The sequence below is a fragment of the Molothrus ater genome, chromosome 5, assembly GCF_012460135.2.
Source record: "Molothrus ater isolate BHLD 08-10-18 breed brown headed cowbird chromosome 5, BPBGC_Mater_1.1, whole genome shotgun sequence".
In the NCBI taxonomy this organism is placed as follows: Eukaryota; Metazoa; Chordata; class Aves; order Passeriformes; family Icteridae; genus Molothrus; species Molothrus ater.
In genome coordinates, this window is record NC_050482.2 from 18,673,182 (window position 1) to 18,745,270 (window position 72,089).

General features: G+C 39.9%; 2 protein-coding genes across 3 annotated transcripts; one reads left to right on the plus strand and one right to left on the minus strand.

Annotated features, from left to right (window-relative positions):
• Nucleotides 1–243: 243 nt before the first annotated feature.
• Nucleotides 244–15,426, minus strand: ALG12 (ALG12 alpha-1,6-mannosyltransferase). Of its 2 annotated transcripts, none has more exons than XM_036401027.2 (10): nucleotides 15,228–15,426; nucleotides 11,248–11,437; nucleotides 10,970–11,102; nucleotides 10,278–10,451; nucleotides 8,729–8,923; nucleotides 7,313–7,416; nucleotides 6,640–6,863; nucleotides 5,755–5,924; nucleotides 5,493–5,568; nucleotides 244–1,557 (listed from the first exon to the last, which is right to left on the minus strand). In XM_036401027.2, exons 2-10 carry the CDS (start codon nucleotides 11,410–11,412, stop codon nucleotides 1,326–1,328), a joined length of 1,473 nt encoding a protein of 490 aa, XP_036256920.1. In that variant the 5' UTR covers nucleotides 11,413–11,437; nucleotides 15,228–15,426; the 3' UTR covers nucleotides 244–1,325. The 2 variants fall into 2 exon arrangements, with proteins under 2 accessions (XP_036256920.1, XP_036256921.1); XM_036401028.2 differs by lacking the exon at nucleotides 15,228–15,426 and adding an exon at nucleotides 14,126–14,453.
• Nucleotides 15,427–15,668: 242 nt separating this feature from the next.
• CRELD2 (cysteine rich with EGF like domains 2) lies at nucleotides 15,669–28,736 on the plus strand. The gene is given in 11 exon segments (XM_036401468.2): nucleotides 15,669–15,897; nucleotides 16,921–17,003; nucleotides 18,188–18,298; nucleotides 20,551–20,642; nucleotides 21,670–21,846; nucleotides 22,997–23,095; nucleotides 24,697–24,774; nucleotides 25,541–25,636; nucleotides 26,471–26,538; nucleotides 26,540–26,612; nucleotides 28,163–28,736. Coding segments are annotated over 11 exon segments (1,107 nt in total). The 5' UTR covers nucleotides 15,669–15,726; the 3' UTR covers nucleotides 28,222–28,736.
• The last annotated feature ends 43,353 nt before the right edge of the window (nucleotides 28,737–72,089 follow it).

A 72,089-nucleotide genomic window follows, 5' to 3' on the forward strand; every position in this document is an offset into this window, starting at 1 on the left:
AAATTTCAAGAGCGGCCAGAGACTGGACCAACAAGTTCTGCAGGTTGCTTTTGCCAGATCTGCTCAGGCCAAGGAAGCCTGGGCAACAACAGCCACCCTCGAGGGAGCAGGCCCCACCCCACCAGATCAGTTCCACTGATACATAATCTAGACAACAAAAAGAAAACATGGTTCAGGGTAAAGTAGTTCCTGAATCAAGCAAATTTAAGAATAAAAAGAAAACAAACAAAACAAACAAGCAAAAAAAAAACCCAAACCACTTTATTCCATAATTATATTTTACTCAAGTTTTCAGTCAGCAAGGAATAGTTTTCTGCCCATGATACTTTCAATGATTCTGACATTTTACACTAGTGGAACTTCTGTCATATTACAACTGGCCCTAACCAGAATTCTAACCTTTTTTCCTTGTTCCATTCAGCAATCTATGTAGACATCCTTAACAAAAACATCTAATAAAGAAACTACAGAGCATGCAATCTTACCCTAGTTTATATAATGCAGCACATGGCACATTAGAGTACTCCTTTCCAAACTTAATAAAAAAAAGGAAAACAGCACGTATCTTAAAGTGGGCATTTTCATAGGTAATTTTTACACTGAAAATTAAGATACCATTACAGCAGAAGAGGGGAAAAAATATTTTAAAGATTCTTTTTCCCGGGAAGTCCAAGTTACTGCTTTTTCATGAGCTGTTGGAATGAAGATAATCATACTTCGTACTCAAATCTGTTATGAAGCAGTACTTGTCAAGAGGTCCAACTGCTTTTTAAGTGAATGTTTCATTAGTTTGGGAGCCTACAGGGCACAATTAGGCATTATGACGAAGCAACGATGAATATGGCTTTCCTATGTTTATAACACCATTGGGTTTCACACTGGCAATCTGACAGCTGAGGGGGTTACAATCCTGCAGATACATAAAGTAATACAACTCTGCACACATAGATTACATATTAAATTATTGCCCTAGCACAAACCTGTTGGTTTTGTATCTTATACAGGACAATTAGGACATACCTGTGCTACATGATGAAACAGACTACCAAACCAAGTAGACAGGTTTTACTTAATACCACTAAACTTGTAGGCAACCACTCTCAAACATATCTAACAATACAACTCAGTATACTGAGCATATACTGACTAGGAATGCACTGTATTATTTGTAAGAAACAGGACAGAGCTCAATACCAACTGGTACAGAGATTTTCTCTGCCTCTCCATACAAGCTGAGTTGCAGTGCTGGAATGATAATTTGCTGCTGTCTTATATAGTTCACTCATCAGCAAAAGCACATCAAAAGACTTACTTAAAATTCACAGTCAAGATGATAGAGGAAGTTTTTCCAACAGTACTAATTTTGGTTTCAAGTTTAAAGTAAAAGGAGGTAGTGCAGTAAGGTTCAACCCAATTTTACTGATGCCAGGTATATTTGCCAGTGGCCTGTGGGTTGTCTTGTAATGTGATATTTGAAGAGGATTTGTTTCCATCAGTATATGTGTGTAAGAAAACATCAACTGGTCTCCTGGTTTAACATCTTCTCTTTTGTCATACCTGTAAAGAACAAAGAAGATTTATTTTTATTCCTTGTTTTACCTCTTAAAGATGGCCATTATTGCAGAGGCATCCAAGATGAAACACAAAAATAAACTAACATTCTCAGTTACATCTCCTGATTAAATAGTACTAGAGGAGGAAATAGTATTTTTTAAGAATGTAGGGACTCAGTCATTCTATGTAAATCTTTCTGCTGCTACTGTGATATACATCACGACTCCTAGAAAATTTCTTACTAGTTTCCTATTTCAATTTAGTGGAGAAAGGACTCCAAAGCCTAAGATTGTAGGAAACTGGACCAATTTTTAAGTTTTACTCTACAAGAATTGCATTTGGAGAAACGTGAAGGTAGTTTTGTTTTGTTTTTGTTTGGGTTTTTTCCTGCTTTTTTTTGTTTGTGGGGTTTTTTAGTAACGCTAAAAAATACCTTATGTGGTACTTAATCAGAAACCTTTTTCTTCTGGTACTCATACATTAGAGTGGGAGCCTCAGAGAATAGCAGGAGACCTCCTTGAACGCTGGAGGAAAGAAGGAGCCTGGCAGTTACAGTACTAATTTGGCACTTGTTATTTCTAAGTTCAGTTCCCTGATCTACTACATGTTTGGGCAGGTCACTTTGGGTCAGCTTTTATAAACTGTTTAAGTACAAGAATACATATAAATTATATATAGAATTAAAAAAAAAAAGGAACTACTGAGTTCTAGGACTATTCATTATGTACACTTAGAGTTATTTCTTAAAAGGATTTATGTTCAATCTAGCTTTTGGCAGTGATGTGAAAGATCTAGTTTCAGCCAGTTTTCATTTAATCTAAGCCCAAAACTGAAGTTCATTATCTCTTAAGAGCTGTATGAGCCCCTTTAATCTTCTAGGAATTGAGACAGCTCTCCCTCACTGTCTCATGAGGACATGGTTCTACTTTGCAATAGTTATTTGTTCATTCACTGAGGAGAGTCAGTTGCAATTTATAGCTTCTATAATGTTAGAATATTCATACTGGACATGGCAGCCTGATCGAGTCCTGACTCCAGCAACTTCAAAAGAGAAGAAAGAGGTAAGTTCATTCCAAAGCACTCCATAAACCACTGTTAGGCTCTGTAACCTCAGTGAAGAGCAGTGCCCCATTCTTCACCTTTTCTGTTGGCCTGTTCTGTGAACTGTTTTCTACCAGCACTTGGAGCTCCCATTCTTAGGCACCTGAATCCTTCTACACATTTCACAGGCATCTTACTCAGGCCGTGACTTTCCTTGCAGATGTAGACACAGGTAAGGAAGCAGTGCAGTCCCAGCCCTACGTACCCTTAAATGCACCAGGATTAAATCCACCCTGCATCTTTGCAGGCCTGGCCTCTCATCTGCCTGAATTCCCTGAAAAAAATCTCTACTGACATTTTTATAATGCTGCCTGACAGGGAAGTCATTAACATTTAAGATATTTGAAGGAAGTACTTTACAGAAAACCAGAGGTTTTGTGTGAATTGTTAACTAAAATTTTGGCAACTCAGAAAGGACCCCAGGCTGACAGAATTCATAAGTGTCACTAAATACACCATATAATGCAGAATTAGACTGCACACTGAACAGGTGTTTTCTACTTTTAAAACAATTGCATGCTAATTTCACCTGTTATTTCCAAAAATATCACAATACCCCTTAGGTTGGTAGATATATCCAAACTGGCAGAAGGAACTGCATTACTTGGTAAGGTTGTTACAAACTACTAATTTAACATTTTCTTCATCAGCAAGTAAAAGGCCTTTCATCTGGCTGCATGTACTTTTGAATTTTATTATTTTAAATACTTTAAGCTTACACAGCATATTTATTCAGGGTTCAAAGAGACTGCACTAATTGAAGATGAGATTGTAACACCTGTTCCTTGTAAGAACCTGCATCAAGCTCCTTTCAATCACCCTTTGAAGAAAAATAATAGATTGCTTGCGTTTTTCTTGAGGCAAATAGATCTAATCTGAGCACACCACTGAAAGCTGATAACTTTAAGACACTTTTATTTATGGACTGCAGTTATCTGATGAATCATCAGCCTTCACAGCCACCCCATCCCTAATCAGTTTCCACCTGACATATACTGTCAATGAAGAGGTTAAGTTAGTTTTCACCCATCTAAAAGGACGTCACTTTCTTGGACGAGAAAACGGACAGGTGGTGCCAATAAACTTTGCACTACTGTGCTGTCAGACCAAGTGGTAGTCCTGTGTATGATGCTCAGTTGTGGATTTTGTCTGATTTTTTTAATGTGAAACTTTATGCTGAATCAGCCCTTCCTTTAGCCTTTGTTTTGCTGAGTACAGATAAAAGTGAGAGAGAAACTGCTCTGTAGCTGTAACACCATGAAACATTATCAGTGACAGGGATATTATTAATTCACCTTCCAATCCCACCAGGCCTTACAAACCCAAAGCAATCCAACACTCTCCAACTCAAAAAGCTCATTGGAATGAAGCACTACTGAGAGAGGAGAGTTGTATTCAGAGTAGTGTGTGTATTTAAGTATATTTTAAATCCCCAAATATTGAAACATTTTAGCTGCCATGCACATTCTATCCCTTGTACTCTAGCAGCTTAATGTGTCTTCCTAATTAATGGTTTAAGACTTTCTCTAGATTCAGCATACAAAAAAAACAATTTCAAATAAACAGTGGATAGGTAATTGTGAAGGCTTTAAACAGTCTGTACCATCATCAGGAGAGTGCTTGGAAATAAAAAGGCATAGCAAGATCGATGATTTTTCTTATTCCCCTGGAAGCATTCTCCCCTTCTTCTGCTTTACTTCTAAAGTACTTTTATCTCTAAACATACCAGTAATTAAATTATGTTCATCTGGTCCTGAATACTGTGACTGGGGAAAAAGAACTCTATGCTCAGAATACTTCTTAAATCAAAATCTGCTTGTGTTGCTTATGTTTTGTGCAGTATGAAGGGAGGCTTTGTGTCACCTTCTAATGAATCATTTTCATTAAGTTAGTTTTCATTTAAATTAAAACCTTATGCTTCAGCTGAAGAGGTAGGCTTAAAAATCAGAAAGGTGCCTACTTTTTGGTTTTCATCCTGAAAAGCAAATGATACCACCTCACAATGTCTCCTACTATTCATTCCAATATTCTAACTCTTTTAAAAAAAGTGTCTATATATCACTGCTGGTCCTAGTAACAAAGCACTCAACAGCCTTCCCTCAGAGCTAATGAATGTGTTCACAGCAGCAGCTTCAATGCCATCTATATGAGGGATGTGCCACATAAAACCAGACTTTCAATATTAAAATGTACATGAGCCTCACATTGCCTCACATCATTCAGACAAATAATTATGTACACTGTTCTGCCAAGAAAGCTCTGTTTCACAAGGTCTAGTGGGCTATCAGACCTAGCTGCATTAAGCATATTGGTATAAAGTTTGGTAAGCTAACAATTTTTGTGCTGTTTCTGATGTCTTTAGAATCCCAGAATTATTAAGGTTGGAAAATATGTCTAAGAGCATCAAGCCAAATTGTCACCTTAGCACCACCACCAGCACATTCACCATTAAACCATGGCTCCAAGAGCCATATCCAAACTTTTAACACTTCCAGGGATGGTAACTCACAACCCTTGCCATGAAGAAATTTTTCCTAGTATCACACCTAAACCTCCCCTGGCACTTGAGGCCATTTCCTCTTGTCCTTTGAAATATTCTATGCTATACAGGCAAATCAGAATCAACCAAAACAATGAAAAAACACTGCAGTGCTTTATTTCTGATACAGCAGCACTGCAGACATCAAAAATTCTCTGAAGATTCATATTGTTCTTAAGCTGGTTTAATAAATATGCTGTACCAGAAATTGTGCTTGCAATGCTTGTCCCTGTGCATATGCAAAAAAAGAAAAAGCAGGCTACTGTCCTCAGATGAAAATACCTCGTTCAGAACATACCTCCAATCAGAATTGATTTCTAGAAACCGAGAAACTCCCGTCTGTGCTGCAGCCACGTCAATGTGAACAGAGACATCTACATAAATAAAGAAAATAGAATACAGTTTCAAAATTCTTCCAAGTATACTGTGATTAATAATAAATTAACAAAATAGTAACAAAGAAGATGTGTGTACCTAGTTTGAAGAAGTAGTATTCAATACATGAAAAGATATACTGAAATTAAGATTAGGTGAACATACCTCCAGCCAGCTTTACATACCTGCTGTTGAAGGTACCAACTCATGCAACTTCTGTATTGCCACTCCTCCAGGATAATTGAAATGTGAAACATATAAAGATGTTCCTGAATAAACAGCATTGAGTAGAAGATGCATTATAATAAAGAATGATCCAAGTTTGTACAGCCAGGATCTCCGGTAGCTATTCAGACTGTTGAGGAAAGAGAAAAACAAGGAAGAATAAACTGTTATTTTCTTTCACACTGCTCAGTGACTACTGTGACACAACTCTTACAGAAACTCCACTTCTAGATAATAAAAATTAATAGAAATTTTATTAACTCTGTATGGCATATATTTATTACCAATTTCTAGAAGATTAACTTCTAGTGACATTTAAATTAGAATACTCTCATTAATAAAACTAAGACAAACTTATCAATAAAGCTAAGTATTTCTGTGTTTCAGCTATGAGTATATTCTCTTTTAAAGAGGTTAAACTCTGAACTTCAATTTGTTTACTTAATATACCCAAACAGAACTATAACTCCATGTTTCACAAGCCTTGCCTGTGTATTAAACAATCTCCTGAAGTAAACTATGCTAACAGCTCAGGAGTACTGGAATAAGTCTTCTTTTCTGGTAAATAAAGTGCATTGTAACAACCTAACAGTAAAATTAGGGCTCTACTCTCAATTCTCCTCCAGACTTCCGAAATAGTCCCATCAAAGCATTTGACTTTTCTGTGTTTCCACTTCTCTCTGCAGTCAAATGGGTACAAAGACCTCGAACTCCTTTCTACAGCACATGAATATTTCAGTATGATCCAGAGGTCAAGATGAAAAAAGTGCATAAAAATAGTACTAATAGTTTTCCTTTTGCATTTTCAGAGGGAAAAAACCCAACAAACAGGATTTTGAACTTACATTCGTGAGCACATTTTAGCAGCCACTATGTTGAAAACAGGGAAAGTATAGATGATGAAACGCAGCTCTTTGTGTGGGAGAAACGAGTACAAGAAAATAAAGCCCAGTGCTGGCAGAAGTAAAATCCGAGTTCTCTTTTCTGTTACCCCTAAAGGTACAAATATTATGCTGCATCCCAAAGCACGAGGTAGGGCTGAATAGAAATACCACAAGAAGGGAGAGGTCTTCAAGGTGAAAAGAGTTAAGGATGCTTTCACTGTTAACAAGTAAAGTAACTATTCATTACATTAGTATCCACAAATTTTGCAAATATGAAGTATACTTTTTATGTACACATTCTTCCAGCCTTTCATTTTCTGTCTCATCTTTGGAGAACTAAAAGCAGTTGCTTAATTACATTCACATTACCCAACAGAGACACATCAAATGGCACTAATGATGGGCAACATGAAACACCAAGGGGAAGAAACCTGGCTTTATACCGGTAGAACACAGAGGCAAGAAAAAGCAGAGGAGACTTACAATTTGCAGAAACACCTAAGGGACAGACACTGTCTCATAAGTTTTAAATAATGAAAAGTAGAATCTAACGCCCTGAGTCTCAGGAGTAAGTCACATCAAGTCTTTGCTTTGGCTGGTAGTGTTCTTTTTCTCTGGATGTTTCAAAGGATACTCCCCAGTTGGAACTTTTGTTTAAAACTGTGTTATACCAGAGCACTTTCCCCTCAGGCCACACAAGCTGCCTCCAAAATAGAGAATCCACAGCAACTGTTAGCCCTAAAAGAATTAAAGAGATAAAAATCTGCATGAACTAAAAACCAGGGAAAAGCAAACTAACACATCCAAATAGAACACATACAGCACATTGAGACCAACATAAACTGCAACATGCACTGTAAGCCTCAATCAAAACCACAGTTAAGGCTGAATATGTCTGTTGTGCAGGGAAGCGAGGCACTTCTGAACAGAAGCCTTTAAAGGAGCATGTTAGACATTAATCCAATTGGGATTCACCCCACTCCAACCCCAGGTCTGAAAAAAGGGTGTAATTGAGGTTTGTTTTAGAAAAGTATTAAGAGCATTAAATGTAATGAACGATAAGAAGCTCATGTTAACTTCAAATAGTACTAAATAAATTTTTATTGTAAAGCTACAACTGCTTTTTGTTAAGTTAAAGAAACAATCACAAAACTACTATTCATTAGGTGGAGGGAGAGAGAATGAGAATAAGGGATGAAAAGCAAAAAGAAAGCAGCAAAATTGTCAGCCTTATCTCCTCCACTCAGCTCTGTGAAAATTGCTCTAGTATTTAAGGATTTTGCTCAAATAGGAAAGAGGAGTGCCAGTGGTTAATTCCCATTGGACCTTCAAACTCTTACATCATGAGGTGCCTCCAAATGCACCTGGCATAATTGTTTAATGTTTCTATTGTGCACTCTGCTGCCAGGGGTCACCATCACATATCTAACAACAGCATTTTTAATTAGGTAGGCTGGTGGAGCAGCTTAGAGTATTTATGTGCATATACACGATGTCTTCCATGGATGGGTAGAGACAAGGGAATTTTTCAACCTCTCCAGCATGGAGATCACTTAAGCTGTTAAATTTAATTTAATAATGGAATAGAACTGAACTGCAACTTCCCCCACAACCCTCCTGCTTGGTATTTCTGTCTGTCACACAGTTGTATTTTATCCTGGGACTCAGCTTATCATCATGGCAATAGATACTATGCACAAGTAGCTACAGCCAGGTATTAACTGTACTGAAGTCAACTTGCACATCTCAGCCTCTTCAAGATCAGGACATTATAGTGTAACCATCTAAAGACAGAGGCCACAGTAGCTTTCCCTGCTCTGCAAACATCTATTTCCTCACACAGAAATTTTCAAAGAAATAAAAAATCTCATCATATTATTAGCAAATAGAATCAAACTAAAACAATAACAACTCACAACACCCCACTTACCCTCTCTCCACTGCCACCCCCCAAAAAGAATCTGAAGGGCCACTCAACAGATAAATCAGTCAAAACTCCAGACTTCTCTTGAACTTAATGTCATTTGCTTTCTTCCAAGCAAACACTTACCCAACCAAAATATTCCAGCAGGAACAGCATGGGAAAGCACCTTGAAAATGGAGATTCTTTTAGTTAATAATGTCACCAGGAGCATGAGGCCTAAGAATATGCAGAGCTCTGATCTGAAGACTATAATTGCCAAAGCTGAGAACCAAATGAATGGCCTTTGCTTTTGCTGTATCCAAAATGTCAATGCCAGGAGCACTGCAAAAAAAAAAAAAAAAAAAACAACAAAACAAACAAAAAAAACCCAAAACACATCACTCAACATACTGAACTATTTATTTTCTAAAGAGTAACATTCAATGCTATCTTCTTGTTCCTCTAACTTCCCAGCAAGCCTCTCTTGGTCTTCCCACCATTTCTAGTCCAGAAATTCTTCCTTAGCTAGAGAAATGTAATTTGGAATAATACACAGCTTTATACTGTTGATGCTTAAGTAATTAGGAAAAGTGTAACCACAAGGAACAGATGGAAACTCTTTCTAGGCAGTGTATTTAATAACTATTGGTGGGGGGGGAAAAAAAACAAACCTTAAGGGAGTACTAAAAGCTTCTCAAACTACAATTCATAATTATTATTATTGCTCAATATCAGCTGGGCAGTTAGTTTATTCTCTTGGCTAAGTATATTCTATATTCATGATAACACAAACCCATTTCAAACACATAAATGAGACTACAGACTACTGCTGAGGGAGGAAGATCTATAAATTCATTCACATGATTAGGTGGGACACACTGTATCTCTACAGATGAAGTTGTCTCTACTTTAGCTTAAATCTCGACATAGTAATGTGCTCAGGATCCCAAGGAAAATGTGAAATACTAAGGTACAAAATCATGAAACCACTTGTATTTTTTAATATGCAAAAATTATCTGAGACATTACTAGACACTTTATCTGACAATTCATCTGCTTTTGTTTATCATTTCTCATCTGTACAGGTTCTTACATCAACCTCACAATGTTATTAGCTGAACAACTTGCACTGAAGCATTTAGTGACGCAGTAAATATCTGCCACATGTGATTAATCTTCCTCTTCATCAGCTCCGGGGGAAAACTGTGTATGTAGAGAAGGCCTTGACATTCATTTTAAAATTTTTTTTAATGTAAGTATAGAAATGGCTGCATTTGTACACAGCTTCAGAAGAGGAAAGTGAAGATGGTGAAGTAGGAGTTTCTTCTACAATCCCATTTGAAAGTCCTTTCCTGTGCAGACCAAGTTCACTGGGTTTTTTTGAACTGCAGGTATACCTCATCCCTTTCATAGCTCTATGCTTTATGCATTAGACATGTGAACCCAAACCTCTAGCTAATCAAAGCCATCTGACAAAACCTACATGTACTCAGATTCAATAAAACTTGATTAAGCAGTCACTGTAAGCATAGATGGTAAAAAGAGAATGAAATCTCAAGCTTTTTAGTCTTGTTATCACACAAATCAATCAAGTAGATATGTCAATTTGGTCTGACCATACTTTTCCTGTGCTTTAACTACTGATACATTTGAAAAGAAGTTTTAAATTTTAAATTTTTTCCTATGAAATACCTACCAAATGGAAGTGCAAACACATTAGGGAGAGTTCTTGTACAGTAAAACATCAAATGAAACTGAGTAACAGTGATGAGACAGAAGATTGATGCTGTAGTTGCTCCAAACTGTTTTCTAACTTCTTTCTGCAGCTTCCATAAGGTGTAAATCACACTGAGCCCCAAACTTCCTCGGACTATCAGGAGAATAAAAACAGGAATCACAGAGTAGTATCAGATGGATCACTGATGAATAGCCATGTTATATAATGTAATGGAAGATATTTTGAAGATTAACACTTAAGATACCACAATATAACTTCCTTCAAAGAAACAAAAAGCCAAACAAAATTCCATTTAGTTTATCTGTTCTAATCCACTTTTAACTTGTCTGGTAGTTCTGCACAAAGGTCAATGCTTCCATGCCAAAGTTAACAATCCTTTCTGAAGCGCACATGGGAGGGAACTCTCTGAAGAGACTTGAGACCCTTGTTTTTTCTACACTGCCTGACATTTGTTAGCACACACTTTCTGTGTGTTGTTAGTTATTCCCAAAGAGGGAGCTGAATGGCCATGCTGCCCCAAGTACCATAGCATGGGTTTTCCTTCATTGAGGAAAAGAATATCACAATTTAACCATTGGTGCAAATGTAGAAACAATGTTTTAATTGGTGCTCGAATGGGTGACATCTCTGAGGATTCAAAGTTCTCATACCTATCAGCTGGGAATAAAACTTGGACATTCTTAGCACAGAAAGTATGTAGATAGCCGGGCTGGAAAGAGCAGCGATAAAAATTGGTCCAAGGAACGTTCTTGGGACAACTCCAGGAAATTCATGATGGTCATACTGCAAAAAGGAGAATCTACTTAAAATAAGCAAATTAGAAACAAGGGGAAAACAATCATATTCACACTGCACTTATCCTACAGATACTGCAGGGAATTGTCACCTTTAACACTGTCCAAAAATGAAGACATTGTTTTCAATTTACCTTATCCAAGTCCAGCTGGTGGTACACCACATCATGGATAGCTTGTAGGTTAAAACTTTCCTCTACTTTTGTAAAAGGACAGACAGTTAAATGAACAAAGGCCACCACAATCAGCAGCAGCAGCAATGGGAATGACCGCCCACTTGAGCTCCTCTTCTGAGCCATCTTGGGTTTGAAATTCAGATATATTCTATGATTATTAAAAAGAAAATAAAAATGAATTACATAAATAACATGGCATGAAGTGTACAACCAGAAAAAAAGACTGATAATGCAAGGAAAATGTATTACAGCAGTCAAAAAGTTCAAACAAAGACTAGTAAGTCAAAAAATCCAAGAAATTTTTTACTACATTCAGTGAATTAAGGTAGTCAAAAATACATTCAGAAGCATTTCAGAATTTATGCCACCATCTATAAATATACTTGTTTTAATTTTCACCTAAAAAACCTCAAGACAACATAGACCCTACCTAAGGAAGTATATCCCTTTGCACTCCATACTGCCCCACTGCTGAGTGTCACCTCAGTTATGTCAATGATTAGTGGGACAGACAGCCTTGTAATCTACCCTCACTTTAACTGCACACTGGATTTTTACAGATGGTCTTTAGAACATACTCTCTCATTTGTTCAGGGCTCCAAAAACAGTGGAAGAGGATCCACGAGGCTGAGAAATTGTTGAGAACAGAGTACTTTGATCTCCCGAGTTTGCCAGCAGCTCGGGCTGGACTTGGCCAGAGAAGGACAAACCCCCCTGGCACCCACACGTGTCACTATGGCAAGAGACATTCTGTACCTCTGCTTCACACTTCTACCCAGAAATGAAGGCCCACTCTCCCTACTGCTTCCTTTCACAACACTGCTGAGCTATTCTTATGGAAGTATTTATGTTGTATTTCATCATTACATAAAATCATGCATCCAGATGATGCCAGAGCAAATCTATTTCATGTTCTTTTAAGCTTCCCAAGTTTTTCTAAGTTTACAATTTAATAAAAGACAAGAGATTTTGGTTATTCTTGCTCTGTTCTCACAGAGAAAAAATTCAAAACCAGCACTTTTACGATACAATTGGGGTTTTGGTTAGAGATGTTTCTCCTGTGTTTCGGTCTAAATATGTCCATCAAACAGATGCAAGATAGTTGGCAGATTTCCTGGGATCACTTAGCAACTGCCTCCTAGAGCTACCTTTTCCTTGAACTGATGTTTGTGCTGCTTATTAGTAAAAATAAGCGAGCTCATGTTCCTTGTATTCACAATGAGCAGCAATAAATCCTGAAATTTGGGTACTTCCTGTAAATTGCATGTATCTGCATATTATTTTAAATACCTCATTAATTGCCTCTCTTTTTCTGATGATTGCTTCTGCTGCAGACTGTAACTGAAGCTCTAAGCCTGAGCTCAAAGACAGAGCCTTGTCAGGAGCCTAAACAAACCCTTCACCCCAGGAAGAGGGAATAGATTTTTAAACCTGTGCCTAGTATTACTTCTTTACAAGAATAATAACCGTGGATAACCGTGGTTTATGCTACAACAGAATCCTCATCCCACAGGAGTAGGAAAAGAGGCATGGGACTGACCCCTCAAAAGTGTCTGGCAGGAACTAAGTCCCTGCACAGGGCAATTTACGTTGCACAAATTCTTGCTGAATTCTTCCAATAAATGCAGAAGAATCTCATGATTCTGGTCAGACTTAACTGAAGAGAAAAATGGACACTCCAGGACCAATCCACTGCTGCACACAGCAACACGGCATGAGCAGCTCATGCATCGGGTGAAACCACATAGTGACCTGCAAGGTAGGTACTCCTGACTCCAAATTCTCAGCTTCTTAGCACTGCAGGTATTTTAGGACTCAACAAATCCTTGTAAAAGAACCCAAGTGCCAAGAAGCTCTATTTTTTTCCTTTTAAACTACATCATCTGCATAACAATGAGTTGTTACTATCACCTATAAATAGTGCACTCATTATCCTCTGACCGATCTACAACACAGCCTGCTCCTGGTATCTTTAGCTGATAACCACACGAGTAATCAGTCCCCAGCTTCCTAAATCAGAATGGAAGTGAAGCTACATAACCCACACACAGTTTATCACAAGCTTGCTTTTTTTTTTTAATCTTGTTGACTCCAATCCTTTTGTATGCCTGAAACAAGTAAGCACGACAGCATACTTGTACATCTTGGAGATAATTATATGCATTATAAATACTGAAATTCCCTGAAGGGAAGCATGCTAGAAGATAAAAAACCAAAGCATGAAGACAACATCCAGGTTTCTGAGATAAAGCCTAATAAATTCAGTGGTCTTGTCAAGAATCAAGATAACTTGCTCTGTTGAAAATTGATGCTGACAAGCATCAAAATTCAAGTGGAATTTATCAAGACAGGTGGACACTGAATTTGATGATTAAAATAAATTTGCTATAATAAAAAGCAAATACTTGCAATTACAGTTTTTTATTTTTTAAATGCCAAAACCACAGAAACATTTTTTCACTTAATAAAAATAATTTAATAATGAAGCTTAGAGAATAATCATAAGCAATACACATAGGCTTGTCCATAGATTACATTCTGGCAACTTCAGAAGAATCATCCTCAAGCCTCTACAACACAGCCACACTGACTCCCCCCAGGAATTTACATCAAGACTGAATCATAGAAGAGCAGGAGTCTTAAACAAAAATGATTCATCTCTTCCTGGGATTAAACTGGGTGGAAAAAATATTGGATTTTCATGAAAAAAAAAGCTGAAGCACTTCCATCAAAAATGGTTTGTTGCTGTTTTATACTTTTTCAGTGGAAGTATCATTAGTTCACATAGATTTTTTTACTCTTTCTATGAAAAACCTATCATACTTAGCTCACTTACGTTTCTCAGACACACTTCAGAAGAGCTGTGATAGAGTCTGGCAGCCAAACTGCGTGTTAAATGTGTCCGCAGAGTCATTTCACTTCCTCGCACGGAGGAATCTAAGCAGAACCACCAAGCACACCCCAGCATAAAGTCTTCTCTCTTGGGCTTGATCTAGCTTTGGCAAAACCCATTTTGTATTATCTTAAATTTCCATGGCTTTTTTCTTATGTTTGAATAGCTCTTCCAAGTTTGATCTAGAGTTAATACCTCAATGAGGTCAGATTTAAACCTTTTAATTGCTGGGATTGCTTTTTTTCCCTTGTGTTAGGAAAAGACTGCAGTTACTATTCTTATATACACTTCCTCATGAGTTTCGAGACTGGCTAAAATAAAAAAAAAAAAAAACAAAAAAACCCAAAACCCAAAAAACTAAGAGGGGAAAAACAGAAGAGAAGGTTGAGGCAGGAGATACAGTGTGGGACGCTACCAGACACAAAGCTACGACAGAGCGATAGAGAAAGAAATGGCACTCTTGGGGCCGAGGAAGAAACCTGCAGAATGCTCTCGACTGAAACCTACCCAAACCTCTCCAAATCCAACCCGACCACCCTCCCCGCGCCCCCAGCGTTCCCGGTCCCAGCAGGGGCGCCCGGACCCCCACCCGCCCAGCCCAGCCCCGCAGGTGCGCTCCGGGGCGGGTTTGAAGCGCCGCCCTTGCCAGGTCGCTCCTGTGAGGGGGCTCCATGAGGGCTCCGGGCCGAGACAAACACCACCCGCCGCTCCTGCAGCCGCCGGCGCCGCCCCGAGGCCGCCGGGCCCCCGCGGCAGGGGCAGGCACCGCACCCCACGCACACCCTCAGGAGGCGGCTGCCCTGCCCGGCCGCGCTCCCTCCCTCCCGCCGCGCCACAGCTCCCGCGCCGGGAGGCGGAGAGCTAGGGCGGCCACCAAGCAGCGCCCAGCGGCGCTACCGGGAACGCCCTCTGGCCGGGCTACAGCAAAGGCACGGCAGCTGGCGGCTCTCCCGCTACCCCGTCCGTCCGTCCGTCCGTCCCTCCCCGCCCGCCCGCCCCGCCGGCCCGAGCAGCGTCCGCCGCCGCTCCCCGCTCCCGCACTCACCGCGCGCGCGCCCACGTGGCCGCCCCGCAGAGGGCGCCGGCAGCGCGGGAGCGGCAGCGCCAGCCCCGCGAGCACGTGACCGCCTCCCCCGCCAGCCATCTTGGGTGAGGGCAGGGCACGCCCCCGGAGGCAGAAGGTCTCTGAGGCGGCTGCCGAATACAAATGGCGGGCGGCTCTGAAGCCCCTACAGAGCCTGTGCTTGCCCTTTCTCATGATGGCGGCGGCGCTCGCTCCAACATCTCGACCCCGCCCGGCTCTCAGGGCACGCGGGGGGCTCCCATTGGTCCGGAGCGTGGCGGGCGCTGATTGGACCACGTCCCTTCGCTCCTCCGCCTCGACCAACGAGCGCCCGCGGCCGGTGCGCGCGTGGGGCTGACGCGGAAATCTGAATGGAGCTCGCGGGCCGGCGGGGCTGGGGCGGGGCCAGCGCGGCCGCCGCTGCTGAGGGGGCTCGGCTGGGGCGGCCCCGCTCCGCGTCCAGGGGTCCTGCGGCCTCGCCATGGGGCCCGGCCCCTCTCCGCCACCGGGCCCCACGCCACGACAGTCCCGCGTGGCCTTGGCCGTGCTGCTCTGTGCCGCCCTGTTGCTGTCGCTGCCTGTTCGTGGCGCTGGTGAGCGGCGGCGCTTGGCGTGCTCCACCTGCCGGGGCATCGTGGACAGGTTCAACCAGGTGGGCCGCGGGGTGCGGGCGGACGGCCCCACGGTGGGTCAGGGCTTCGCGGGGGCTCTAGGCGGGGGCGAGCAGCGGCGGAGGTGGTTCCGCGCCTGCGGCGCCGAGGGGCATTGCCGGCCCCATGGCCAGGCAGCGCCGGCGGGCACGGTGCGGGTCCGGCCGGCTCTGTGCCCAGAGGCCGCGCTACGGGAGCGCCTCCGCCGGTGCCGCGTTCGGGGCGGCGCCCGGCCCGGTGATGGGGCAGCGGCGGTCCCGCTCCGGCAGCGGTCGCAGTGCTGAGGCGGATGGGTGGCAGAGCGCCTTCATCTCTGCCGCCAAAGATGTGTCAAAAGGCTGGCTCCGCTGCAGCGTGTCCAGCTCCATGGGAAGTGCTGGTGGAAAGCTTCGTTCCCAAACATTCACTGTTTGTTGCCACTTGCAGCAGCCTTATGTGTGGCACAGTAAATTGAGCGCCGGCAGCGAGGGCTGCTGCGCCTGGTGAGCGGTGCTTTGTGCTCTCCACACGCGTATCGGCTGCTGAAGGCTCGCCAGGTCACTTCAGCTGCGGCGTGTTCTGCCAGGTGTCGTCTGCTGGCATCGGCTGTGACCGGGGACAGCTGTGCTGATCGCCCTGTTGTACGGTTGCGTGTGTAACTTACAGCTTGGTGCAGACTGGGCTGTTATCAAAACTGAATGAAGTAGAGGTTCTGTTCAAATGATAATAAATAATAAATTTCCTGAGAACTTGAGGAAGAAGGGTGTAAAGTTTCACATGCATGGGGCTTTTTTTGTAAATCATGACTGTAACATGGCTTTGTTTATGTATTAGGAAAATCTAATCATGTTACACTGTAACGTACACTTTCTCACTTTGTGTTGTCCTTAGCTGTTGCTTTCACTCAGGAATTTGATCAGCAGCTTGAGAGCTCTACTGTAGTTTATGCATGGCGCTTTTCATAATTTCTATATAAGCATTTGTTATTGCCCTTAATTTTTATTAGAAACAAACCCTATGTAATTCCTGGTACCTTTTATTTGTAGGGTTTAGCAGATACAGCTAAAAAAAACTTTGGTGGTGGAAACACTGCTTGGGAAGAGAAGACTCTGTCAAAGTATGAGTCCAGGTGAGCTGTCTCAGTACTTCTCATTCTGCTGAGTTTTGTGTTCACTGTGTGCAACTTCACTATACCAGTGTTTGTTTAGAACTGAAATATTCAACTTGGCAGCAAAGGTTTCTCTTGTCCAAACCTTAAATTCTTAATGATTATAGTGTTACAGAACATTGTAATCTAAAGATTATAGTAAAGACTCAATGCCTTATTATTTCCTCTATTCATCTTGTTTCTGAAAACTACAAAAGTTAATTCTGTTATTGTTTCATCTTATTGCAAAGCTCCCATACCTTCTCTGTGATTTCTCATGGGCATCTCCTCACAGCACTGACTCCTTCTTCACAGCACAGACAACAAACTCCAATTCTCATCACAGCCCACCAACAAACTCCAACTCCTGTCTCACCCAGCTAACCCACTCTTTTGTAGCACTTGTCTTCTTATTGGACACACCTGTGGCCTATTAAGAGCAGGCCTGTTCCTAATCTTTGGTGATTAGTACAGCTGCAACTCCTCAGGTGTGAGACTACCTTCTGCATTATCTTTATTTTCTTACATTCTATCCCACCAAATGTTATTAGTTATAGTAGGGTTTTTTTCTATTTACCTATTAAAGTAATAAAATAATGAATCTACTCATGGTCAATTTTTTATTGCTAGTCATAAAAGGTACAGAGTACTGAAATAATTGATTTAGAATTGAAGGCAGTATCTTCTCCCTAGATTTGTCACTGTTGCACTGCCAAAGAGAAGGCAGATTACTGTATGCATATCTGGTTAATGATGGAGAAGGATATCAGTTACTTTTCAAATTCTTTTTTTTAACTTAGTTGGAGTACTGAGATGTTGCTGTGAGATTCACAGGCTTGTGTCTAATAAAAATACATTAAATTTATTGTTGAACATTAAAGTACTGCACTCAAATTTTCTGGGAAGCTAAAAATCTATCAAACCTACAATCTAGAAATATAGTAAATGCAAGCAAGTCACAACATTCTTGTGGTCATTATTCTGGGTTTGGGTTTCTTTTTTGACTGAAGTAGTATTTATTAGTTATTTACTCTGATGTTTTGAAACTAATTCAGGCTACCCTATACACTGATGAAATATTCTCACTGAAGTCTGACTGCTCTGTCAGGTCTTGAGTTGTATTGAAAGTTTAAATTAAATTTACAGTTTTCCTTCTCTGCTTGTAGTGAAATTCGTCTTGTGGAGATCATAGAGAATCTGTGTGACAGTAGTAACTTTGAATGTAACAACATGGTAGAAGAACATGAAGAACTGATAGAGAAATGGTGGTTCAAATTGTAAGTATCATTTTCTTGGTGGAGATCTTTGTGTGAATAAATTATCTAAGAGGATGAACTAATAATGTTAAATCTTGTGCCTGAACAATAGCGGTATGGGTAATTTATTCTTTGTCTTTCAAGAGTTGCATTGGGTACTACTGCTGGTTTCAGGCTAACTTTTAGTATCATGTGGTGCTGTACTGTTCTTTTGGATTTTCAATTCCAGCAGTGTTGCACCAAAGGATCTACACTTGTTTCTTATGCACTGTCTACTCAGTAGACAGTAGTGTGTCAAGGTAAACTAACATTGGAAAATTTTGAAGTTTAGTTCCTTATGTTTTCCTTTGTCACAAAACTGCAAAGGGCTCTTTGGTTCTTGTGGGTTTTTTTGTTAGCTTGCTTTTTTTCCCTGAAACTACATTTAGTTCTCCTGGCAATCAAAAGAATAGTTGGTGCTAATCAGGGTAGAAGTTGAATCTCTTGCAGATGGTAGAGCAGCAGCTGACTTTTCTACCTGCAATTTAAACTAGACTGGAATTTGTGTTATAGCTAAGCTTTTTGTATACCAGTCTTAAATATAATTAGTGCATGAATGGCAGTGTAACCTTTAGATTTCTTAATGTTTGGGTTTTTTAGTTCCAAATCACATTTCTTCTAAGTATTTTTCACTAATTTAAACTGTCAGCACTCCTAATTAGCTAGAATTCAATAGGGTGATCTGCCACTACAATGTTTCATAACTGGATAAGGCTTTTTGATACTTTTTGATACTTTTTGATTTCTTCTAAATCACTGCTTTAGCCTTTTACCTAACTATACAAGATTGTATATATGTTAACACGTAGTGAAGGGAATAGAGTAGAATAGCAGAACAGAAAGTAGAATGTTTCAGTTGGAAGGAACCTAAAATGATCACTTAGTCCCAGTGCCTTACTGCTTCAGGGCTGATGAAAAGTTAAAGCATGTTGTTAAGGTCATTGTGTAAACACTCCTAAAACACTCATAGGCTTGGGGCCTCCACCACCTCTCTGGGAAACCTGTCCCAGTGTTTGATTGCCCTCTTGGTAAAGAAATGTTTCCTGATGTCCAGTCTAAACCTCTCCTGGTGCAGCTGTGAACCCTTCCCCTGTGTCCTGTCATTAAATACAACAGAGATTGGCACCTCCTTCTCCCCTTTCCCTCCTCAGGAAGCTGCAGAGGGCAATGAGGCCACCCCCTCCACCTCCTTCTAGACAAGCACACAGTCCTTAGGTGCTCCTCATAGGACATGCCTTCCACAAAGGTAAACTATGCAACCCAGAATCTTTAATTTGGCTAAAATTTGCAGAACTTAACTAGAAAATTTGGCATAGTAAACTTCCTAAAATAATCAAAAAAATTCATAAAATACATTGGATTTTGGAAAGTTTCTGTATTTAATAGACCTTCTGAGCGCATGCAATTGATTGTTTGCCTTCCTTTCTTTAACCTGCAGTATCCAAATGTCATTCAGTTTCTGTGGTAGTTTCCAAAGACAGTTTCTTTGCCCATGAATACCTTAGGCATTTTTTACAAGTTGTTCCATAAAGGGTGGTCGATCACTGGAACAGGTTCCCCACAGCACCAAGCCTGTCAGACTTCAGGAATCATCTGGAGGACACTTGCTCACGTAGTTTAGCTTAGGAAGTCTCGTGAGGAGCAGGGAGCTGGACTCAATTAATTGGGGCTGTATGTGTGTGTTCAAGTAGCACACAACTAACTTCTTAATTTTAAAAATGTCTTCTAAAATAGTACTCGATCAATGCTAAAAAAAGGAGAAATTTTAACCCAATCATCAAGTAGCCAATAATTTGAACAAATGTTAACATCTCTTCCAGGCTATCTTCTGTATACTTGAGATAAAGATACAGTAAGTATTTATAAGAGAAAGACATAATTAAGACTGTCTAAACTGTATGTAAACCTTCCCTAAAAGTAAGGTGTTTAAAAAAAAGGTGTGTGTGTGCATGTATGAAGAATTCATTATATTTGTTGCTCTTATTTCAATTTTTTCCCAAATATAATTTATAACGTTTGAGTAGAGCTTGTTAATAGTATAGTATTTTAAAAGCAACATTTTCAAATTGGAGGACTTCTTCTAGAAATTGATTCCTGAAATCTTCAGAAGAATTAGGTTTCTAATCTGTCATGTGCAATAAGTTTCTCTCCTGTGTTGTTCTGGGTCAGTTGTGTGAGCTGGCTTTAAAGAATCTTTGTTCTTTTTGTTTGTAAATGAATGTCTTCATATACAGAAAGAAGAAGTATCCAGATTTGTTTAAGTGGTTTTGCATTGAAACAATAGAAGTTTGCTGCCCTGCCGGAACTTATGGACCAGATTGCCTCGGTAATTTTTCTTCTGAAAAATTGAGTTGCAGATAGAGTTTTTTTACCTGTTTGTTTCAGTCTTTACTGTCACAGACAAATGCATGATGTATGATATTTTGCATGAGACACGGGCTGCTGTGTAGGATGTATCTGCTTGCTGCCTCATAGTTGAGTAGCTACCTTGGGAATATCCTGCCTGGATAAAACTCTTCTGGGCATGTAGTAATGTACTGAGCTGTCAAGGGTACCAAGATGTGCAGAAACAATCAATCTGATGCTGATATCCATACCTGACCCATCCTTAAAGGCTCTCTGCAACATGAAGTCTGCTGTTTAGGTGGCCTTGCAGAATCTATGTATACAAGAATCCTTGATCAGTTTCAAGAGTAAAACAACCCAAATGCTCCTGGGGTTTAAATGAAGAACCTTGCAACTGAGGATCAGTTAAAAAGGCAATGAGAAAAATTGGGTAAGAGTAGGTGGGAGATGAAAGTAAGGTCTTTGCAAAAGTGATGAGAGATATCTTGGCCTCTGAAGCTGGTAAAATTTATAAATCTCTAAAACTTCTCACCTTATTAAGAGACTGGTTTTGGCCACTTAATATATCGGTAAAAATTAAGTCCCCATTCCCTATATTGATCTAAATGATAGCTGGTAGATTTTTACAAATGTAATATGAGCCTTCTCAGAGATACAGAAAAAATAAAAACACCAATTTTATCCAGGAAGCTCGGAAAATAATTAAAATTTTGAGCCATTTAGGTCTTTACCCTAAATCAAATTGATAACTGAACTTTCCTGGAGATTGCTTTGAGTTTCCCTTATACTTGAATATATTATTAAGCATTGCCTTATTGCAAAACTTTTAGTTACTCTCAAGGGTGAAAAAGACTCTTGGAAATTATATCCTACTTTAGTGTGACAATTTAAAATTAATTCTTATTTTATTTTCTGTGAAGAGGGAGGGATTTTGGGTGTTTGTGTCTGAGAGTAGAAAGTTATTTCCTTAAACATCTGATTTAAAAATATTTTTGATCCTTTTTTAGCTTGTCGTGGTGGATCAGAAAGACCTTGCCATGGAAATGGCCACTGTGATGGTGATGGTACCCGAGGTGGAGATGGCTCATGTAGCTGTAAGAAGGAGTACACAGGACAATTTTGTTTGGACTGTTCTAGTGGTTACTTCAGTTCCTTGAGAAACGAGACGCATTCTGTTTGTACAGGTAACAAAGCCTTAACACATGCTTATATCTTTGTGTTACTTCTTCAGTTTTTGCAAAACTAGAAACAGTTGAAACTAACAAATGTAGAAACAAAACATAGTTTGGCCAGCTTTAAGCATAAAAGACATGTCAGTCACTTTAGTGGAATTCTAAGATTTTGCTAAGTCATCTTTCCACACTGCCCTTGATTTTTAAATTGTTTTTTTCTGCTTTAAGAAAAATTCGTAGAAATCTTTGCTTCTCTGCTTCCTAAGTACTGTTGAAATCTTGAGCTGAAATTACTTAAGCTTAAATGGAATAAATGGAAACAGTTGATCTGTACTGCAAACTACTTAGATTCCAGTTTGGTATGCCTAAGTTTAATTTTGAAACAAAGTCAGATCATAGGAATAAAATTTTGAATTGGTCAAATTTTCAATTCATTTTAGACCCTTGATGAGATTCTCCAACATCTACATCCTGACCCTGGGGGTCTATCAAGATTGTTTTTAAGTAGTCTATATTGTTCTTGTTTTGGTTTTTTTTAATCTGGTTGTGTAGTAATTCTTCTCTATGATTTGTTTTAGATGACAATATATAACATACAAATGTTACATAGGGTATATTATATATGCATGTTATGTATATGTATACATTATGCATATACAGCTGGATTTCTAGTATAGTTCCTTCTGAATTCTTCAGAATTAAATCACACATTGCTCTCATAGCTAATTGGAAATGTAAATTGTGTGAGGATTCATTAGGTAGAGAAGTTCAGAGTTTGATGTTTAAACTCATGTCCCCGCCTTGAGGGGCTCAGCTAAGTTTGCCTTCCTGATCTCCTCTTTCCAAATATTTTAGAAATTGGACCTGCCACTTCTAGTCACTAGAATTTCATGGCAGTGTTTTCAGTAGTGCAAATATCTGTAATTGCTAGGTTTGGTTTCCGCTGGTTATTTGGGATTTGGAGTTGTTTTGGTCAGATAGCTGCATATTTCTAAATTAAATCTTGATCTTATGGAGGTGCTGTCTTGTGAATGGGAGTTTCAAGCTCCTAAAAATGATGGCTTCCACTGAATCCTAAATAAAGTTTTCTCTGAGAGTTTGTGTGCCCGAACTTCTCTTGGGATCTCTCAACAAAACTCAGGTTGAAGTTTTCTCCTCTCAGCCTGCCACGCTGCCTGTAAGACTTGTACTGGTTCAAGTAACAAGGACTGCCAAGATTGTAAAGAGGGCTGGATTAAAAATGAAGATGGAGCTTGTGTGGGTGAGTAATGCTAGGCAGACTTCAAACAGGTTTTGTAGTAACACTGGCTAATAAGATTAGATGGCATCACTTCCAAGTTTTATTGTATTTTATGGAAATGATTTGTCAGTTTAGATTTCTACAGTTTTATTAGTTTCTCTCTTCCTCACTTATTTCATGTTGCAGGAAAGCAGTATTTTCTCACCACTGATTGCCTGGTGATGATAGTTACCTTTATCATACTGTTCTGTATGTCTTTTTAGTTTAAGGGGACTCATAGAGCAGCAAGTGGGGTGTTTCTTTTTAGACCTGAGTTTTCTTGGTGTTTATTTGTATGCTAAACAATGTCCTGCTTTTGACTTAAACTATTTTTTCAATTAGTAGAAGATTCGTATGAACTTAGCTACATATTTTATACTAATTCCACATTTACCTTCACATAACTGTCATAAATGCTCAACCCTAATGGAGGTCAAACACTTCACTAAAAGCCATGCATGCAAACTTCTTCTGTTCTTGGACAGAAATACTGGGAGACATCAAGATCAGTGTTTCCATTAATTTCTTACCTATTTCTGTCTTAGCATTTAAGTTGGGTTACAAGGAGATAAGTGTGAAATACTTCACAAAAAATTCAAACACTAAAAATACTTCCAGTGCAGGAATGCACTAGGGGAGAGTAACACATTTTGTTTAAGTGGTTGAATTTGACCCTTTAAAGACCTCTAACATAATGCCCAGAAACAGTGTCTTAGAAATTATGTGAACACTGCTTCCTTTTCAAAATGCCACTGAGAGCTGGTTTTAAATTACAGCTCTTGCAATATCTGCTTAGGCAACTACTAAGCACTCCCAGGGCATTTTTAAGATGCTTTGGTACTGTCTTCTGTACAGCTGAGTTTTTTACAGATAATTATTGCCACTAATGACCTATAAATCAATTGAGTAATCAGTAGGAATGATGGGTGCAGCAGCAGGAGGAGAGTGACAGCAATGACAGGAAGAGAGGGACTGAAATAGCCTTCTTTGTTTGAATTTTTAATGAAATACTGTTCCACCCTTTCCTCAAAATCGTAAGGCTTGCATGTTTTAACTCTGCAGTAGAATTGGTTTTCAGCTTGACTGGTCCTAATCATAACTTGGTTTGTTCCATTTTGCTTTCTGTAGAATACTAAGAGATGCATGTATGTGCAATAGTACACGTTTTTAGTTATATAAAAAGCTCTGTAATTTGGTAATGTAGGAGTACAGGAGAAAATAGTGTTCCAGAACAATAGAGTGTCTGCTTGTTTGTTATGATATCTGCATAAATGCATGACTTGAAAATGGCAGGGACTGCAGGCATCCTGGAAGTTTATTTAATTTGACCTTTTGAATTTCTGATACATCTCTTATTGTCATCACAAAGTATATGAGGATCAGTTTTGATTTTCTAATGCAGGTTTAAGCTGAACAAAACTGTGTCTGTTACCATGCTAGTTCTGTGTCTACCATGTTGCACCTGACCCCAAACTCATTGCAACAACAATTCTCAGTGCAGTCAGTTTATAGCATTCAAGTATTAATCTGTCTATTTAATCATAACTACTATTTTAGGTAACTTGTCACTTTTTATCTTTCAGATTTAGATGAATGTGCTGCTTCTCCTTGCAAAGATCACCAGTATTGTTTGAACACAGATGGATCTTTCTCATGCAAAGGTTTCTTTTCAATCTTCTGTTGTATTGTTCTGTCTAGAATCCTAAACTAATGCTAGAGGTAATGCTTAGAAAATGTCTGATAGGTATTTGGTACAGTGTGGTCTGATCCTCACTGGGCATGGGATGAGGCTTTAGACCTATTGTATGAGCAAATAAAGAGATTTCTGGTTATTTCTACTTGGCTTTTGTGAGACCCTCCAGCTCTGGGACCTCCAACATAAGGCAGGCATGGACCTGCCTGAGTGGGTCTAGAGGACAGCTGTGAAAATCTTGATCAAGAGGGTCAACCCCCCTATGAGGACAAGCTGAGAGAGCTGGCATTGTTCATTCTGAACAAGAGAAGGCTCCAGAGCCTTTCAGTACCTAAAGAGATCTACAACAAAGGTGGAGGAGGACTTTCTACAAGGGCATGTAGTGGACTTGACAAGGGGGAATGGATTCAAGCTGAAATAGATAAGATTATATATTAGGAAGAAAATCTTTACTATGAGGGTGTTGAGGCACTGGACCTGAGAAGTTATGAATGCCCTGTCCCTGGATGTGTTCAAAGACCAGTTGGATGGAACCCTGACCTACCTGGTCTAGTGAAAGGCGTCTAACCTATGGCAGAGGGATTGGAACTAGATCATCTTTAAGGTCAACTTCCAGCCCAAGCCATTCTATGATTCCTTGTCATTGTCCTTGTGTGGGTAAGATGTCTGACTTTAGGGTGGTATTTTAAACCCCAGATACACAATTTTTTATGCATAAAATATTTTATCTTTAGCATGTGATGCCAGCTGTGTAGGTTGCACAGGAGAAGGTTCTGAAAAATGTAAGACCTGCGCATCTGGATACATGAAGGAAGATGAGAAGTGTACAGGTTGGTGGATTTAGCAGTACCTGGTAGAATGCTGGTTAGCTCACTCTTGGTTAGCCATGCTGAGGAGCTCATAGGTGCTTTCACATTTGTGTGCTTCATCTTTCATGCCTGTCAAAGTGAACCTAGTCGTTCTGATATTAGCTGCAAAGACATTCTCAATAAATTACTTTATATTACTGAGCTGATATGCTTGACAAAACTTAAAGTGAATCACTGGTATGAAGGAACAGGGTATTTTATAGTAGCTTCAGGAAACAGCTACATGAGTCTTCTGTCAGTTACTTACCACTTCATCAGATCTGTGTTTCTATTCATTTTGTAGCAGAAGGGCAGGCATTGTGATAATCCATCAATGTCCAAGTTCAAATTATATTCATTCTTAGTGAATTATAATGTGAAATTAGACTTCCTCTGTGGAAAAGAACACGACATATGCAAAATCTGAAGTAGCTATTAACTGTGACGATGTAGTATTTACAAGCTCTGTTCCCTTTAGCTATACTTTGATGGCATAAATAGAAAATGACTGTGGGGGAAATGTTCAGTAGGTTGAGTTGCCTAATTGTGACAAACATAACCACTAAGTACATTTCTCTGTACAGCGATTTGCAAAACATTAAAAAGCAGCAGTACTGGGTGTTATCTGAATAACTTTGAAACAGTCCAAATCACGAAGAATTAGATTATTTTAACGGATGTTACATCTGTTGCAGCAGCATTCTGCTCCACAGTGTTTTTCATATTTGAATAGAGTTTTGTTTATATGACTGAGCAAAAACAAGGTTTATAACAAATAACAGCAGTGGACTCTTTCTTTCCCTGTGCTGTCTCTAGATATAGATGAATGTAACCTTCCTGAAAAGGTCTGCACAGAAGAGAATCACGACTGTGTTAATACATCAGGGTAGTTACAAGTGTGTATGTTCAGAAGGGTTTGAAGATAAGGATGGAACATGTGTTCAAACTGTAAAACCAGGTAAGTAGCTTTTCAGGGACAACTTAAAAAAATATGCTGTATTAACAACTTGGAGTTTTATGTAAGTCTAAGGGTCTAGTTACTTGTAAATCCCTCTATTATTTCTCATCTTCACACAGCTGTGGTCTGTATCAATAGTTTATAGTCCAGGCCACACTCTGATGTGTGGTTTTTTGCCTAAAGATAGTTTATTTTTTTAAACATTCTGTTCTTGGGTTGCTACATTTTTGCTTAAGTCAAGTTTGTGTTTTTAAGTCACTTAAGGGTTTGGATTTGTTACATAAAATGAGGTAGCAAATTTCTGCTGTCATAAAAATGAGCATGTCCTCCCCACTTCTTTCCATTATCATTAATTATAGTGACTTAAGGGTTTATCTGATTGCATGCAATCTTCAATTCATTGAAATCTCTGAAAATTGCAAATTGAAAAAAGAATTACAAATTCTCTTTGCTGGATAAAAATGCTGTTTGAATTTGTTTATTTTGTGATCATGTAAGTGTCAGAGCTGGTGTTAAGGTGAAAATGGGGAAGACATCCATCTATCAGTCATAGGGAACTGTTCAGCTTCACTTAAATTATAACTTCAGTCAAAAAATTCAACTATCATTTTTTCTAGGATGTGTTGACCCATATGGACAGAACTACATTCATTAAACATTCCATTACTCCATCTAGGCCTCTTTTACAATTCCAAAGAGAAAGATGGGATTATTTTGCAATAACAGCAGTAGGAGAATAGATGAGAGACACCTAATTTCATACCTTTTCTTTCTACTTCGTAGCTTGTTTGGGTGGTTTTTTTATCCCCCCATTTCCATCCCCAACGCTGATTTTTCATTTTTTTGTACTAAAAAGTTGTAATCATGGATGTTGTATTGCTGCTCAAGGCCACTGAGTTCATTCCTTTTACTGTCAGTGCTCACCATTATTAGTCCTCTAGAATCTTCTCTAATACAGATATGCAGGGTATCAGTTACTACCTTTGTTAATGTGGTCTTACATTTTGAGACTAAAAGTAAAATAAAAGGTAGACAAATTGACTTAGTTTTTTTTTGTTTAGATAATGCTTTTCCCAATATAATAAAATTGCTCTGCTTTTTTAAAGGTTGTTTTAACATCTGAACTGAGCAGTTTGTACTATAAAAACAATTCTGAATAAGACTTGCCCTACTTTTTCAAATACCTAAACTGCTACTGACAGGTTGTGTGGAAAGGAGCAGATTCACTGTGAATAGCTGAAAACAAAAGCCTAGAATAGAAGTGCCTGTGCTGATTTTTTTTTTCTTCCACTAATAGTAAAATGCCAAGTTATTTGAAAAATTTTGTTTTCATATAGTAAAAAAAAAAAATACAGCTTTAGGTTAGGAGAACGGTTTAAGTAGGTGTTATATATGGCTTAATTGCTTCTCTAGTCTTGATAAATATGTTAATTTGGGTTTCTCTTGAAAAAAATCCTAATTTCAAAAATCACAGTTGTATATCTGTAATTAATTACCTATGTATAATTGGTAATAGATTTGTATTCTAACTGTGCTATTTAACTTCACAGGAGAGGAAGTAGAGAGTGAAACAACTGAGCCTTCACATACTGAACATGTTGACTTATGATCTGCGTTCAGAACCAAAAGACATTCCTATCTAAAGTTTTAAATTATTGGACTAAGCCTCTGCTAGCTGACATACTGTGGAAGTGGTATGAAATATGCAGGTTGCCATTAAGACTTTTTTTTTTTAAATGGTGGCAACCTGCTCTTTAAGCTGCATTTCTTTATTCTTAAATCCCACTTTTTATATAATTCTTCAAAAACAACACTCTAGATGGGTTAGTATAAAATTTGACAGAACATAACACTGTACCCAGCAACTGTAAACAACTTGCAGGCTTCTCATTCTAGTGCCTACTGAAAACTGTTATCTTCTGGAAGAATTTAGTTGCACTTCATAATTTAAGGAAAATTTAGACTGAAGTTTGTTGTTTCTAATCATGAGAAATATTTCTGTAATTGAAATACAGCTTTTGGAAATTGTCAAAGGGAATCTCTCTGGGGGGGAGGGAAGCACTGTTCCCTTAAACAAAATAGAATGCCTAATATTGCATTCAATAAAAGTGTATTTTGTTGGAATGTGCCTTAAAATTTTTAAGATGTTAATACCTTGATGTGTTGTCATGCTTATTTTTCTTTTAAGTCAGTGAAAAACCCCAAAACCACAAAAGCAGCCCAAACAACCCCCAAAAAAACAAAACACCAGAACCTTGTAAACTGTATTTCAGTTCAGCACTGAATTCACTCAGTTGTATTGGAATATACCTGAAATGAAAACCCCAACCCAACAACATCCCCTCTCTCACACACACTTTCCTCTAAAGGAAGAACTATGTCAACCTAACTTTTCAAAGGCAGGTAAACAGGTCTTTCTGACAGATACTTGCATCAACTATGTAAACTAGTTTAGAAGGTGATGAAAAGTAGGTTTGGCTAACACATGCCTGCAATGGCTCATAGTTATTATGTGAATGCTGTCTAGGATTGATGAATACAGGACTTTGACTACAACCTACTGCTGTGTGCTATAGCTTCCTGTCTGCTGCAGAGCAAGCATACTACAATCAATTTTTCCTTGTCTCTTGTGCCATTTCAGAGGGAAGGCTTATAAGCATAGCATAGATACAGCTTCCTGTGTGTTCTCTCTAAGCCTAAAGGCAAGTATAAAAGCTAAAATGGATATATCCTGTAGGACTGCCACAGCTGTAAATAAAATAAGGACCATCCACAAACAGTCTCTGGTAGAAGTGAGTAAAGTTTACAATACATTGTGATGGTGGATACAAGGGGTTGTAGAATACAGCTAAGAAGAGCACAGTTTAGGCTTGACTATGAAGAAGTTACAAACTCTGAGGAAAGGGGACATAAAAAGGCTATGAATAGAATTGACCTATTCTGTTGAGCAGAAAAAAATCAGACATCTTCTATATATTTCTAAAGACCTTTGTTCACGCTAAGTCTCAGTTCAGTTTGTGAACCGTGCATGGAGGATTTGTATGTGTGATAGATACCTAGGTGAATATTGTACAAAACCTGATTCTGTTGGATTCTTAGGCTAAAAGCTGTCTAAGCTGATCTTGTGCATGATAGTTTAAATACCTAGTGCTATTAAGGTACCTGTAACTTTTCTTTAACTGTTATATCTAGATGTTTCTTAACTTGCAAGTCAGAGTACGAAATCTTCAGTGCTTTCTCAGCTGTAATTGTCTAAGATGGGCCCATTTGCCACAAAGTCTTGCAAGTTGAAGGGTAGTCATTGTATTTAATGAGTACTAAATCAAAGGGAGGAAAAAGTAGGCAGTTTGGGAAGCACATGGAATACAACTCAAGGATCTTCAGGGTTTTTAGTACAGGTGTAGCCAGTTACAGTAGTATTAGCCCCTAAGGATCCTGCAGGAGTGTAGCTTCTCTATGTTACTCACTCTCTCACATTTAACTCCTGGGTGTTGCAGGTTGTGGTATGAATGGTCGTTAATCATAACAGGAAATGTTGGTTTAAAAACTACCATCAGCTCACACTCAGGGAATTAATTGTCTGACAAATACAAACTCTTCTGTTAGTGTTCCAAGCCTGAAATAATGCTTCCTTATGAAAAAGAACTTGCTACTCTTAAATACCTTTCAACTTACTTTGGACTCAGGGGGATACCTGATGAGGTTCTTAACTACATTGTGGAAGCATTTGCTTCCCACCTTCCAAGGCTTTGGACAGAAAGCCTTAACTAAATTGTCGTAGTTAAGCCCAAGTCTGAGATGAACTGATAAAAAACAAAAATGTCAAGATTTTGTTTTTCTGTGGTGATAAAGAGGAGAAATTCTTCCTTGCCTGACCTGCAAAAGTAATGAGCAGTCTAATACAACCAGACTGTTTTTCAGTTCTGGAGAAAAATGCTTTCAGCTTTCCATTACCAGAGTAGAGCCATCAGTCAGAGTGTTGTTCCCTACAAAACATACAGATGTAGTACCTGGGTATTAGGAGTCACAAATCTATTTTCCTCAATTCTCCCATTCTCCTGCCACCAAATATAGGCACATATTGCTCTGCATTAAATTATTGTGGGGTCCAGAAAGGTGAATTCAACTATTTAGAGTTTTCACTGAAGGAATATAGGCCAAGGTATGTATGATAATATTTAGTATGATGCTGCTGTCTTCTGCCCTTTTGATGCTAGTTTTGAAAGAGTTAGTTCCCTTGTTTTGTTCTGTTTTCTCCTTTTACTTCTTCAGACTGTAATTACTGCTTCATTTTAGAAGTTGAAACAAAAAATTTTTTGACTGAACTTAATCTTTTTTCCCCTCTCTGCCTTGAATACAGTGGGGATTGGATTCTGAGTTGTCTTGGGTTTTGCCCTTTATAATCAGAATGGAGGGGGTGGAGGAGTAAGATTTGAACTGATTTCCAGAAACTGGCCATGAAGGTAAAATGCATTTTGATAATCAAGCCAGTACAGACTACCAATGCTTTCTACTGTATTTGTTAATATTTTGGTGCTAAAAGAAAGCTGTTTCCATTAAATTTTTCATTGCATCTGGTTATATGGTACAAGACTTTGGACTTAGGGTTGTCTGGAAGTAGAGGTCTCATGCCCAACTATACAAGTATGTTGGTAAATACTTCAGAAGTGATCTGAGATAATCCAACAAACAAGATTTGTGCCTCAGTGAAGTGTTGGTTAGGTACTTCTGTCATAAGTATCAAGGTGAACTTCTAGACCCAGACCTATGATTTATTTTGTAAACTTCATACTGTGGTATCAAACTGGAAGCAGCATCCCTTTTCCTAGATTGTTTTGCTACTACTTTGGAGTTTCTTGACCTAAAACTAAGTGGATTTTTACCATGAGAAATAGTACTCAATAGTGTATCTAGGCACTTGAAAGGACAAGATTCTCTTGAACTCCAGAAGGTCCAGAAACACTTTCCAGGAGCAAGCAAACTTAGAGATCTTCATGTTTCAATTAAGGCTCTAAATAAGACCAGGAAAGCAGTCTCAAGTATGCAGCATCCATACAACAATCCTGCAGTGCCTAAACTTAGAAGTTAAGGTGTGCTGAAATGTTTTCAGCCGAACATTGGTACATAATACTGAATATTTTCTTTGATGTGAATTCCCAACATGTCTGTAATAGACACTGAGTTCTCTTCAAAGTATAATACTATCCATTCCTAAATAGGGCAAATGAATTCTCTTATGTAGAACACCTTGGTGACTTAGGTAATTCAGGAAGTCAGTGATCACCTGAAAGGGATCAAATCATAATCTTCTTTCTCAGGAAAGGTGCCAAAGTCTGTAAGTTATATTCAAGACCAGGACACAGGTGACTGTAAAATATATGGTATATACTGTATAAACACAGGACCTTTTATGGATGATGAGAACTGATCATGCATCATCCTAACGTGTATGGGAGAGGTATGCTCAGTCAGGCAGTTGTCAGTTGAAGACTCAAACAATGACATTTGCAACTTGCAAAACACCAAGAATGTGAAAATCACCAAATCATACTTCTAGCATAAAGTTCTTGGTGGATATGGCACTATGTGTATATATAGAGACAATTCTCCCTGATGAACAGGATGCACCCTGTCCTTCAGGTTACTTTCAGACCATTCTTAATATTGCGCAAAGTTAGGCACACAAATAATTCAAATTTGCCTTAACAAGTGACTAACTGAAAAAAATGTGTTGAAAGAAAAATAAACAACAAAGCCCCCAGCAACAAAATAAAAGCCTTAAAAAATCCAAGAAGTCTTGGATCATATGTAGCAATAATATAAAGGACAGTTGTCCATAATGGTCCTAGCTGACCTCCTGATACCGCTCCTTGCCCTCTGTCTGTCAGACTGCTATGGATTGTTGCCCAAGATTGTATTTTATCTGTTCTGAAAGGAATCTTCTGAGGTTTTCAAAGTAAATGCCTGTGCTTTTTAAATTTTTTTTCCCTTCCTTGCATCAAAATGGAATTTTTCTCATCCCTTTCAGCAGCTTCACACCTTGTAGAATTTCATGGTTTCATTTGCTGCAGACATACCTATAGCAGCCCTTAATACTCTTCAAGCCCCTTGCCGGTTCTTCTCCAAGCAGGCTTTGGCTTTCTTGATTCCATTCCTTCATGCTAAGACAGTGGCTCTGTATTCCTTCTGGGTCACTTGCCACCGTTTCCACCTTGTGTGTTCCTTTTTATGGCTTTAGTCAGGAGCTCATTGTTCATGCTTGTCAGCTTGTCAGCTTCTTGCCACTTTTGCTTGATTTCCCACACATCAGAATTGGGAAAAGTGATCACTGAAAATCAGCCAACTGCCTTGGACTCTTCTGTCTAGGGCCCTCTGCCTTAGCTTTCCTCTCAGGCTGAGGCCTGAACTGCCCAGGTCTACCATTCTGATATAAAGGGTTATGGTCCTGCTACTGCTTTGAAGGCAACATAGTACTTGGCTACATTTCTTCATCTACTGCTGAGGTAATAATATTGTCTCTCTACTTAGTGGTGCTTTTTTGATGAATTCAGCCCTTCTTATTGAGTCTTAGTCAGTGGAGTGACTGTTGGCTCTTTGGGACTAAGGGTCATCTTTTTTATGTTAGAGATATGCCCTATCTTGTCCCCCAGGTTGCATCACAGCATTTGATGTGTAGGATTCACATCTAGCACTGCATCCACCAGTGCAGAAACTGCATGAGCAGTAGCTGGAAAGCTGTACAGCTAGAAAAATGTGTTTCTGTTGCTGAGTTCTGTATTCACAGTGCACAGTAAGTCCAAGAGGGAAGAAAAAAAGAAAACAGTTGGATCTTTAAATACTTATTGGGGCTGCTATGTCAGTGCTTTTAGGCATATTGAGAAATTATGGCTACTTTGGTAGTGGTGCTTCATGTTTTGCAAATTGTGATGTCTGCATAGTGTATCACTGGTAGATTGTGTATTCATTAACTTCATAAATCTTTCCGTATCTCTGGGGGAGTTTTGATAGATATCATACTTGGACTAGGGAAATTTATCTTCCTTGAGGAAAAAAGAAAAAGATCCTTAAATAAAATCAGTTCTGGTTCACACTGATTTTTTCAGTGGCTTCTAGAAATTTGGTCCAGATCCTATTATTTTTGCCCATTCTGTGTACCTCTAAGAAATTCTCTGCAATTAAAAACCAAACAAACATTGATTTTCTTTAGTATTTCTTAGTTAAAAAAAAAGTTTGATTTATTTTTGTTTTTTAATGATATGGAGGAAGAAGGAATACATACTTTAATACTAAGAAATAAAGTGTCATACTTATTTGGGGTTTTTTTTGTTTTGTTTCATTGGGTTTTTTGTTCTTTGGGGTATTTTTTGTTTTGTTTCATTATTTGATTTTTTTTCTTCATATATAAAAATGGCTGCTTAAAAAAGGCATATGTGAATAAATTAGTCAGTATTCTAACACGCAAGACCTTGTGGGTCATCTTACTCTTCCCTCGCCAATGTGGAATTATTCTCTCTCTGTGCCATTTGGAAATGCAGTATCTAATTAAAAATTTGCTGCGGTAATGTATTTTCCATCATTCCACATTATTTTATCTATCAGAATATATTATAATTTGATAGTAATTCTTTTTAATGACTAGCACAATAAAGAAAAACTCTTCCACATGCAGCTGTGATTATGCCTCATTTGTTTGAGGTAATGCACAGACACAAAATACAATCCTTTGCAAAAGGTGGAAGAGGAACCTGTTCAGGGAACTGAGACTCATTTTTGACCTTTAGCATAAAAAATATGCAGCCTTTTAGTTGGCTTTCAATTTTTTTTTGTTGTTGTTTTTGATTTTTTTGTTGTTGTTGGTTTTTTGTGTTTGTTTTGTTTTGTTTTGTTTCTGGAATAAGCAGTATCACATTTTCAAACACTAAAGTAAAGACGACCAGAAACTACCACCAGGAAGGGATGGTGAGGTATCCACCTTCAGTTGCAATCTCTTGGAGCTCTTTAATAATGAGACCAAGAGCCTCGACTGAAGCAGCAGCTTCTTAGCATTTAGGTGAGGATATAAAGAATTGTCTCTACTCCCTTTTTTCATTTACTCGTCTTACATTGAAATGCTTATGTTCATAAAGAAACACTTTCCTAGGTAGGTGTATATATAGACCTGTGTGCCATAGATAAACAACTGCCAATTGAAGTACTTCATAGCTTTTAATTTTTTTTCATTATGCATCATAAGATATGCAGTCATTAAAATAAATTCTTCCTACCTGATGTCAACTTTTGCAACAAGAAATTTTATTGCAGTGTGGCCTGGAGAAACTGGATAAACTCTTCCCATGAGCTTGCAGGGGAGAAAAGATGAGTCATTAAGACACAAGCTGTTGTGTCTTTTAGGACATAATTCTGTTATCAATTAATTGCACACTGTTCATGTTCAAAACAGAATGTCCCTAGAATAAGTTTTGGTTTAGGCTAAAGCTCTTCACACAGAGGGCACTTTACAGGCTATTTGACAAGACAGTCATTCTAATGGGACAGCTCTGGAATTCCAGTTATTTGGGAAAGAGCTCTGTGGCCTGTGGTGCAGTGTTGCTTCAGGCATTCCCTTTGTAGGTGATAAATGCTACAGCACAGCTGTTTGTCCCATGCAGAGATGCACAGCTGTGCTTCTCAGAGAAAGGAGTTTCTCTCTGCCATGCCGTTTCAGTATATTGTGCCGCAGATTTTCACAACTTCAGTGTTAAGCCAGCAGAGGGTACTCTTAAGCTTCCCAGAATAGGTTACATAGGATGGATGTCTCAGGAGGTTACTGCCTCAGAGTTACTGTGCTGAGGGGAGGGGCTGAAAATGTGAGCCCTTAATTATATGGGCCTCATTGTACTTAAGTAAAAGTGTTGAATAGGCCACATACTTTGTTGAATAAACAGACACTGCTGTTTTTCCAAAAGCACAGCAAACCAAGATCTTGTCAGTATAATACAATCTTAAAAACTAGGAAATTCAGGCTTGAAGGTACTCCAGGTTGTTTCTCATCCAAACAAGTGCTGAGGCAGGGCTCCTGTGAGAGCTGAGTACTTGCCTCACCCACTTTTGAAAACCCATAAGGATGTAGCCTGCATGTCCTCTTTTGGCAGCTGCTCTCACAGGCAAAATGTCATCTGTGTGTTCATGTTGAACCTGCTGTGTTCCAACTTACACCTGCTGTTTCTTGCCCTCTTGCCATGCACTGCTGTGAGTCCTTGATCTAGTGGCTCTGCTCCTTCTAATGCATCCAAAAGGCTGCTGGTTATCTCTGCTGCCAGGGCACTGCTGGCTCGCATTCCTCTCACTGCCCACTGGACCCCCAGGGCTTTTGTACACAGAGCTGCTCTCCAGCTCTCAGTCCCAGATGGAGTCACTCCAAGAGGATCTTCCTTCCAAAGGGCAGCAATTCGGGCTTGTCATTTTTGAGTTTCATAAGGCACTGTCAGTCCATTCCTCCATGTCAGCAAGATCCCATTTTTCTAAGTCTTATATTTACACTCCGTTTTCATTCAAATCAACAGTTCTGCTGCCTTTAATGGAATGAATTTGCTAGAATCATGTAGGAAGCTTAAAATTTGTAGGTTTGTGGATTACAGATTTGTACACAATGTTACTACAAGTTAAACTACAAAATTAGATCATGGATTTTTAGTCTATTCAGAAAATAACAGAATTTTATCTTTTCTTTGAAAAATAATATGTCAAGAAGAAAAATAGTCTTTCATATATATAACTTACATATCTCTCTTGTGATATGATAGTCAAGGTACAAGGCACAAATGTACATTTAACTTGACAGAGTGATGAAAACCTTACTTATAAGTATTACTTTTGTATTTTTAAAGGCTCATAATCTTTCTCTAAAAATCAAATATATTTATGTCATTACTCATGTGTAGAAACAGAGATTATTAAAGTGCAACTGTTGCTCCTTCACTGTTCTTCAATCTTCTCCTCTGCCAGTCAACTCTATCACCAGTTACTCCTGCTGTCTACAGCTGTATGTTTTGTGCAGATCACAAGCATAGCAATGAGGTGGCAAGAAACACTGGGACCTTTTCAGAATTCTTGCTGGTGCATCTGGAGCTCCCAGGATTGTCAGAGCACTGAAACTAATGGAACCACTTTTATGACCAGTCTGCAACCTGGCACCACATGAGCCAGATGAGTTGATGAAAGCTGGGGACTCATTAGGGGCAGTATAGCAGTGTCTTGTACAAGACCCTTCACCTTACACTATGGTTAATTAAATTCTACCTATTTCTTCCCAAAACCTTGTGGAAATGCACAGGGTCAGCAAAAAAACAAGTATGGTTTTGTGAAGGTCACAGTCTAGCATACTTCTCCTTTCATTTCATTTTTTATGATTTTGTGGTTGGAAAAAGTAAGAGATTAGCAAAGAGGAAATTAGGTGCTGGAATATGTATAGACCAGGCAGTTACCACAGTTACCAGGCAGTTACTTCTGTTACTTGAAGAAAGGTGAGGTTAGTCTTCTGTTACTTGTTTCATTTTAAGGTTATGAATAATCTCAGTCTGTAACTGATGGGTTTAAATTTAATAGGAAAGGGTTCAGCATCAGCCTGGAGGGTTCACTGCAGAGAGAGGCCTGCATGTGGCTGAAATGTTTCCATCTAAGGCAAGGTCAACAACATAAAGTGACAGAAGTGGGGGAGAGGTCATCCCTCAGATGCAGTATTTTCTAGCTTCCACTGAGCTTCTTCAAGTGCACTTAGCCTCTAGCTGGAGAAAAAAAGTAGTCTGGCACAGTGCACTTGAAAAGATGCTGACCCCTGTTCTACATCTCACACTTCCATGGGAAACATCCATGGTTGTTGAGTTTAGCTATATCAGAGCATGTGTTTCAAATCCTGTAAACTTATTAGTCTGTTAACAGCAATTTAAAAACCTGCCAGCTTTCAAAGAATTCTATAAACAAGAATATGTAGTACTTTTGAAGAGTTATCTGCTATTACTCTGAAAATAGTCTGATATTTACCAGGGAAAGCATCACCAGTGGAGGTACATGCTCCATATTGGCTTGCATTCTGTATTGTAATAATATTTGGACTTCCCTCAATATGAAGTAAGAACACAGTGTTTATATGAGTTAGAAGCATAGTACTGGAAAGAAGCAGCTATATGAGTTAGTGTTCTTTGAATAGCAGTTGAATAAACTTTCATGGGAAATTTGTTTATTTCTGAACTTAAAAATGGTTCCAGGAAATACTCATGCTGGAACAAAAGGCTTCACTGTTCTTTGGAATAGGCAGGGATTTTATCACAGGATCATGGGCTTTTGAGTTTACCAGTAAAAGAATGGGCAGGCAACAATTCTTGAGTCCTTGTATTTAAAAATATAAAGAAGTAGGAGAAAAGTCATAATTCTGCAAAATAAGCATGACAACTGTATTTAAGGAAATACAGGAAAGCCTGTATTTAAGAAAATACAGGAAAGCCTTAATCCTCTTACAATTCCTAGTAGCAGGTTGAAGGAAGAGATGATGGGAATTTGTTAAAATAGGAAGTTGTGGGAGACAGTCACTGGTGAGTTTTGTCATTGCTAATATCACTTTTAATCCCACTGTTCTCTATGAATAAGAAGCAAGCAGAAGATTTTTGCCAAAGCATCCAAACAAGGTGAGCTTCAACAATACTTTTTTTTAAAAATTCAATAGGACTATAGGAAAAAATAGATGTGATGACATGTAGAACAAAATGCAGAACCTTCTGAAAACTCGGATAGCCCAGAATATAAGGTAAAGGTGGCACCAGTGAAATGGAATGAGCAGGCCCTTGCCACCAAAGTCATTCCAACAGCACACTGACATTTTACTTTAGTTCTTCCACAGGAAGAGCTGTGGAACATGCCTCCAAAGCTTTTTGACTTACATCTGTCAGCAAGGACAGATGACTGATGTGTGTAGTGGCAGCACACCAAGGCATCAGTCAGTTGCATCCTGCAAGATTTCAACAAAGAGTGCTCTGAGTTTCTCCAGGTCCACCTTTGAAGTACCTTTTTTAAAGCGTAGATTGTTCAGATAACATATCCATAAACAAATCCGTAGTGGAGTGCAGACATTCCTGAGTTCTAGATGTAACCTTCCTGTAAATTATTTGTGTGATTTTTGGATCATTTTCTTCATTGAGCTTTATCCTTTGTGCAGGCCTGTACTTAATAAACTGGCCTGGGCAGTGTTATCCCAGTGTGAGGTAGGAGAGCACATCTCTCCATGCAGAGGGTGGAATGTCTCTGGTGCCTCTCATTGAATTTGATGGCCAGACTCAGGAATTAAAAGCATTGACCTTAGTTAGGAAATTTAATGTGTGAAGTGGCCACACATAGTCATTGTTATTCAAGGCATCAGTAGGTTATCTGACTTGCTCTGGAGAACCTGACAGGCCTGTGGCAGCCTGGGTTTTGGATGAACTCAGTGGTATCTGGTGCAAACCAAACAGCTCTAGTGAACACAGGAATCATAGTGATTTTGTGCTTTCTAGTGCTTCTGTGACATTTGTATCACTACAGAAGTGGGAGAACTACTCAAAAGTCCAGTGCGAAGTGTAAAAAATGATGAAACAACTCCAGGCTTTGGACTGTGGAGCATAACACACATCAGTTCAAACAAATCCGAGAATCAATGTAAACTTTGTGAGGACAGGCAGCTGCAATTTTGGCCAGAATTCAAGGAAAATAACAGGCAGGGAGAAAAAGTTGGCTTTGATTATATGGTCATAATTGGAATTTAGACAGCCTCTTATTCAGGGAATCAGTGCTGCTCTATGCCCACAGGAAGAACAGAATAGATCGACAGAAAATTATAAAATGCAACATGACAAATGCATATTGTCTCAATCTCTTCTTTTTCTCCAAATGAAATTTTTAAATTTCCTCTTTGTTTTACCTAAAAAGTACAAATTCTAAGAAAAAACAAAACTTTTTAAGGGATGGCAATAACAGCAGGACAAAATGTTCTTTCTTCTTCACAGAGCCAACTTTTCTTATGAGGACCTGTTAAGAAATAAACTTCATCAGACTTTTTTAACCTCTCATTCTTCCATAGCTAGTGATGTGTCTTGTGGTGACAAGTCATGAACAATTTTCTAGAATACTTGTTTCTACTACTAGCAGGAGTCACAACACATTTTCCCACATAAAGCTCTTAGATGCAGTGATTAGTGTTTAAAGTAGGAACTGATTTTCAGAATTGATATTGTAGTGGAAATCAATGAAACCAGACAAATGAAATTATTATTCTTTTCCAGCTGCAAACACAGCTTAAGTTATTATATTTAGATATTCTTCTCCAGCTTCACAGTGAGTGACAAACATTTAGCTAATTAGTAAAGTTGTGCATGCAGGCAGGGAGAAGTTCAAGAATGCCTTCCAACACTGAACAGATTTTGGAGATGGCAGGTCATACTGATTAAGTGATGCTGAGGATCATTTCTTTCTGGCTAACTCCTTGGCTTTCTGTGCCACTCCCTTCCCCACCTGCTCCATTTCTCCCCTCTCGCTTCTTGGTTTTATCTGCTGCCAGTCTCTTTCCTCAGACCACAGCTGTCCAAAGGCCTTTGCTTGCTGCTTACTTTTTTCCTACACTTGGTGTTGTTTTATCTCACTTCTGTTGGTGTCTAAAGAGAGGGATGGGATGCTTCCCTTTGCCAGTAAAAACTGGGATGATCCACAGCAATTCAACACCCCTGAAGGGATGGGGTCAGCCAACCCTGTCACTTGGGGGTATCTCTGTAAGTCAGGAGTTACCATTGCTATGAGTCAGTGGGAGACTTACCCAGGGTTTTTAACTGGACCATGGCTGAGACCTTAAAGCACTGAAAATGAATGGGTGAAAACTGGAAACCTTCCTGCCAAAGTTCTAAAGAGGTCTCTTGCAAGAATACCCTAGTCATTGGGTGGGTACCACCTTCTTGTGTTGGAGTGAATGAGCTTTCAGAAAGGAACAAAAGATCAAAAGAGAATCAAGATAAATGCATTCTGTCTGAATACTTGAATTAGAGAATTAGACAATAGCATAACAGATAAAAGTTTATTTATTCTGGCTCTCTCACAAAGAGAAATCTCAATTCCAAAGATACACAAGAGTAGAAGCTAAACAGAGGGATAAATTGAATAGCAGATGGGTTTGCTTGCTCACATGTAAGAAAAAGCAAAATACCTTTATAAGCTAGTCCCTCACATGGGAAGTTCTTCAAATAAGGACTGAGTGTGAGTGGAGCAGTAATTTGGGTGACACTGGTAGCTGCATCTCTGGGCCTGCTGGTGCCAAATGCCTCTTAAAAAGCTCCTTCCAGACCACTGCACTGGGCTGGAGTGGCTGAAAATCTCTTGGTACGGTGCCAGTCACAGTAGGTGCTTCACACAGATATCACAAATTGTTTATTATGACTGCAGATTTCTCTTCAAGAGGTAAGCAGTACTGAGTGGGGCTGGCAACATGTTTATATACCTTTACCAAAGCCTGGTTGTCTGCTGAGTAAAACTGCAAGTAGGAATATTTATGAAACAGCTGCCCAAGTAAAACACAGATAATATTTCTGAATACAAAAGCTAGTACCCTTTGTGAAGAAAATACTGCTATCTTGATGATGATTCTTGTTCTGGATGTGTCAGGGACTTAATGCAAAGTCAGACTATTATATCCCCAGTGAAGCTGAGAAAACAGTATCACTCAGCAAACAAAGTCAGTCCCTCCTGGTATAGGAATTAATAGTCTTTTGTCCTGCAGGGAGGCTTAATTTGGCTTGAATTAGCAGAAATGTCATTGAAATGGGTATGCCATGATGGAAATCAAGTCTGGCTCTGAAGTACTGCACCATTTTGAATGCAGGTTATCACAGACTGAGGATACAAATGGGGCTTGGATCAGCATACATTTTTCAAGGCAGATCTGCATTGCAGTTTCACCAAGGAAAAAATCAGAAAAATGTGTCCTTTTTTAACTGGAAAGGGTTTTTCTGACACTGAATGTCCCTCAGGCAACTGACAGACATATTTTATAACACCTGTTTTATCACATTGATAAAAATTTATGCTTGCAGAAGTTTTATGGTTCATAGCAATGATAATTAATCCCAAATCACATCAGCTGTATAGTAGTTTTAGTATTGTGCTATGTTATTAATAAATAACGTGCCATTTCTCCAGGGTGAAGCTTCTCATGCAAGGAGTATATTTTCAATATAAGATTCTATTGTTATATTGGTTATGTCTCTCAATTCAGTAAACTGTATTAATAATTTTCCATTATTATTAATGAAATAATTTTCTATTCAATTATCAATGGTAATAATTGTCTCTGAAATCTGCTTTCTGGACCAAATTTGTAGCTTCTCCAAAACCAACAAAAATGTAATTACAATAGGATAGTTTATGACAAGATGATAAATGCCTTGAGTATCCTTTGGGATCAGACCTATATGTTGCAATTAAATTATTTGGTATTTTTGATAACACCTGCTTAATATCTTCCAAGTCTTCTAAAAAAAAGTATAAATTTTCTTTGTTCAGCTTTGTGTCTACAAAATTTGTGGTGCCCAGGAGTGATGGCTTTTAGGGCTACTTAGGAATTACCTGTTCCTCTATCAAGTCTCTCCAAAAAGGCTTGAAGTGTTGCTGTCCTGTCTAGTTTACAATATCTTGGGTGCACTGTGTGATGAGCTGCCCACTGCCATAGCCCACAGCCACAGTGCCAGGGCTGTCTGAAAGGGTCAAGAGGTGCCCAGGGATTCTTCAGTGTAGATGTGTTGGCTCTGGATCAGCACTTGTGTTTGGCATTGACCCGTCTGCATGCTGGGTTCCCTTCAGAGCAGCAGCATGGGGACCTCAAGCCAGCTTTATCTGTGCACAGCAGCTGAGTCTGAGAAATCTTCACCTGGGTGTTTGTGACCACATTCAAAACCAAAACCTTTGGGTTCAGAAGCTCTAGGCACTTCTGTTGCCTGTGTTGCACTTAGCTCAGATAAGTGGGTGTTGATTTACCTATTAGGGCAGACAGTGATTCCCTTTGCATAGAAACCACCAAAATTGGATTAATACAGCATAGCAGCAGGAGAAGTTTGTTCCTTAATTAGAAACATAACCCTTACTTACCTAGCAGGTCTTGCCCTGCTAGGTTGGAAGTAACCTATGTGCTGTTGTAAACTCTGGTAGGAGCCACTTTGACCTCTGCCTGGGTAAAGGTGGTGGGAGAAGCTCATCACTGTTCTCCACATGCTCCAAGTCTGCCCACTCCTCACTCATGGCAAGGGGAACGTTTCCTCACAAGGCCCTGGATGAGTCAGCCAAACCCCATAAATGGCCCCTACCCACACAGGCATCTTCACTCAGAAATAGATCTCTGTATTACAGAGCTGTTTTCAGGGTAGCTTTAGGGATAGTTTAGCCAATAAAAACCACCTGTGAAGTGTTAGAGACTCATTGCTTACACCAAATCAGAGCAGGAAATTACTTTCTTCTTAGGATATACTCCTCTCCTGCACTTACAACTAGGCAAAGCTATGGTAGGTGTGTCTGCTCAGTGAGACAATAAAGTGATGAAATTACAGGAGAAAAGGAGATTCCTAGTTCTCTCAGAATTCAGAGTAATTAAACTACAATGGAAAAATACCATGTTCTTGTCATCCAGCACTTGCTGAGTGTTCATTTAAAAAAAAGAACAGAAAGAAAAGCTTATATTTTTAGAATACATCATTGTTGTATTGTATGTATGTATGTATGTATTGTATTGTATACATCATATTATGTTATAACATACATACAATGCTTAGATTTTTGCAGAATACATCAATTCATCAAATGTAACCTACAAAAGTAACTGAAGCCACCTGTTTCTACTTCCTCCCTAAGAAAAGGGAGATCTGCATTGTATGAAACAAGAGCAGTGAGTGCAGTAAGTCCTGCAGATGACTCTCAACAAATGAGTCAGACAAAACATTTTTAGCAGGAAATGGCATATCCCTCTCTTTTCCACTTTGAATCCAAGCATTTGTGTTCATTATCTTTTGTATCTTCTTCAGCCTGTTAGATGATAAGCCTCACCTACTGCAACCTGGAGTCAGATTATCTGCACTGTAGAATTCTGTTAGGTTTCAGGATTCCTTCCAGGCTTTATATTAATTGGGTTGTGTTTGGTTTGGAATCTAATGATGAAAATGGCCATGGATTATCACTGAAGAGCTCAAAATAAATTTCATTCCACTTCAGCTGAGGAGGTAATGACCATGACAAGAGCTTTACTTTCTTGTGGTCTCCTGCTTAGGTACAAACTTAATCCTGTTGTTAAATGGTGCTTTACCTTGTGAGTGCCCCACCAGTGCTTGTTGATCTCATCTGTACTGACTGGGTAATTAGTGCCTCTGCTCAGCAGATGATGCATTCATCCCCTGTCTCCTCTCTTGCTGACTGATGCTGAGGTGTTTTGAAACTCTGTTCTCCTCACATCTTTAAAACACTATAAAGAACATTTTCAGGTGTTTAATAGGTAGCTGTCATTATTACTACTGTCCTTAGCAAGACGATTCAAACACTAGCTTTATAAATGCCAGGTTCTGATGTTGCACATCACAGATTTTGCCTTATATACATTAGGTGTCTCTGATAGGGTGCTCCTAAAGCTGCAGCTGATTTTTGCCCTAATATTTGAAACCACTATGTCTCCAAATATCGAGACCTCATAACTTAGACTGTTTATACTTTGTTATTTTAATTAACCTAATGTAATGGAGTAAGTAAAAGAAAAACATAAAACCCCTTTTCACTGCAATTGGGCAGATCATTAACTGGCAAAACTGCAGTAAGTTTGCATCAATTTATAGGATGAGGCCTTTAGATGCTGGAGAAATTACCTCTGAGAAGACTGTATGCTACTTACATTAGGTATGTAACTGTTTGCTGTACAATAGCTGCTAATTGATCATTCAAAAATTATGATTAGCAATTTAGAAATCATCAGAAATGTTACACATTTGCACTTCTTGATCTTTCCTTTTGACATCCTTTGATTGACATTCATGTTGTCACTCTGAAACATGCATAGTTACATAAGCATTAATGTTACAAAATCTGCTTTTCATATCTACTTTAAAACCACAGCTATCCCTCTTGCTTCATGGCTGTGGCACTGGAGCCTGTTGTACTGGATGGTGGAATGAGTTTGTGATTTGCTTCCCCAGAGAAGGTTTCCCTTCATCCTCCTGTAACACTCAGGTGACGGCACAGTGAGTGTGGCCAGCACAGCTTTGCAGGGTGTGTTTGTTTGGTGTCTCTGTGCAGTTCTGGTCAGGTTTCTCTGGGAGGACAAAGCAATTCAGCAACAATACTGAAATGACATATACTTGAACTAGGAGCACATGGCACCAGTAAAACTTCCATCCTTAGTGGTTTGGCTGTGGATCATTTGGGAATTAGGGATGAAAGCAACAGATGTTATGCATTCAAGCACCTGGATAAAGAAATGAAACTACATATATTAAGCAAAATGGTGAAACTTGCATTTGTCTGTGATGTCCCATTCTACTCAGATAAGGTACTGTTTGTTTTTAAATGGAAATATGGCTTGGCATAACATGACAAAACATAAAGGCCCTTGTAGCCATGTTACATCTGGGTCAGATGTATTTGATGTTCTTACTTTGATCTCCTGTCTAATCAGTGTGTTTTCAGCTTAGATCTGGAATCCATGTCTCTTGTAAACATGAACAATTCCCAGACCTTTTGATCTGCAAAATGACTCATTCTTCCACAACTCTGCTCCAGGACAGCAGAGAGAAGTGATTCCTCTTCATAGGGGTTCTTTGGCAGGCTCCCCTGAGAAATATAAAACTGTCTCCTAATAAAACTAAAGAGGCTGAACAAGGTCTCCACTGGATCTCTAGAAGCTTTTTCTTTGACATTCTTCCCCTGGCTTTCCTCAGGACTTAAAAACTTGAATAAAGTTTGCTATGATGGCTGGATTAATTTACTGCATTACCTGGAATTTGTTGTATAAGGAATCTGGGACTGTAAAGTAAGAAAGGAAATAATGGATAGTAGAGAGGCTGATGAATTCTGAAGGACGCAAACAAACAGTAAGAAAGTGCAAGACCAAGAAAGTGCAAGATAAGGTTGGACAGAGGGAGAACAGGGACAGCAGAACCAAGGCAGCAGGTGGAACTCTGACGTGGGCTAGGCAGGGGCACGAGGGGAAGGGACTGAGGTGCCCCCAGCCAGGGTGTTGCAACTGGCTGAGGAGTTTGGAGAAGAAATTAGAAATCTGTGCTCCTGGGATCCAGACTGTGGTGGACAGGAGTGATGGGAGGTGAGTGAGAGTGGAGCCAGGCTTCCTCAACAGACCAAGGCAGGGGTAACTTAACCCCTTACTGCCCAGCCTTTTAGGAGGGAGAACAGGACCAGCCCAGGGGGAAATTAGGAACAAACTTCAGGGGCAGGGATGTGGAAAAGACAAGACTGAGGCCAGCTCAGATGGACTGGGAGCCCTAGCAAAAATGGGTGACAAGTGGTGACCACTAAAAACATTCTTCACCATATGACTACTCTCCTGACCTTCACCATGCATCCTCACTCGCCACTTTTTGTGGTATGAACTGGTCCTGTTTCTTTCAGAGCTCATGAAAATCTCTCACGCTCTTCTATAAACTTAAGGGATTAGGTTTTATATTGAGCCCCCCCCACGTTAGTCTTAGTAAAAGTGTGAGGGTTAATTTCAATTGCCAGAGATATTTTTTCCTTTGGAAGCTTACAGCCATTGTGGAAAAACATTTTTTCTCACCTTTTTCTCCATCTCATTCAAACTGCAAGTACTAAATAAGATATGAATCTTACTAAAAATAGGATGACACCGTGTAAGGAAAGACAATGCCAATGCACTTACAGGAGCCTGAATTACAAGAATCCTTTTCACTTTGCCCACGATTTCTATTTCTGTGCTGCTTCTATTGTGTGATATATTCAGAATATGGGTAGGAGCTGTGAGCTATTTTTGGTATGTAATACTACACATGCAAGGAATGGATCACGTTTATGAACAGAGGAGGATTCTGCACAAGATGTCTCATTAGGCGCTATTAAAAGTATGTAACTCACAAATAATGTGAAATGCAGCAGCCTTCCAAGACAGCGAGGCACACAACTTGTTTGTGTTGTAAGCAAACAGAAGCAAAAAGCAGTGCTGCATTTTTAATCAACGGGTGCAGTCGACCTTCTAAATTGCTTATTTTGACACAAAGGCACTACAAAGGCACAAATCTAATTTTTTACTTCAGTTTCCCAGTTAAGTTTCTTTCTGTTCCTTCTTTTCAACTAGAGGAAAAGCCAGTGTTTATGTGTTGTTTCCTTTATGTGCTTTTACCTGAAAAGCACGTGCTGAGCAGTGCCAGGAAGGTGTGACGTGTCATCCTTGAATGTTTCAGCATCTGTGTATCTGCGACCTGTGGTATCCAGGGGGTGGTAGAAATCCTGGCTGATGAGTTTCCCTGGCATGGCTTTCACATCATGCACAAATCCATGCTTAAAATATGCTGTGTGGGCCACATCAAGACATAGCATTCCCTCACAGAGCATTCCCTTATGCATTCCCTGCTGCCATTTCCCTTACTGAAGGTGCCACTTGCTCATCAGGTCATTTTTAGCTTTTGGCTGGAAAACTGCTGGGCTTACTGAAAGGCTCGGGGAGTTCCCTGGGTGTTTTCCATTGGAGAAACCTGCATCCTGTTATTGGGGAGCTTTTGGACTTCCCTTTGCAAAGTGAAAGAAGTCTGGGAATGCAATGTTTATCTGTTCTGATCTCTTTCTGGCTCATGTCTGTCTATGAACAGCAAGTGCCTAAATAAAAAGGAAAAGCTATCTAGTAGGGTGCTGATTTAAAAACCCACACAGATGGAACAGCACTAAGAAGTCTGTATGTAGATGTAAGTATATGCATGTGTATAAACGTATTAAACACTGTGTGTGACGGATCCTAAAATAACCATCCTTCGGGCCAAAACCATTTACATTCCTGACTGAAGATTTCTTGCATGTGCCTATCTTTACCTCTTCCTGCACAGCACACACATGGGTGTATCTGTCCGTACAGCCGTGTCACACACTCCTGCGGTGGGGGGACTGACCTTGGATGTTTTTCAGCTGCTGGGAGGTCCCCGGGGAGCGGTGCAGCCGCTAGAGGGAAGCGCGGCTCCGTGCCCGGGCAGCGGCACTCAGGGGCTCACGAGCACGGACTTTTGTTGCTAATACGCGTTTGTTTAATGTTTCGTTGCCAGGCCTGGCCTGTGTCTGTGATAAGTCGGCAGAGGCAGGAGCAGGTTGTGCTTGGAGCTTTCCCTTTCACCCAGCTGGAGAGCGGAGGGCACGGACGGGGATCCCGGTGGGAGCTGCTGCCCTCGCACCAACTCCTGCCTGCGGCTGGAGGGCAAGGGGGTCCCAAAACCCCCTCCTGTCCCCTCGACACTTGGCTCTAGAGACCTACAAGTGCTCCAGGGGAGTTCACAGGGAAACCTGCGAGGAACATGGAATCTGGTCAGGCAAAGTTTAACCCGTGCACATGCCCATCATTTCCATATTGCCAAGACAAGTATATGCACATTTGGCTTCACAAAGAGCCCATCCAATGATACTTCTTTAAATGGTAAAGAAACTGCTACTTTGGTTTTATGAAATGGATAAAGCTTAAAAAATGTATGCATTATCTGGATATATTTGGGACATAGCATTCCCTCATGCAGTTATGATATTTATTCAGAAACAGTGGATAAAGTAAGCTAGGATTCCGGATAGAGCTGGGACACCTGGTTTGTGTCCACTGTTGTTTTCATGTCCTGTACGTTTATTAGAGAGATGTGACAGCTTAAAAGAGTAAACCCACGTGGATGAAATCCTTTGCTTCCCTCGGGGCCAAGAAAAGGGCTCTGAGCACAGAGATAGAGTAGTAAAAAACAATAATGCCTTTTCCATTTCTTTTCAGGATCAATGCTACCATCTTCCCCTTTTTGTGGGATATTTTCTTATGGCTGAGTATAGTGCCAAGTCCCTGGCACATGGTCCAAAAATGCCTGAAGTCTTGTCACCTTCCCAATTCCTCACAGCTTGCTTTATTGTACTTTTTTGGGGTAGTGTTCCCTATAGCTCCCCAAAGCTCTAAAACTGCCTTGAAATCTTTTGGGAATAGTCCAGCTTACAAACCAGTGAGTCAGTTAGGAATGTTTCACTGATTCAAGTTAATCTGAGTAAACCTTCCATCCTGCTTTAAAACTTGTAATCTTTGTCTTATGTTTCTCAAGCATTTGTGAGATGGAGAATCATGCCGATGGCTTTAAAGTATTTAACTGCCTCAGCACTCTCAAAATCTCAGCTGAGCAGCAAAGCCAAGGGCCAGGCTCCAAGAGCACCCTCCCTGCCCTCAGATCATACCGGAGATTTGTTTGTTTGTGAAAATCGACTGGAAGGCTGCTTCATCTGAGCTCTGGCTGAGTTTGACCTATGTGATGGGCGAGGTGTCTGACTGTGAAGCTTTCAAAGGGTCTGGCATAACTGTGGGAGCTCAGAGTGTACAGTGGCTCTGGGCTGGCGGCTCCCAGTCAGGAGCTGGCTGACAGGTGGGAGCCTCTCTGCTGGGGTAAGGGACCAACAAACAGGGACTCGCATTCCCTCTGGTTTGTGCAGTTCTAATGTGAGTTATATTCAGAGAAACAAAGGTACTGGAGAAATCTGCAAGATTGCTTAGGAGCTTCTCAGGAACAAGATGATATAAGAAAATCAGCTGGAAATCCCTTTTCTTAAGAAAAGAAAAGAATAAAAAAAAAAAAAAAAGGCAGGAACTGCAGGTCAAAAGTGCAGTGTCATAATAGGCAGCAGTGTGTCCAGGAAGGGGAAAGTGAGGACAGCGTAGGATCAGCTCTTATAAAAGCAATAGGAGAGGGAATCCCCTGGGCTCCAATTCATATAAGGAAATTCCAGAAGGCAGGAAGCAAGCACTGTGGTTCAGCCACAGTGAGAAACGGGGCTTCTGTGGCTTTCTGTGGCCACCTAGGGTGACTTGACATTTTAAGTACTGATGGGGATTGAGGTGAATCACCCCAGGTAGAAGGGGAATGAAAACTCCACAGTCATGCAGACCACATCCTGGCCTCTTAAGTCCAGCTGGAAATATGCTACTTCTTCCACTTTTAGGGAGTCCCAGATATCATCATTTTCTCTTTCCTGACAGTGCTTCAGAGTCACCATCAGGTGTCATGGTGGCTTTAAGCTTACACCAACCACACTAGAAAACAACTTCTGAGTAACCAGGATATGGTAGAAAAGTTCCAACTCCTGACTTTGAGCAGGTGCTTTATAGCCTGTGCTATGCACATCCTACCCCATCCTGCTCATATCCATGCTACAAAACATAGACCATTTCCCCTTTTTCACTTATTTATCTTTGTGCCTTTTTATTGGCGTGATTTCTCTGCTGCTTGGTTACATATTTGTGTTGGACTGTGAATAATTGCCATGGTTGCTTTCTTGCTTGTTTGGCATAACTGATCTCCTTCACTGAAAAAAAAAATGAATATAAGGAAGAACTGAGGTGACTGCGGAGCAGGTTGTTCTTCATGACCTCATTTTCACTTGCTGTTTGAATTTGGTCTGCCATGAAGGGCCAGTTGCCAGTGATTGTATCTGCACACACACACACACACACACACACACACACACACACACACACACAGATACAATGAACTCTTCATAGTCAGGCTTCACAAGTAAATGGAGGGTGCTTGTGTTCATACAGTTAGTTTGGATTTGTTCACACATGCTTTTGAACGCTGCCTGTAAGCTGCTTCATGACCTCAGATGTCACACAACATCCCTCTTACATCCAATAGTTAAGTACCAAGCTGCTGAAGCATCTCTGTGTGAAGTGGATTTCAGAGTCTTTGCAAAAGCGGTTTTTGCTGAAAAATTCCATAGAAGTATGCTCCAGTAAATATTACCTTTAGTTCAGATAAAAGTATGAAAGACTTCATTTAATAGTATTGCAGAAATCATGTAGTACTGAAAAATGCAGGAGTCCAAGAACATGTTTACAGCATTTTTTTTAGCAGGTTGAAAGTTTAAAACTATAAAAAAGTCATTGCACATAAGTACTCCTGTATACATATTTTATAGCGCAAGAGTTCAAGAAAGATCAACACAAAGTTCATTATTTAAATACAAATGTCAATTTACAGGTGATATTGCAGCCAAGTCATACCACTGTGGAAAGACAGGGTTCTTTTGCTTACCATGTTTCTCCAAATTGCTTGCAGTGAGTTGCAGGCATGCATAAGCAACACCCAACCTAAAAATCTTCAAGGCAGAGTGCAAAACACAAATTTCATAACTGGTAATCACAAAGGTCTGGCCTGGAGAGTGAGAAATTACCTAGCTATAGGGTTAGTTGAGGACAGAACTGCCAGGCACACTCTCACACTAGTAAAATGCATGTATGGAATAGAATGATTTCAATTTGCATATTTGGCGCTGTTTATTTTCTCGTTCCCTAAAGCATCGAGGATAGACGTTTCATACCAGCCAAATGTCATAAAACTGGCTCCTGCCTTGCACTGGCATGCTGTACAACATGTATTTTAAACCCTACTCCCTTCTGCTCTGTGAGTACAATGCCAGCTGCCACCGGTCAGCCTGATCGTGCCCACTTGTGGAGCGGCTGCTGGGTGGGAGGAAGCTGGGGTAGCAGCTGGGGTAAGCATGTGCCCAGCCCAGAGCCAAGATAACATTGCTGCAAATTTATTTCAGTGTAGTGGCTGATCTGACTAAAGCTATCTGGAGACACAGTCATGCAACTTCTATCCATGCTGGAGATACATACAGGGTGTGTATGTTTAATGCTTGTGAATCTGAGGGCTGTGATCTCATGCTCTGCCTGGCCACTTGGGAACAGGAGATCACTGATAGTTAGTCATAGTGTAGGGAGTGTGAGGTGATAAGAAAATGTGGAGGAAACCTATATTCATTACATGAATATGATAGAAATAGAGCTCATCTGATGCCAGTTGCTCAAAAAGTTAGCTGTTTAAATCTAAGCTGCCAAAATTCAAGTTTATTCCATTCTAGAGTAGACTCATGTGCATCTGGATTCAGTTATCTAAGTGTAGATCTTGTGTAATTTTAAATGCTTGTGAGACATACCACCTGCTGTTCCAAGAAACGTCAAATATTTTGCAAATTCGGCGTCATATGCAAGCCCCGTGCTACCGCCAAATGGCTTGAAGTACCTCAGTTCTCTGAAGTACAAGCACAAGAATCTACAAGTATTCTTGAATACTTTACACAATTTCAACACCATGACCTCATTGTCTTAATCCAAAGCTAAATCTTACTCCTAAAAATTCAGTGACATCCATTCCAAATAAAACAGACTTCAAGGCTTCAGCTCTGCACTAGTAGCTACCAGCATCACACCGGGTTAGTAGTGATGAAGGCTTTGGGCAGGAGTAACTTGTAGTAGGCTTGAACTAAGATGGAGGACAGCTGATCTCATTATTCTTTGAAAATATGAAGAGTTAGATTTTTTTCTTCCTTGAATTGCTAAGGAAGAAAAGAGCCTCACAACTCTTCAAATTTGGAAAGTAAAAAATATTGCTTTATTTATAATGATGAATGGAACAGCACAGTATTCTCACACCTAATAAGATGCCATCAGTTACTGAATCCAGTCTGGAAGCTGGAGGTGTTACTGGACTCCTCTCTGGAACCTGTTTTTATGCAACATTTCATCCAGCAAGGAAGAAAGACCTGCAAGATCTCCTTGAGTCTTAAGTTTCTTTCTGAAGTATGGCAATTTGTGATTGAAAGCAAAATGAAGGTTGAGATTTTTCCCTGGAAAAAAAGAACTTCTATTGCTATAATCTCAAGGATAATGGCCTCTCCAAAGAAGGAGTAAATCTTTGCCCACGTGAGAAGTCCTCTCTTGCACAGCTGTGTCAGTAAAGAGCACTAGTGCAGATGCAGTCTGTTCTGAAGGGGATTCTTTCTTTCAAGGGGAGCTTTACACTTTTGCTCAGGTCAGGGAAGCCCTTCTGTGTCTCCTCTCCATTGGCATGGCATTTCACTACATGTAGTAGTAAGGTCTGGATAATTGGGGGTTTCACTGCATACTTGCTTTTCCAGGTTATTCATGAAGATATTGAATAAAACTAGTTCCAGGATATCTACCTGGGGATACTCCAGTATTTTCTCCATCCTATAAGTGAAACTTAAGCCCTATTTTTTGGTTTCTGTCTTTTAACCAGCTCTCAAACTCTTAAGTGCATCTTCCAGAATAGTGGCATCTTGGTAATCTTTGATGCAGAAGAGCTTTTAGATAGTTTTTTCTGCACTGCTCGTTGTGTTACTATGGCAGTCATAATATCCTTTTTCATAGTACTGCCAGGTGATCAGCTACCCTAAAAGATTCTTAAATCTGTAAAATCTGCTGTGCTGTAAAAATTCAATATGGAACAGCAGTGCCCAGGCACAGGTCTCAGACACAGACATAGGCTTGGATTCCATCGGGAAGTACAAAGGAGAGGAGCACCTCGGGGTGTCCTGTTCCCCAAACGTGCACGTGAACATAGCTGCTGGAGGTCACCTCATTGCTTTGTGATGATTATATTTAGCTTGAGCTAAATATGATTTAAGAAATTGAATTTGTTAATAAACATTGTTAATAAACTTCTCACCGTCATATCACCATTGAATGCCACAGTTCATCTATTAAGTCTGTTCTGGATGTTGAGTGGGACCACACATGAAATATGCTTCATGGTGTCCATTTTGACACTTTTGCTTCTACTTCATCATTTGACCATCGGTAACTCCAATCCTTTGACATGAGAAGAGTCTTATGCCTTTTCCCCTCATCCTTTTATTGTCTTGGGTTTTATCAGGAGACTGTCAGGTAACTAATGATGGGTTTTGTGCAGCAGCTGGTTTCTTAGGATGGGCCCCATTTGTATACAAAAGCAGTCACCCAGAGCAGAGCAGTCACCTGGGTGTAGCCAGACTCTAACAAAGCTCATTATTGGTTCATTCAACCATATACACAGATGAAAGAGTATTTCACACTGGTTTTTACCTTATTTGAGTGCACTTCATAGTCTGATATTGCCATTTTAATTTAGGCCATTTAGTCTATAGTAACTGATGTTATTGCTTATATGGAGTTAAACCTTTAACTAAAAAACCCCATAATTCTAGCTATGAGGTATAGGGTATGTATTTTTATTTTGCGTGGTGTGTTTAGTAGGTGGTAGTCTGTCTCTTCCTCTCTAAATGTTCCTGAGTTATTGTCATGGTAAAACTACTCTTCTAATTCTGTAAAAGAGAGAAACAAAATGTAATTTTTACCTTGACAGAACTTTGGGATGATGAAGCAATTTACTGAAGTGTCTTTAAAAAAGGTTTCACCTTGGGACAGAAAATAGAAAAGAAAGATTTAGCCTGTTGCAAGATTCAGGGGTGTTAACCCCTATATACTCATGTACCTATGTAGACAAAATAATAAAAACCTAGTATTTTCTAAGAAATCACCAGTGTGCTATATAATTTCTAGCAATGCATCTGAGGATACTGCCCCATTATCCAAATGTCTGCAAGCTTCACAATATTCAGTGTTTTTTCTCATACCATCCCTGCTAAGGAGAGAATGCCTCTAAGGAGAGAATGCCAACAGAGAACCAGAAAGACATTCACAGCACTGCTGAACAAAGACCACGGCGCTGCACTTGAACATCTGAGCTTGTTTCTGAGTTTGTTCCAGCACTCAAGCTGCTGTGGCTCAGCCCTGTGAGCTGTGCCCCTTTGCCCTCCCCGCTGCAGGGGAAGGAAGCATCCAGAAGGGGCTACATCTGTCTGACACCATCCCCACAGACTGGTGTGTACCTGCTCAGCCCTGCTCACACAGGCTTCAGTCTCAGCTAATTCTGAGCAATGCCAGCTGGCCCACACAAACCACAGGGACTGCAGAACTCAGCCAGGTTGCTCAGTGTCCCTGGGTTCTCCAGGTGACAGTGCTATGCTCTGCACAACCACCCTTCCTGCACTTGCAGGGGTGTTCAGGGCTCTCTGGCTTGTGCCTTGAGGCTGGCTGTGATACCTAGTGGGAGCTTGCTGGCACCTGTCTTGAATCTAAGCAAATTTTGCAGCAAATTAGACCTGTCTATCACACAGCACAGAAAAAAACCCGGCATTTTCCAAATCACAGCTAAGGAAAACAGATAGTACTGCAAGACTGTAGATGTTAATTAGAAAGGGAGATCTGGTTTAATATTCCTCTCATCCTGGTGAGATTCAGATTGTCCTTCCCAGGATATTGCACTCCTTGGCAGCCTACAGACAAGACTGTGGTGATGGTCATTTATTCTACAGGCAGAATGTGAAACTGATGAGAGAACAGAAAGCAGAAAAGTGTCTAAATCTACAGGCTACTATTTATAGATATATTCTCAGCAAGGAGAAATCCTTGTTTCTGCTTCCTGCTTCCACACTGGTCTGTGTGCTTGATCCAATGACCTATAATGAGATAAATTCAACACAACCTGGCAGGGGTTTTATGTTGAATGAGGCAGTCATGGCAAAGTGTAGAGAGGTGTGATGTTAATCAATAGTCACCACGGCTCCCAAATTGTTTCTCTCAGCCAGAGATCGGTGAGATTGGAGATTGGTGTTAAATTACCGCTAATATGTCCTTCCCAGATGGGAAGAATCTGGGAAGACATAAGTTAAGAGTGATAAGACATAAGAATGGGGTGAGAACAAAGGGTTAGCACATGTAGGCTGCTGCTGAGAATGCTGGAAGAAGGAGCTACTCTTGCTGGTGGAGAAGGCACTGGACAAATAGGAAGGCAGAGCCAACATAGAGCTAGGTCAGCCCAGGTGTTTGCAGAGGGAATGGCTGTGCCAACAGGAGGAACAGCACAGTGGGAACTGTTTCTTTAGGTTAGAATTGAGAACACTGACCTTACAGATGTCAGTGAAGACATCTTTCTAAAAGAAGAGACACCTAATCTTTTTTTTATCTTTCTTTTTTAGTATATATTGGTTGTGTTGTGTCTGTATAAGTTGGACTGTTCTGTTCCCCCTATCATGCAATGGTTCTGCCCTGGTTCTCCCTTCCCTCCTTTATGCTGCCAGTTATCCCAACTCCTTCCCAGTTGCCTTGGAGATCAATGTACCCTTTCTCAAATCCCTCCCCAGTGCCCTGTCCGTCACTCGGCGCTCCCACCCTTCTCTCTGGAACTCTCCAGAAACTTCCAGCTAGAGCGTCGAGTGATTGGCTCAGGGGCCAGGGCCCCACCCTCAAGTTATCCCCATTGGGGCTTTCCCTAAGTCAATCTTTTGTATCCCATTCCACTCTGAAACCCTATTCGTCCAAGGACTGACTCCTCCTCTGTGTCCCTCCGTCCTTATAAGCTGCTGCAACCTCTCCCTCGTCCTCTTTGGCTGTCAGTTTCCCCTGGGGGTGAATAAATCTGGATTCACCACAGCTGGAGAGCGCTCTCTCTCTCTTGTTTCTGCTGACTGTAGCCGTAAGCCAAGCCACGTCCTACCACAGGGTAGCGCTGCTGTCATAGCGCAGAGCGTTTGCCTCAGGTGCTGTCCCGAACCAGGGAGATGGGGATCGTGCCCCCGTACTGCTAGCGGTGCTGGACAGCCAGCCAGGACATCAGAGAAGGACAATCTTTCTCCAGCTGGACCGCTTCAATATATAGCATTTTATTTGGGAGCTACATATCTCTCAGGCTGGGTCATATAATGGTAGTGCTTCTGCTCCTCTCCTCTGTGTTGGGTCACGTGAAAAGGGAAGGATCTGTCCGTGATGCTCCTATCCCAGCTCTGGATCTTCCAGCAGTTTCTTGGCCTTCAGGATCTCACTTCCAAGGCTGTTGCCCCAGCTTCTGTTTCTCTCTGCACCCCACAGCCGCTCTGAAATCATGCAAGAAGCTTTGTCCCTGTGTCAATGCAGTGCTGGAGGCAGGTGGGCTGTACACACGGGGTTTTCAGCCTGTAGAGCTGGATATGCCATGGGGCTGCAAACTGAATGGGATTCTCATCTCCAGATAGGAGGGTTTTCTTTGGGCCTGTCCACATTTCAGCGTAGATAGAAGTCCTTTAAAACAGAATCTCATCTTGGAAAGACTTTAGAGGTTTCAGTAATCAAGGCAAGTGATGTTTAACATTAATTATGTCCCTGCCAAACCATACTCATGGTGCTACTCACGTATTCCATGGAATCTATTAAAAAATGGAGTCAGTGAAATCAGTCACTGAATCAAATTGCTAGTGTCCTTCTCTGGTAGAAAAACAATCCAAAAACATCCTGGCAAATATTATAAATGAATGGTCTTCCCTTAGTTCAGAGAATAGTGCGGGATATGCTGGTGTTTCTCTTTATATGGGTAATATTGCTTGCTAAATTAGGAGATTTTAATAAAGGATTTTGACAGTATCTTGAGTTACAGTCAGCTGTCATTTATTATCTATGATCATAGCAACATGACAATTTTTTCTTGGCATTCTAGACACTTTCAGAGGACATTAGAAACATATTTAAATTGGGTGAGAGATACAGTACCAATGTATTATTGGTACCAATTCCTATTAAATCTAGGAATTAAGGGCAGAGATGTGCATGATGACTAGAAGCTCCTATCTCTAAACTGCCAGTGATTGGTTAAACAAAATTTGAGCCAATTTTCTTCTGGTTGATGGGCACCAAAACCTTCCTTGCAGTGACCACCAAAGCCTGAATGAGCAACATGATAATGGGTCATCCTGTCAGTTATTCAAACCATTCTAAATAAAAAAAAGTGAAGCTGAAGTCTAATGAAGCATTAGGACTTGACCTCGGATATAATTTATGTAAAGAATAAACAGAGTAGTTGGTTTAGAAAAGTTATATAAGCAGTATTTTTCCTTACCACTACACTTGAAATTAGTTACAATACCTCAGTTAAAATATGTCAGACCAACTATTTTGATTAGTGACTTATAGAATAAACTTGATTGATATTTATTGTCTCAGGTGGCCGGCTATGATTGTTTGTTCTACGTTTCTTAACTAGTCAATTACAAAAAGTAGCTACATTTCGCAATTTGCAAATAGTTTTATACAAAAAAGCACTACATTTGCTTTGGTAATGTTACCTCAGTTTTCAGAGCTTACTGAGAAATTTGATTTCAGTATCTACTTTTGTGCTCCCTCTTTGAAAATTGCTTCTGTAAAAAATATTGTGGAACTAAATCGAGTTATATAGAATCATAGTATGGATAAGGTTGGAAAGGACCACAGTGGGTCATCTGGAACAACCTCCCCACTCGAGCAGGGTCATCCCAGAGCACGTGGCACAGAATTGTGTCCAGATGGTTCTTGAATATCTCCAGTGAGGGAGACTCCAGTACAGTCAGCAGTGAGCAATGAGTCACTGAAGCAGTAAGTCAGACATAACAAAGTCAGCATTTAATTCCTGACTCTTGAGCTTTAATCTGCCACTATTGAGGCAAGACAAAATTTTGCACTGGTGGACTGTCAGGAGAGCCCAAAGCAAGCTCTGAGTGATGGCTTTGTCTACAGCTCCACTAGATGCAGATGCTGACTTGGCCACAGCAGCAGTGTATTGCTGTGAGCACTGCTCTGAGCCTGAGCTAACTCTGCCTGGAGCCTGGTCTCAGGGCTGCAGAGCCAGCAGTGCTGCTGCTCTCTTGCCTGTGAGGATGAGCTACACAGCAGCTCTGTGCTGAGTGTCCTGAGAGACTGCCAGCACAGCCTGGGTGCTCTGCTGGCCTCAGATCTTGCTGCTGCAAGTCTGCACAGCTCCACTTTCCTCTGGGTTGTGGGCCAAAGCATGGACAAGAAAGAGAGATTTGCTGGGCTTTGTTTTGGTCTTCTTTTGCCAATGCTCTTTGAAGGTTTTGTAGACAAGGCAGCCTTAGCTTATGGAGAGCAGTGGTGAAGGCTCTCTGTCTGTATGGCTCTCTGTCTGTATGTCAATACCTGACCTTCCTATGTAGTGGTCATTCTTTAGCACACTAGCTATTCTCCTTTGCTTTGAAATTTGGTTAGTCAGAGATTTTTAAAAATAGATCCTCTCCATAACCATGGTGCATCAGAGAAGAGTCACTACCTTCCTTCTTTCAACCTTGAATGAATCACAGAGTTAATCTTGGACACCTAGAAAGCTGTATTTCTAAATATCAGACAGCTATTTAAAACCTGTGTTCAGCTGTCATTATGTCCTGATGGAGGTTGTGTGGCTCTGAAATGTTGAAAAAAGGCACTATTTGAAAATAAAAGCAAGTTATAACACACCAGACTGCAAGCATCTGTACTGCGAAGGCTGGATGCAAAGCTTAGAAAAGAATACAGAGTGGAATTGCATGCTGACAGATCTCAGGCATTTTTATTCAAATGTTTCATTTAGGATGATTTAAGACCTCCATAAGCACTGCCAGCAGAATAAATAAATAAATGCAGACAGTCTATGAGGAGAATGATGAACAAATACTCACATATCACATTCCCTGGGATCTCAGCTTGTCCTCCACCCTCCTGAGACAGGCTCTGTGGATTTCTGAAGTGGTTTCAAAGTGAGGCACTGACTCCTGATGGTGTACAGATGTGACTTCCCTAAACACTTGCAAATGTGCCTATGTTCACACACTCAGATGTGCACATTCCCATGCCTCTGTGATTAATCCTATGGCCTGAGTGGTGAGATGCTACATCTGTATGTAAGACATTTCTTCTGGTCTCTCCTCAGAGTTGGTAAATCCTTAACACCACTGAAGTAATTAAGAGAGTTCAATGCCTTCACACCTAGGGAAAAAGATGGAAGACGGGGATCTAAATATCAAGCACAGACCCGAAGCTGTTACTGCCTAAGGGTGTCCTAGTTGGGTGTAACCTTTTGGCTTAAACAAACCCAACATCACAGTGATGGGTTGAAACTACTCCAGTTTCATATTATGAAACTCATCTCTCCCATGTTTTCCTCTACTGGCAGTAATAGGCAATTAAACACAACCTGCAATATCTCCTATCATCAAAACCAGTCAGTGACATGGGAGTCCATGCAGCACTAGTGTAAAGGGAAGGACACAAGCAGATCAGTAATCAGAAAGGATGGACCTTCCAGGTTTGCATTTCTTTCTTACCATTACAATATCCATTTCTTACCATTACAATGTCCATTAAGTTGGTAATAATGTAACACTACAGCTCAGGGCCAAAGAAAGAAGCTGTCTTTTAGATTGCAAGCTCTTGCAATGCTCATGTATCCCTCTGAAATAGAATACAGGAGAGCAAGTGTTTTATCTGAGCTTGTTAATTTGCCTGGTCTAACAGATGAGTTAAAAACCCCAAGTTTCTTTTCTTAGTTACAAAAAATCCAAACCTAATCTTTGATGTTCTTTGTTATGATCAAACTAAGGTGTGACTGGTTGCTGTAGATTTTTAGTCTCTGTATCTTGGCCTCTTCTTATGTGTTTTCTGTGCTCCAAAACTGAAAAGCAGGTGTAAACTTGTTGGGTCAGGGATCACATCTTCCATTTAGAATGTAGAACAGTTGGACCTATGAGACACACATTACAAAGTACAACTGTAATAATAGTTGACATTCCAGAAACTTAGCAGAAGTCAACCAGATTTACTTTTCCAGATATTTCCCTCCTCTTCCAGCTTTTTACTTTTGAAGTGCCTGAGTTAATCTCTGACCTAATGCCAAAATAATCCTTGGTTGATAAGAGAAATAATTTCTGGATTTGTGAGAAAGTTTTGTGGTAATTTATGAGAAATCTTTTAGAAATGGCCTCACCATACTTCTGGTCTTTGGCACTGTGAATATAGAAGCTGTTTGTTTTCTCTACAGTAATCAGGGATACATGACTTTAATTTCAGTAACTTTCATGTAATCCTTTCAGTTAATATAAGAGAAAAAGACATTTGTAAGTTTCAGTCCCAGTGTGAAAATAGAGTTTTTCAATTTGTAAATTCATTTGGATAATCTGGGACTCACTCCCTTTTGTAAAAACTTATCACTCTGTCCCAGTGCCTAAAATGAATACACATCCAGTCAAATAAATTTCTCTAAGGATATGGAAATGTCATGGATTTTAACTAAGTAGGTTCAAAACATTTTAGTTGAATTACTGTAATCTCTGTGCACCACCCTCAATCACAGGGCTAATCTAGATGACTTTTATGGGAACTTTGCTTCATCTTTTATTTTTCTACTAAGCCAGTAGAAATCAGTAGTTTTATTGTGAGGTGACTCAACAAAAACCAGACAGTGTTAATCAGTGGGAGCAAATCCTCATTTGCATTGGCATGTGTCCTGAAATAAAGCAAAAATAGCACAAAACTTCACTGGCCTGTTGCCATGACATCAGAGTTTACATCACCCAGCCTTCTCACAGGAATAAGTCTTCCTGGTGGCTTTTCATAGAGAACTTTCTTCAAGAACCTAAGAGGAGGCAAAGAGAAGATGACATTGACCATCTTGCCATGAGCAAACCCCAAGGTGTCTGGGTCCCTGATTCATGCATGCAAACTCAGTATTAGACAGTGATTACCCAGGCTGACACGTGTGCTGTACCTCATGGCTTTGCACAAACAGACTGTTGTGCTGCAGGGATTGACAGGTCACTGATTTCAGGATGGCTGATCCCAGTGTAAGCTGAAACAGGATTCTTTAATGGGTACCTGTTGAAGAAAAGTTTCCACGTGAAATCAGAAAAACCAGATTTGCTGAGGTACCTCCCATTTGACACCTTTCAGATCCCGACTCCCAAAACATTACCTGTCAAAAATCAGGCAGCTGAAGGAAGACAGGCAGCAGAGACAGCACTGCTCCAATCAGGGGAAGGCACATACCAGTGGAGGACTTTCTTCAGTGGCTTTTTATGACCATTTTATCTTGAAGATGGTTCACATGCCCCACATGAAAAAAAATTGCATATATTTGAGGTGTCAAAAACAATGGAAAGACCAAAAACTATACTTGGTGTAAATTCTCCTACTGACTTCTGCAGTATTCTGGGAGAATAGTCTGACTCCAGGGATAAAAGAGTCTGCTATTTACATTTGAATTGTATTTGAAATCACTATTGTATACACAGGAAATGCAGAGAATAACAGCAAGATTAGCAATAGAAGTAATTTCAGTATTGTTTTATATAAAGGGCCTTGGGCACTGGTAAGACTTTGATCCTGTTGTAAACAGGGTCACTGATGAGCTTCAGGGCATTTGACCCAAGTGCTGAAAAGATGAGCTCAGATTTGGATCCAGTTTCTGGTTTTGGAGGTGACAGTACATTCAGTTGTGTTATTCCCACCTCCTCTTTCTTGTTTAAAGGTGGAGCAACAGGATGCAGGCTGTGACAATTACCCTTTTGCCTGGCTACAGGAGCAGGAAACTTTGGGATAAGGAGAGAGCAGAAGACTTTATGTGAAAAGTAGCTTAACTCGACTCAGAGCCTTTGAGCATTTCTTTCAGAGTCCTAAATTTAGATATTTAAACATAGAAGGAGAAGGATAAGTTGATAAAATGTAATGACCTGTAATGTATCAGAGTACAGACTAGATAATCTGACCTTTTCAACTGAACAAGAGAAGTTACAAACTCTGTATATATTTATTATTAGTATCATTATTGTTCAAGTGAATGGTTTAGATTTGTTCTGGGCTCTGCTTTTGATTCTCAAGAAGTGCATATGTCTTGGTCATGGAAGTGATGTGGTAGGGTTTGGCTTGTGTGTATCTGGAGAGTAGATTTCTTTTGTGCTTATAAAACATAGGTGGGATGCAGAACTTTCATATATTTAATAAATTTATCAGCCAGAGAGAGAGAGGAAGAAACAGCCAAAACTAAATCTGGAATTTCCACCCAAGGATTTGCTAGAGCTAACATAATTTTTTAAAAGTACTAAAATGGTTTTATTTGTGCTTTTCTGAACATAGCTTAGAAATTAATACCAAGAAGAGCCAAATTTATAATGTCTAAAGTCAACATATTAATAGATAATATCTAAATAAATAATGCCTAAAGTGACACATTCTAGAAGGAGAGACACAGAATCAGTTTGGACTCACAGAAGATTGGTGTGCAAGATTCCTGAGTTTCTTCTGCAAAGGCCAGTGAGGATGCCCACCCTGAAGGAATTCCATCCCTGGGGCTGTCTCCTATAACCTGCCCAAGCTCTCTCCTACAAGCAGCATCACTTCTACCTCCACAGAGGTGGTCTGCTGGTTAATTATAATATTTAACCAAAGGACACTTAAACACTTACTTAAAGGGGATGCATTCCTTAGTTGGCCCTAAAATGGAAGAACTGGCGTGGTTTCACACAAAATTTTAGTTATATCACATCCTAAATAGGGCATATGTCGAGAAGTGGTGAATGAAGTCAAATAAACTACAGGGAAAAAAAATCTTCCTATAATTAGAGACAGACTGCAAAAAACTTCCATCACACCAATAAAACATAAATGCTAAGTGAAAAACTATCATCAGGTTAATGATTCATAACCTATTATTTAACCTATATATCATGTAGCATCAAAACTACTGCACATATTTAAAAAGTAAATAAGAAAAAGCTTTAAAAATATTAGTGACTAAATAGCATAGTGTGATGGGTTGATGATGCTTTTTTAGTGACAGAGATCTCTCTTTGATAGTTTGTCTCTCTGGTATTCATGCCTGTCTGATTTTGTTTTCAAGCTATCCTTGTATTTCAGTTTTACCTTGCAAAAGCACAGACTTCTATGGAAATACCAACACATAGAAGTGCTTTAGAGGGGTTGTTTTGCTTTTTGTGACAAGATTCAGGTAATAGACTTCATGTAATTGTTATTTTTTTTTAATTTTCTGCTTGATTTAGTATTTTCATTCTTCTCAACACTTAAATAAACCTTCACTTTATTTATCCCATTTGCCCAAACATTCCCATAATGAAACTGAATTTTTGCTGTGTACAATCTGCTGGGAGCAAAATAATTGGTCTTATGAAATCAAGGGTTACCCCAAATTTAAATTAAAGTAGTTGTTCCTGAAACTCTAAGGACACATTCTTGTCTTGCAATGAATTGAAATAATTTAAATTGTGATAGTGAATGCCAGCATCCATGCTGCCTCAAAATCAGTGTAATGTTCTTCTAGTATTGGTGTTTACTATTCGACATATAAATTCTATCCCTTCTTCAGTGTGAAGTCAAAGTAAAGCAGACCAGATCCATTTATCCTTTTGCTGCTGTTTTGAACTTTTGGCTCGCTGTGCTGTAGAAAAAAGGTACAGTTTTCTTTTAAACATGTAGTTTAATGTGATCTTTGATCTTTGCACTTCAAAAAGATTTCTTTTTTTGCCTGGAACAGTCTTCCACAGATGAGTTACAAACCCCTGAAAACAGAAATTTATAGTGGAAAAGCTGTCACCACATTAATTATGGTAGCATAGATGCAGTGCTGCTTCTACAGTTAGTCACTGCTTAAAAATAAAAACAAGGAAAAGCTGTTCTGACATAAAGTCTATCCTCACAGTATCCTCTGTCAAATGTTCAATGTTTAGTTAACTGTGTTTCTAAAAAGTGATTGCTAGACTGCATTCCTTCGCCTTTTTTTGTTCTTTTGAGAACATTAATCTGTTTGTATATAAAAGATTACATTTCCACTGACAGATAGTAGCTGGAAAAGAGCAAAGATTACATACATCAAAAAGCTCATTGCATGATAAAAAATATGTTAGATGTTTACTTAGAAAAGCCATTAACTGGCTTACTTTTTTTTTTGAGCTTGAGTTCTTTGTCAGCAGTTTGGATTCAGAGACTCTAAATTTTAAATTTTATATCGATCTCCTGTAGGTCTTGGCTTCCTTGATTGCTTCTGCACTTATGCTGGCTCTTGGGGTTTTAAATGAATTTGGAGGATTGAAGTCACTTAAACATAATTTAAATGATCTCATGTGGTAAACTTAGTTAACATTTAATAGATTGTGTGTTTCTGCTTGATGATACTAAGAGCATATATTGTAATATATTAGCATGTAACTATTTGGCACAGGGAAAAAGCACAAATCATAGAACAGTACAAATTTCATGATGACAATCTTCCAGGAAATATCTAAAGAAAATTCTAAAGGAAAATTGTCTGGTGATACAGCATGCAGTGCTGTAAGATTTTCTGGACTTCAAAAGGCATACAAAAAAGCATAACAAATAAAAAAACCGCTTATGAAGTGGAAAGAGACAACTTTGGTGCTACAAAGTACTATCGTAAAGCTGACACTGCAAGCCAAAGATTTTGGCCTTGGCTGCCAATATTTTTGAACCACTGAATTTTAGCTGTACACAGCATTATGTATTTTACCCTTTGGAAGGTTCAGAATGGGACAGAAGGATCTTTTAAAGTGACTGAAGAAACACCAATACAGAGAAGTAGCTGTAGCAGTCCCACTGAGGTATCTGTTACGAAGCTGGGTGTAACACAGAAAAAAGGCTTCATTTGTTTGTTTGTTTGTTTTGACTTCTCCCAGACTGCTCTCTATGAAGTCTTCTGTGCCATTCTCTTTCTGCATAATTGTGTCATAATCATCTTTTCTATTTCCAACTCTGTTTTAAAACACATTTCTTCCTAACAGACTGCTGAGCATTAAACCTTCCGTGGAAAGATGTGATTGCAGTAATCTTCAGAGAGAGAGCAGCCCTTCTCATTACTGATCCTGGGTGATATTATGGGATCTGGCACTACTGCCAGACATGTTCGTCTTATTTCCAGCATTGCTGGGTGCAGAAGAACTGTTGAGTGCCTGTCAAAATTTAAGTGTTTTCATCATAGTCATCTCATTTATGCTACATTTTGACTGGTCCTCATTTTCTCTTCCTTGTGTTATAATACACAGACCAGCCAAAAATAACAGTGTGAAAAATGCTATTACTAGTGGTCCTGGTCACAAACCAGCGTAAGCAAAACATGATGCTTTCCTATCACTGCACGCAAAGCAGCAAAATCCTTACATCTGCTGCAGAATTCCTTCACTTTCCTGTGGTACTGGAGATCTGAGTGATGTCTCTCATCCTGGGATTCTGCCTCACTGCTGCCTCTGACAATGAGGTGTGTCCTGGCAGCACAACCAAATGCTAAATATCTTAGTATCCAGTGCTTTAGTGTTTCTGGTGTTTTTGAGGTTGGAACTAGGCCTTGCTCAGGTACTTGGGTATTTTCCTCACTAAAGATGGATAATAGGTACCCATAACTCAGAGCAATTGATGCACAGCAATACTCCACTGAAGACAGGGCAGTTTATAGGCTTCAAATAAGTGACACATTGAGCTGGTGACTGTAGAGAAACCAAATAAAATCTGAGTTTCTTCGCCTTTGCTAGGATTTAACCTTTCACTAACTAATTCAAAATGAGAACACACCTTTTGCTTTTCTTTTTATTTTTCTTTTTTTTTTTACCTTAATGAAGGCGAGACCTTGCATCTGGCATACCAAAGCAAAAGAATATTTAATTCAGGATCCAGATTTTGCAATTTGGGTCCATCTGTGATAAGAACAGAGTGTGAACTCATGGAAATGCTTGTGTGAATTTTTAATAAATTGTCACTATCCGTTTTGATACAAGATAGAAAATAGCACATAAATGCAGCAAGGAACTGCCAGACAGAAAAGAAGAGCTTCCCTAGCAGAGTCCAGGCCAGCCCAGTGCTCTCCAACAAAGTGCAGAATAACAGCTCCCCACGGCAGCATTTAACTCCATCTCAGAGCTGCTGAAATGTTAATACTGGGGTACGGTCAGAAGCACTGAAGCCTCTTAAGGACAGGACACAGAACAGCAAACACTGGGAGAAGCATTTGTATTTAATCTGGTAACCTGATTTAAAAGTAGTTACCTCATTTTCAGAAAAAGAAAATCCTATACTAACAAATGTAAACATTTGTAGTAGGTTCAGTATATGAAGAAAACAAAGTTTAAAAAAAGGGGTTTTTTTGTTTGTTGTCCTCAAATAGTTTTCACTGATTTGTCCGGTTTTTCCAAGGAATTAGCAAAAGTTCATTTTAGGTCAAAGTAATTTTTATTTCATTATTTAATCATTTTTTGGCAGCCAAACGATACAAACAGATATTCACATAGCTTTGGCTCGTAGTTCTGGTGATGGCTGTTTTCCAAGACGTATTTGGGAAGCTAGACCATTTCTTAGGAAGGGAAGTATATTTGAGATTTCACAATTCTTTCCTGCTTATTTACCCTTGTATGCAGTTTTCAGGATTGCATGGAAGGAAAAAAAAATTAACCTCTTTTTGATTTGAACACACAGATTTGAACCTAACACGCAATGTGAAGAATGAAAATTCCTTTTCTGGGTAGAGTTTGAACACTCCTTTAGTAAATTTGGCGGACACACGGTAATAATCTATATTATGTTAAGATACGCAAATAGTTTTCTATGGAAACTAGAAAAAGCTGGAGACTTTAAATCCCAGATGGAGTTCTTATTAAGGAAACATCGTACTTTTGAAAATCCTATTTCTCCATCTGCTTGCAATATCTTTGAAGTGTTTCTCTGTATAATTGCAATGATGGTTTCTTTGGATCATATTCTCTATTGTTTATTGCATAACTCTACTCCTTCCTCAAAAGCGCAATTGTTCACCTTGTCAGTCAGCAAGGACTTAATTCCATTTCCCCTTGCTCTGATCTGACTGGGGAAATGTGCTGCAGTTGTGGCATCCTGGCAAAAGCTCCACGAAGGGAGCTCCATGTATGGTTTGAAACTCCCTTCTTCCTGAAACCCTCTGCAGAGAGTGCTGTGCCAGGGACCCTTCTCTCGCCTTGTGGTCTGACTCATTCTGACTCACTGAGCTCAAGAAAGCAGTCAGTGTTACTCCTTTCTGGGAAAGTGCAAAGAAAAAGCAATTCTGCTCCAAATAAATGCAAATAAGTCAGCTGCAAGTATCTGGGGAAAAGCAGTTAGAGAAGTGAGAAATTACTTCTTGTCATCTCATATTCAACTGCAGTGTAATTTTGATCATTATCTTATTTTCTTTCCTGATGGAGGGAATCAAGTTCATAGGTTGTGAATCCAAGTTCAGTACAGGAATTGGGTAAATAATGGGTCGCATTTAGTTAAATTTGTTTTTCAAGCTGTTGTTCAGAGGTGCTTATCCAGTCACTTCAGTTTAAGAGCATGAACAATTTCATTGACTTTGGTACATTGTTCAAGTGCATTGGCTTAAGCCTCTGGTGATCTGCTGGGAGAAATGCTGCAGTTTCTCAAAGAACACTCTGGCTTCTCACCTCATTTTCTTGTGTGCTCCTGGGAAGATACTACAAAAGCTAGAGGTTCACCCTGCAGATATAAAAAAAAGCTAAATCAATTTCTTTACTAGAAACTGCTTACACTAGAGGACAGCTTTAGTTGGCAACATTGCAGAGCTGTGGTGATAAAATACCTGCACCTGCCCTGAGAGCAGTGATGGAGGAGCAGCAGGAGGGTGTCTGGTGCTGAGAAGCCCTCTGCTTTTCCAGCTTCCATGGGGTGCACACAGGTGGTGCTGACTGTTCACTGGGGATTGCCACTTGGAACTGGATCTCAAAATACTGTGGTTTTCCAGGTATAAAAGGAGTAGTTCACACAAATGTTGTCAAGTCCTGCAAACTCTTGTAGTAGCCAGGTGGTGTCAGTCTTGTATTGAAGCTGTATAATAGTCTCTCCTGCTGCTCAATAGATTCTAATAAATTCTGCTGTTCATATATTTTTTTCACCTGTACTTGCCCAAACAAAAGAAAGGAAGGAAGGAAGGAAGGAAGGAAGGAAGGAAGGAAGGAAGGAAGGAAGGAAGGAAGGAAGGAAGGAAGGAAGGGAGGGAGGAAGTAAAAGAAAGAAAAAGAAAGAAAGAAAGAAAGAAAGAAAGAAAGAAAGAAAGAAAGAAAGAAAGAAAGAAAGAAAGAAAGAAAGAAAGAAAGAAAGAAAGAAAGAAAGAAAGAAAGAAAGAAAGAAAGAAAGAAAGAAAGAAAGAAAGAAGAAAGAAAGAAAGAAAGAAAGAAAGAAAGAAAGAAAGAAAGAAAGAAAGAAAGAAAGAAAGAAAGAAAGAAAGAAAGAAAGAAAGAAAGAAAGAAAGAAAGAAAGAAAGAAAGAAAGAAAGAAAGAAAGAAAGAAAGAAAGAAAGGAAAGAAAGAGTGACTTGCTAAAATCTGCTACAAGCAGGTCACACAGAATCTCCTTAAACTGCAGTGAACTTTTGCAGATGAGTGCGAAATCTGCATTTTCCTTAAATCTAAGAGTTCCTCTCTGAAAAAATATCTGACCTGTATGTCTCGATTTTTTTGTCAGAATAAACGACTCCTGTAGAAATACTTATCAGCAAGAGACACAGAAAAGAAAGAGTGCCTGCAGGACTTTAAATGGACTAAACCCACTCAGGATGGGAAAAACCAACAGCAGTGAATAACAGATAATTTTAAGTCAGGCACCATTACCACCACCACCACCACCACCACCACCACCAAAATAAAAAATCGTCATATGAAGAGCTGCAACTTGTCACTAAAATGGTAAATATTCTATAATCCATTAATTAATGCAAATATTATGGGCTTTTGGATGAGCTGTAAAACCGAGTTCTTGGCCACTCTTAACTTCCAGAAGTGCTTTGGCACTTTGGCCAGGAGCTAGGGTGTTAACACAAGTGTTCTGTCCAAATTCCATGTGGGTAACTATATTTTGTCTAGCTGACTTGTGCATGTAATTTAGTTAGATAAATTATTATTCCTTTCTTGCCTCAGACTGAAGCACAGAGCTGCTGTATAAGAGCTGCTACTGCCTTGCCAGAGGTTTTAATAAGCCAAGGACCAATGAAGGGATTCCTGTTAGTACCAGAGCAGGAATTTCTGTGGTGGGCAGTGTTTTGGGAGTTTGGAGTGAAAGCACTCTATAAACAAATGCTCATAACCAAAGCTCTGTTTCAAATATCACAGATACTGTGAAAGTCTTGGCATTTACCAGTGATGCTGAAATCCTGAAACTGCTGGCAATACAAAGGAAATTGGTTGGCATCCCCGCTGAGCCCTGAATGAATAAAGCAAGAAAATTGCTGAGGGCTCAAGAAATATGTGTTATGTGTCTTTTTCTTAGTTGAATTTAAACTTAGTTGAATTTTCAAAACTGTTCAGCAATCTATAGAGGTCTGTACACTGCATCAGATCTGAGCATGTTCTTGCTCCAGAAGCAGATTTTACAGCGTCCCTTGGCCCTTCTCCCATGGGGTTGGGCAGAGGCTTTTGTTGTGACAGCATTGTTGTTTTTTGGCCAGGATGTTTTGGAAGGTGTCTTTAGGAAATTTGCTCCATCTTCTTTGGAAGGTTACTCCCTCACTGGATCCTCTGGAACAGGGATTTTTTGTTTTCTGTCTTTTGTGTTCATCTTAAATATTTTGACTGGGACTGTTTTATGGAAAGTCAATCACACTGGTAGCCAAAGCTCCTCTGAGCACAGTAATTTTGTGTGCCAGTCTGGTCTGCACTGCAGTGATTGGACAGAGGAGAAGCTGCCCATGGCAGGTAACAGAGGGTGACCACAGAGCAGTGCCATTACTGCTGAGTCCTGCAGTCTCCTGCTCCTTTGGCCTTCTGGAGGGCCATGAGTACACTGGTGAAAGGATCACAGCTGCAGGGAGGGTTGGGGTCTCTCCTGTGACAGCCCAGCCTCTGGCGTGTGTTTGACTGGCTCACCCAGGACTCTACCAACAAGTACCTGGCCTTGTTTCCAGGGACAGAGTGGTCCTGGAACTGTTCTCCCTCTGGGACATCAAGGATGGGACTACTCTGCTGTGGAGAGGCAGAGAGCTAAGCTGAGTGGATGTGACTTCTCCAGAGATGATTATGTCTACATTTTGGGAGCAGAAAGAGAACTGGCATTGAAAAAAGCTGTGAATATCAAATTCTTGTGGTTGTGTCCTGTGTCTCAGGATTGTACTTGTTTCTGTTCACAAGAAGTTATTTTAGTCCTTGGAAACCAAGACAAGTGGGGCAGAGGGAGACACTGCAAAATTTTTCCTGGCTCATGGATTACATACCCTGTTCTGCCTGACATAGCTAGCCATATGAGAGACTACAGCATCTGGCTGGTTTCTGCAGGAAAGCTGAGATCTGTCAGCCCTGTCTAACAGCCAGGATTTTGGGGCCATTTTGTGACTGAGCAGGTCATTCTGCTGTGCTCTCACAGCTTGAATTCACAGAAACATATGATCCCTCTGAAACATTGCAGTTGCTTTCCTCCTCCTGCTGAAGAGAATCTCTCCACTAGTTTGGATTTGGCTTCCTCATTTTATGCCCCTGGAAAAATGGTGACATCTCTCTCTTCACATCCTGATATCAGTGGAGACTTCCAGTCAGTGACAATTCACAGGCAGGATCAGTGTGTGCAGCATGGGAGCCAGAGACAAAGCTGCTGGTTTCCAGTTCTCCCTGTTCTGTCTTGCTTCTGTGAAGTAGGTTGTTCTTTTCCAGTAGCAATGACCTTTGTTCCCCCCATCCTTCTATGCTAAAAACATTATACCAGCCCTGGCATTCTGCTATTTGGTCTTCTGGCCCACTAGAAGTATGATGAAACAAGCAGTGAAAGCTGGTACTGTGTTGTACATAGAAAAAAACCCAAAAGTGATACTTTATGAATTTGGGGATGCAAAGTGTCACTTCCAGTGGGTAGCTCTCAGTTCATCATGTAGGATGTGGGGAAACACTGTCTCTCCCACAAATAAGTTTAATGTGTTTTTTACCTGTTATAAAGCACAACTTGTTTCCAAGTGGAAACAAATACAAACAAATACAAAGTTTTCATTATACAGAATGAAAACTTTATTATTCTGATTTTCTCTTTTGCTCTTTTAGAGTTTGATTTTTAAATTATTTTATTTTATTTTGATTTGTTTTCCCAGGAATGCAACTCTGAAATTAATAATTTAGTAGCATCCTATTTGTGTTTCTGTTCACTGTGTAAAAGTCCAAAGAAACCTTTTTCTTTCTGGATTACCTTTTTCATTAGTTCATAAGCCTTAAAAGAGGGTCTTCCCAAATTCTTTGGGAAGAAGTAGTCCTGAAACCATGATGGATTTAAGCAAAGGGGTATATTCTGTTTCTGCTTATTGTGATGCAGCTCCACAGGACCTCCTTTCACTTTCACAGAGTTTATCTGGATCCACATAGGTGTAAATCAGACCAGAATTTGGCCACTAAGAATGAAGCTGATTTACACACTGGCATTAGTCATTCCCCATGCTTAGAGATTCAGCCAGCTCTCTTCCAAGTTAGTCTCCTTTTTAGTACTGTATTCTACATTACCTGGTGGCAATATGGGTTGACATGAAGAGGTTGCCTTACCTTGCAATGCAGGATACAGAGGGACAGAAAACTTTGAAACACTGGGACAGT

Coding starts and splice junctions, on each gene's coding strand:
- ALG12 (XM_036401027.2), bottom strand. CDS start 11,412: ATGGCTCAGAAGAGGAGCTCAAGTGGGCGGTCATTCCCATTGCTGCTG. Junction 10,452..10,969: donor GTTTTATTCCCAGCTGATAG/GTATGAGAACTT, acceptor TTCTCCTGATAG/TCCGAGGAAGTTTGGGGCTC. Junction 5,925..6,639: donor GCTAAAATGTGCTCACGAAT/GTAAGTTCAAAA, acceptor TTTCCTCAACAG/TCTGAATAGCTACCGGAGAT.